The sequence below is a fragment of the Triticum aestivum genome, chromosome 7B (genome assembly GCF_018294505.1).
Source record: "Triticum aestivum cultivar Chinese Spring chromosome 7B, IWGSC CS RefSeq v2.1, whole genome shotgun sequence".
Taxonomy (NCBI): domain Eukaryota; kingdom Viridiplantae; phylum Streptophyta; class Magnoliopsida; order Poales; family Poaceae; genus Triticum; species Triticum aestivum.
In genome coordinates, this window is record NC_057813.1 from 541798025 (window position 1) to 541861717 (window position 63693).

Here is a 63693-nt window from a genome sequence, read left to right on the forward strand (position 1 = left end):
AGCAGGCTACCAGACAACACTGAAAGAGCTGGTTATAATGTATTGTGATGGATTATCTTCTCTGCGACAGCTGTGTGACCTGGTTTCACTTGTGAAGCTGACGATTACCAATTGTTCTGATTTATTGTGGCTTCCTGATATGGATGGCTTTTATTCTCTCCGGGTTCTCTCCATTGATCAGTGCCCCCAGCTGAGGTCACTGCCACGGAGTGGTCTTCCTGTATCACTTGAAACATTTTTCCTGTCTAAATGCCATCAAGCACTGGAGGAGCAGTTTCAACGGAAGGAAGGTCCAGATTGGAATAAGTTTGCGGCCCTTCCAGGATGCAAGTGGGAAGCTAGTAGGTGGTAAATATTAGGAGGTTGCCCTTTTTGCTATCTTGAATCTGCGTTCGGGTATGTTTTCTTTGGGTAATGCCTTACTTTTGCATAAGCAAACTTAAAGATTCTTAGATGGTACCACAGCTGTGCGTGTGTACTTCTGTCTGTCATGGATGTCTGCACAGAAAGTTTTGCTTATTGAACTTGCTAGGATAAAGCTGTGAGCTAAGTGCAATCATGTAAACCATTTTGGTTTGATGGTCCAATCAACTTGACATTACAGTCAAGCTAAATTGCACTTTAGGGAATGCAAATTTTCTGAGTAATAAATGTATATTGTACTCAAGTTACATTTTTTGAACGGATTTACTGAAGTTAAATAGAATGATGCACGGCATGTTTTTTGTTTGTATCTTATTTAATTAGTGAATGCTAATATATTGAATGGTTATGCTTACTATCTAGTGGCACATTTTGCTGTTAGGCGTTAGCAGTAGATTGCTTCTTTTTTGGTATTTCATGGTGAAACAAGAAAATAATCAGATCGGTGTGTGTTAGTTGAATACCTTTACAAACAAGAGTTTGAACTCTGAAACTCATCACTGGTTGCAAAAGAAAACCTAGCCCGATTGTAGAGAAAGAAGAAACCAACTTAATACCTCGATGCCATAAGCCTGTAATGCTCTTTTGGTTCTCGTTTCTTTACCCCTTGGTGTTACTTCTCACACCGGAAGATACAAAACTTTTGTTTCGGCTCTGTTAGCAGAGGATGCAGATATCGTGAGATAGTGGAACCTGACACAAGGGGTCATATTAAAATACTCCCTCTGTAAACAAATGTAAGACGTTTTAGGTCATAACGTCTTACATTTGTTTGCAGAGGGAGTAAAACTTAATATTTGTAGCTTGTTGAACATGTATCTCCTGTAAAATCTAAAAAACTAAGTAGAGAACAATTCATATGAGCTTTTGAAGTTTGATATGCTTTATTCTCGCAAAAAAGCAGATGGAAACTTGATCCTATACTATGTTCATAACTTTATTATGCAACACATGTGTAGCCTTTAGTACCGATCGCTGATGGAATGAGGGGTGCTGTGTATGCAGGCCTATTACACCGGAAACAGCTGGGCTTCTGCTAGGTGAACAATCCTTCTATAGGTGCTACTGAACAAGAACAAGATCAGCATGGAATGGGCAACCCAAAAAGGATGGGCACAATCCATGATGCAAATTCTCTGTTCAGTTGTTGGCAAGACGGAAGTTGCAGGCCACATGTTCTGGTATTTGGAAGAACATCCATATGACGTGCAGACAGAGCTGGAGGTTCACTGCCACAGGTTCAGAAGGGAATTTCAGATTCGACAGCAGGCATAAGGTGATCCGGAGTGTTAGCGTCCGTGGACGCTCACTCTACCCATGTCGTACTGCTTGCTTCACAGCCAAAGCTGTTTTCCTTTTCTTCCGTGAGGCAACAAGTCAGAAAATGAAAGCTTGCTGGCTCCAACACTGGACAGTATTGCACCCCGGTTCTGTCAGATGAGTGCTATCAACTTGTCATTATATGCACGTATATCTATCTCTTTGACGAGATTTTGGAATTTACTAGAGGGCTGGAGCTTGGGTTTTCATGGAAGTTGATAGAGCAACATCTAGTTCAGTCTCCACAAACGGACTCCAGGTCCTCTAAAAAGAAATGGAGTACAATTAATTCTTAGGTCCTTAGATTAAGGAACTTCGACCTCATCATCCTAGTACATACTGTTGTGCTATTTTATTTACAGTTTCCATCTGCAGTTCGCCTGGCTGATTCTGCAGGTGCAGGTGATTTCGTTGATTCGAATGTAACCATAGCCGCCATTGCCCCCCAGCCTTACGCCGCTGCTGAACCTGAATTCATTTAGCCCGTCATGGTGATCACTGAACACTGATCCACCGGCCAGTGGCACTACTGGAATTTACTAGAGTCCTCATGTGATGAATGTTACCAACTTGTCATCATCCATCTAGTTTCCATCAGCAATTCATCTGGCTGATTCTGCAGGCGATCTCACTGAATCCGAATGTAACTACAGTTGGCGAATGATACCTGTGTCATTGGGTTATGGTACCTGTATCTAGGGAAGTTGTTCTTTCTCTTCGTCTGGGTACTGCTGGTGCGACCTTGCGAGTGCTAATCTAAATAACTAAATAAGCTTTGGTTGATTTGGGTTGTTATTATATGAAGTATTTGTTTGTCTTGTAATGACATGGTCTTTACAGATTGGCTGTGTTCGTCCGCTCTGTAGATGATTGGTTGTTCGAACATGTTTTTTAGTTAGTGGTGTGACCCCCATCGCTTATCTTCGATTGAAGTCCAATGCCACTGATTGTTTGTCACTTTCAATCAAAACTAGGGTGTGATGCATCTTTTCTTTTTCAGAAAATGAAGAAGAAAAAGCCTCCGTCACAGTACAATTGCAAGGCTCAGTAAACTAAAGATGTGTTTATAGTGTCCAATTGGAAAACCCTACAGTGCCAAGAAGCTCAAACTTGTTGCTGATGTCAACGCTTGTCTCGCTGCTCTTCCGGTCGGTAGAACCCATCTCTCAAATCGACCAAATTATAATGAACCGTTTATTCCTTTAAAACATGTGACATTGTCACCATTTCCAAACTAATGGACCTAGAAGGCCAAATGGTTACTCTCCAAACCAAACTTCACTTAACATATCAGTTTTCCTCTAATATCTCAAGTTCTCAACTCGTATATATGATAATTGTTTTCGTTTGGTAACACTACATGAACATAATATGTCGTCAAACATGTCATCTGTATCGATCCATGCCTAGATATGTCAATTTATAGACACAAGTACTAGTAGCATGTTATTCACGCTCTCATTATGCAAATGGCAGTGCATGGACATTGCATGAATACAATTAGTTTAACCCATGGCAAGCAATCAACATTTGCACATGGCAACTTACTATATGACATGGTAACTATAAAGTACTCCCTCCGTCCGAAAATACTTGTCATCAAAATAGATAAAAAGGGACGTATCTTAGAACTAAAATACGTCTAGATACATCTTCTTTTATTCATTTTGATGACAAGTATTTCCGGACGGAGGGAGTAGTACTTATTTAAAACTTACTGTTGTACATGCCAACTATTAGGTTGACTCTATATGACATGACAACTCTTTATAGCCGAGTGTTGGTTGTATTATTAACCATGCTCTAATGGGGTGTATCATATAATGCATAGTATCATAAGTTAGTATCTTAGCTTGTTTTATTAATTATCATGCATGACACAAAGTAATACCCCCACATCCTCTCTTTCCTTATTTAATTGTGCGTCACATCATAAAAAAATATTCTAGTTGACATGCATGATACCGCTTATGATACCCCACTACGACCAGCCTAAGGTGGACTCATCAACAACATTTCTAGCTTTGTGGACAGTCTCATGCGGGCCTGGTGTAACATATCACAAATAAAATTAATATATCATTTCCACATGACTACTTGGACCAAATCTTATCTCTGGATTGATGCTGGATACTGGCTCAAATATAGGTCTGACAAATGAGCTTCACGTTTTTATTATGCTCATGAATATTACATGCTTAAAGTGGGTTTAACCGGCACCGCCGAGGATAGAGAAAATGTTAAGAGACAACAGAAGGAACAATTTCATTGAGACAGAGTCTTGCATTAATCAATTAATTAATGGAGAGTTTTACGGGATAATAAACCTGAAGATCTATCAATCTATCATGTGGTTCATAGAGGCCCCAAGATGCAATGTGGCCAATGGATTATTGTATCTACCTGATGATTAAATTGTCGAACATAATAGGTTGATTGGTTTATAATTATAATGCAACACCATGGACGTACTCCTCTTTCAGGTACATTGTTGGCTAGCATTAAGCCGTGATTTTTGTGGTGTTAACGTCTGCCGGGGACGACAGGGAGGAGCGCCGCTAGCCTAGGGACGAAGAGGAGGAGCGTGGTCGTGGCCAGAGATGACAGGAAAGAGACGAAACAGTGAAGAAAAAAGTTCACCAGATCCCATGAAATTTAGCGTTCGGAGGTCAGCGGGGCTATGGGATGTCAGTCGACATGCGGGTGGTCTCCGAAGGCAAGGAATGCGTTCAGGGAGGCGTTGGCGTGCAAGCGGATGAGCAATAGAGATAGGTGGCCATGTGAGAGAGAGTGAATCTTTTGCTGAGACTTCCTTTTGCTCTCTCAAACTTGAGATGCGGCCAACGCTCCCCCCCCCCCCCCCCCCCCCTTCCCTTGATGAGTTGCATGTTTTGAGAGTGCGGCTAAGTGCAAGTTAACTGCTCAAAAAGGAATCAAATAAAATCTTTTTAGGAGATAAACCCTTTTAAGAGTTGGGCTCCATTTGTATCTAGAAACCTAGCTTAATGTTAGCCTCACCGTGGAAGTTTTGATTATCTGCCTGGAAACACCACATGAAGAAACTAGGGATCTGGGCGGTGTTGCAATCCACTATGGATGGTTGAACAAATGTAATCACATCACAACATTTAATATGCTATGTATTTGCTTGACGAGGGTTTTAGCCTCGTTGCCTGATATCAATTTTTTAATAAAGAAAGATGGGTGCACCCTAAAAAAAAAGATGGGTGCATCGCAATGAGGCAAAGGCCGAGAGTTTCAACCTTATTTTTAGTAAACACATTATTACTCCCTGGCAGTCTAATTAACATAAACGAGAAACAACTAGTGTGCCATGCATGACTGAAATCAAATGGGATCCGGTGCTTGCTTCTTTGATCAAAATTCGTACATGATTGTCGGGTGTGACTGCAATTTCGGTTCCACGTTCATGATTGTCGTGTAAAGTCACATGATCACTAGTTTTATAGACAGATTTATTGGTTCCACGACTATGATTATCTTGTAGTGCACAAGGAATATAAATATAAAATTTGGTAAAAGTGGAAGAAAACAGTGTCATATACTCATTAGGCACGTAGAGGGCCAAGCTACTTGGGCGAACATCACTGTATGTGCCTCGTCACTAAGAATCATTTGCGTCAACATCGTCGGATGGTCAATTATCTGGTCTAGATTGATAATAGGACTTGAAAGCGCGTCAAAAATTTAATGCCCCTACATTCATGGCGAACGTAAGTGGCTCCGTGATGCCTTTGCCATGCTCGATGATATGCTCAGTGTTGGTGATCTTCGTCAATTGGAGACTTAGTCGGACGCCTCGGCATCGAAGAAGTCGCCGAAGGTCTCAGAGTCGATGTACACGTTTAGGTCGGAGAAGATGACTATTCCCGTCTTGACCATCGCCCATTCTGATTGGTTTCTCAGGTCGGTGGCAGGAAGTTCTCCTACTGCATTGTGTCATACTGTACTTCACCAACAACGACGACTTCAATACCTATGGCACGAGCCACCTGGTTGTGGACTCGTCGGCCGACCATCGGACTGATGGAGGCGCATCCATGACAATACTAACCAGACAAATGAGTCACATGTTCAAGGTTGTATGAGTGGACTTCTTAACAACATTTCTAGTACCATGGAGGTCATGTGTGGAAGGGGTGTAACATATCAGTTGTCCTCTAATATCTTAATTCATACTTGATGACACAACATAGAACATGTCATTTCTATATAACTACATCGATGAAGCTTATATCTGGACTGAGGCTGGATACCAGCTCAATTTATAGGCCCAACAAGCGAGCTATTCATGCTTTAGCTATGCAAAGGATCATGCAAGCAGGTAGGTTGTATCCGTGAGATTGATTGGTTCGGATGAGCTACTGCCCTGCCGCCTACGGACTTGGCTCTTGGGACGCTTCAGTTGAGCACCCGCGTGACTGCGAGAGAGCAATTACACCGAGGATCCAAACGCGACCTCGCTGCTCTGAGCCTAGCTCGCACGCACTCATGAACTGCACTGTGCATCACCAGGGACGTCATGCACGATTGTACTATTGCTCTGCCAGCCGTAGTGACCGCTGAGGCGCTGACCAGTGATGAGACAGGGACACACTACATGCGGACCGAGATCCAGTGCCTTGTTGTGGTCAAGTCACCGCGCGGCTTGCCCCCTACCATCCAGCGTCCAAACCGATCCTACGGCCAGCAGCAACTCACAGCCAAACGACCCACTAGTAGACAGAACAGCGAGAATGGGCAGGGGAAACACAGGCGCTTCATGCAGAGAACAGAGAGACTGGTACAGTTAACACGCAGTTCAGTTTAGCAAACATCAAGCGGAAAAGAAAACCTGAGCCAATTTTAATACATGGACATTCAGTTAAGAGGTTCAGGAAAACAACAACAGAAAGTTGAACAAAGTACATAGTCTTTTGTGGGCGTGAATAAACTAATTTTTGAAGCACTTAACATAGAAATTTGTTCTTACATAATCATTCATCATTCAAGTACATAGTGTTGGCCCTTTTACTTGTACACTTAGGGCATCTCCAACGGCAACCTGCAAATTTCCTCCCGCATTCGTTCGTAGATAGGGGGACCAGTCCGCGGACATGGATGTGTGAGGCCGCCTCCAACAGTAGCCACATACATTTTAACAATAGTTTGAACTAATTGGAAGAAATTCGATCAAACCAGACGGATTTCATTGAAGTTTGGACATAATTTACATAAAAGGTCGATATTTTGACCGTTTAACATAAAAGGCCTCCTGATGCGCCGTGCGGAGTGCCGGGGGGGGGGGGGGGGGCACTGCCGACGCGGCCTTCGGAGCCCTGGAGGCGGCCTTGCCGTGACCGGCGTTGGCGTCGACCACTCCTCGCCGTCAAGGCGGCGACGATGCCTGGCGGTCGAGTGCCCATGCAGTGGCGAGATCTGGGTCGTTGCGGACCCAGTCCGTCGCATATGCTAGAGTTGATCTTAAGAGACTTCATTAGAACTACAAAGTATCCCAAATATAATAAAAAATGCATCGAGATTCCTATACCACCCAACAACTACTACCATTTATAGTCAAAATTTCTCTTTATAGTAAAAAAAACAACTACTACCGTCACCAGAACGAGTCGCCGATCGACGTGTTGCTATAGTCGCTCCCATACCAGAGCCGGTCTAACCTTGTCGATGAGAGTCAGGAAGTCTTTGCGCACGTGTCCCTAAGTACTAGCGCCCTAGAGCCACAATCGGCGCCGTTGAACCCTTGAATTGGTCTAAAGTGGTTGACACCAAATCTCGTCATTGTGCACGCATGACGAGAAACCCTAACCTCACTGCCCCCAAGGAGACGGCAAGAATCTACGCCGGAGCTCCATCTACTAGGAGGATTGAAACTCAGAAGACCAACTCCAAGATGAAGCGCTGCCATTCGCCCGAGCGCTGCTCTTCAAGTACTAACAAACCCTAAACTAAACTATTAGCTAGTTTCAAGGCACCCGGATTTTCCTACCCACCACCAGCCGGCGAGCCATCGGCGGGACCAACCCAGGTCCTATCCCCCCCTCCCCCACGAGGAAAATTTCAGGGATAAGCTTGAAAGGATCGAGAAGAGGTGTCTAGAGGGGGGTGGGGTGAATAGACTCTTAGCAAGAAAAGTTGCAGTTTTTAAATTCTTTAAGTTGAATAGAGTTTTAGCACAAGTTCACACATTCACAATACATGTCAAGCAAGCATGATAATAGTATATGAGCAGCGGAAAGTAAAGCATGCAAGTTGCAAGAATGTAAAGGATGAGATTGAAGTGTGCAAACGCAATTTGGAGACACGGAGATTTTTTTATCCGTGGTTCCGATAGGTGGTGCTATCGTACATCCACATTGATGGAGACTTCAACCCACGAAGGGTAACGGTTGCGCGAGTCCACGGAGGGCTCCACCCACGAAGGATCCACGAAGAAGCAACCTTGTCTATCCCACCATGGTCGTCGCCCACGATGGACTTGCCTCACTACGGTAGATCTTCACGAAGTAGGCGATCTCCTTGCCCGTACAAACTCCTTGGTTCAACTCCACAATCTTAACAGAGGCTCCCAAGTGACACCTAACCAATTTAGAAGACACCACTCTCCATGAAGTAATAGATGGTGTGTTGATGATGAACTCCTTGCTCTTGTGCTTCAAATGATAGTCTCCCCAACACTCAACTCTCTCTCTCTCATAGGATTGGATTTGGTAGAAAGATGATTTTAGTGGAAAGCAACTTGGGGAAGGCTAGAGATCAATTTTATGTGGTTGGAATGGAATATCTTGACCTCAACACAAGTGTAGGTGGTTCTCTCTCAGAAAATGTATGTTGGAAGTGTAGGCATGTTCTGATGGCTCTCTCCACGAATGAAGAGTGGGTGGAGGGGTATATATAGCCTCCACACAAAATCTAACCGTTACACACAATTTATCAAACTCGGTGGGACCGATTTGGTTCATAATGTGACCGTTAGGATTTTCGATGGGACCGACATGTCAACTCGGTGGGACCGATATCATTATGGTTAGGGCATAACGTAATCTTGGTGAGACCGATTACACAAACTCGGTGGGACCGATTTTGGTAATAAGCTAACCAGAGAGTTGGTTAGGCAAACTCGGTGGGACCGATTCGCTCATCTCGGTAGGACCGAAACATTACGAAAGGGAAACAGAGAGTTTGCATTGCAATCTCGGTGGGACCAATTGCATATCTCGGTGAGACCGAGATTATTGCAATAGGCAACAGAGAGTTTGCAATCCCATCTCGGTGAGACCGAGATCCCTATCGGTGAGACCAAATTGATTAGGGTTTCTGGCAGTGGCTATGTCAAGTGAACTCGGTGGCGCTGGATAGATCAAATCGGTGGGGCCGAGTTTAACTTTTGGTTTGGGACATATTTGGAAGTGAGAAAGTAGTTGAGGGTTTTGGAGCATATCACTAAGCACTTTGAGCAAGCAAGCCATTAAGGAACACCTCACCCCCTCTTAATAGTATTGGCTTTCCTATGGACTCAATGTGATCTTGGATCACTAAAATAGAAAATGTAGAGTCTTGAGCTTTGAGCTTGAGCCAATCCTTTGTCCTTATCATCTTGAAGGGGTTCCACATCTTCTCGTCCACGCCACTCCATTGTTGAACTTATCTGAAATATACTAGGTGAAAACATTAGTCCAACAAGAGATATATTGACATTAATTACCAAAATCACCCAGGGAGCACTTGTGCTTCAATCTCCCCCTTTTTGGTAATTGATGACAACATGCATCAAAGCTTTAGATAAAGATACAAAGAATAATAAGTAAAGCTTTGAAAAGACATGTAACATGCATAGGCTCCCTCTACATGTATGCAATCATGTAAATATGGAATATAGGAGCATGTGAATGCATAAGCATAACGGAGTAAGCAGTGTGTTACATGTATCTTGGCTATGCATTAGAGCAAATGATGTGAATATAGGAAATGTACCTTCATGCTCATGAGTCCTTCTTGCAAACAGTATGTACATCAGCAAGAAATCCTCATGCACATGATTGTGATGCATATACTTACCTTGTGGTCTTGAGTTGGCTTAGGAAGGAATGAACCTGAGTAAACAAGGTTAGATAACACAGATACATCTACTAGCCAGAGCAAACAAAGAAACCACAAGAGTACCAAGACCGGGATGACATGTAGAGAGTGAGTACAGAGTACTCTATTGGATATAGACATGTCCCCAAAGGAAAAAATATGCAGTGAATTTAAGGATTTCCTTCCCTTAGATGTCTTGCTCCCCCTAAATCTTGCATGGGATACTGGGAGAAGATAGGGAACAGAAAATCAGAGCAAACAAAACAAACAGATCGAATGCAAACAATCAAATATGAACATGTCTTTCTCCTCATAAAGACATGTGACTTCTATCCTCTTGAACACCAAGCATCTGGGGTCTTTGATGTGATACTTCTTTTTCATTGAAAAATTCTCTCCCTGAGTATTCTCTCCCCCGCTATAGAAATGATTAAGCTTTGATGTGATCTCTCTCTCCCCCTTTGACATCAGTTTCCAAGAAGGGCTCTTCTGGATGTTTCTTACAAATGGGTTTGGTCCTTGAGTCACACAGCAAAGTAGCAAGTCGAATGTGATGCTGGTAGAGGACAAGAATCATTGAGTGGAGCTGGAGCAAAATGAATGCAGGAACAAGTGGCAAGTTGTCTTTCTTGTAGTGAAATCAGTGGCACCGAGTTGTGTGCTTCGGTTGCACCGAAAGGGTTCGGTTGGACCGAAAACAACAAACCGGTGTGACCGAATTCATCACAAAGAAACCACTTGTCACCTTAGCTCACTAGGCAAATAACATCTCACAAGGATTTGCAAGGAATTAGCTGAAAGATTTGCAAAGAATTGGATGTAGGGAATGCAGAACAGAACAAAGAAAGGAAAATCTAGATGAAGTTTTTTTTAAAAATAAAAGGGAATAGATATGCAAAGGACAAAATGCAAAAACTCAAAGAAACACTAGAGAACTTCATCTAGAATTGGGCGGTGACAAAGTCACCTATGTTAGAGTATATTGACTAAGGAGTCAAGTGAGAGCACTTGATCATAAGTCATACTCATCGTTTAAGCTCAAAACGGGGTTACCATTTTTCGTTTAAGCATTTGATGTATTCACATCTTGTTGAGATGCTTTGACCCATGACTTGGAGTAAAGCTTCTCCAAGATGGAATAGCATACCTTGGGTGGTGGTGTTGATCTTGATCATGTAGTTGAACTTGTGTGGGTTTCTCAAGGTTGATGTAGCTCATCAAGAGTTGGGAGCACCACTTGGAATTTGAGTTCATCTACCTACATGGGTTAGTTTTGCAAGGAAGAGCACTTGTGTATCAAAAATAACAATCATAAAACTTAATATGGAATTTGTCAAAGGATATGTTTGAAGAGTTTCATGCTTCCTTGTTTTCAGCCACCGTTGTGTAGAGACTTGGTGATGTAGAGATTGCTCAAGATGTGAGTGAGTTGCAATCTCATGTATTTAGATTCATCCAAGTACCTACAAGGGTTAGATAGCATGCAAGGGTGCAAGTATATCCAAGACATATAAATAGAATCATGAAAGAAATATCAAGGATTAGTCATATATTCATGCCTCGCATGTATCCAAATGGAGTTCCTACTCCAAGTTTGAAGCATCAATGATGTTCAATTCTCCTCTAAAACGGCAAAAGACTTTCTCATCAAGCGGTTTGGTGAATATATCCGCCAATTGCTTATCGGTACGAACATGCTTAAGATCAATGTCCCCTTTAGCAACATGATCTCGAATGAAATGATGACGAACTTCAATATGCTTGGTTCGAGAATGTTGCATGGGATTGTGAGCAATCTTAATAGCACTCTCATTGTCGCAAAGCAATGGAACATGTTTCACATATATCCCATAATCTTTAAGAGTTTGAGTCATCCAAAGTAATTGAGCACAACATGAACCAGCGGCAATGTATTCCGCTTTAGTGGTGGATAAGGATACCGAGTTTTGTTTCTTGGAGGACCAAGACACAAGAGATCTACCAAGAAATTGACAAGTACCCGAAATGGACTTTCTATCAACCTTGTCTCCGGCATAGTCCGAATCGGAGTAGCCGACAAGATCGAAAGAAGACCTCTTAGGATACCAAGTGCCAAAATTTGGTGTATGTATTAAGTATCTCACTATCCTTTTCACAGCCTTAAGATGACATTCTTTAGGGGCCGCTTGATATCGTGCACACATGCACACACTTAGCATAATATCGGGATGAGAGGCACATAGATATAACAATGAACCAATCATAGAGTGGTAAACCTTTTGATCAACCGGTTCACCATCTTTGGTCAAATCAAGATGTCCACTAGTAGGCATGGGTGTACTCATACCTTTACATTCTTGCATATTGAACTTCTTGAATAAGTCCTTGGTGTACTTTGTTTGTGAAACAAAGGTGCCTTCCTTAGTTTGCTTGATTTGCAAACCGAGAAAGAACTTGAGTTCACTCATTATAGACATCTCAAACTTCTCTGACATTAGTTTTCCAAACTTCTCACTAAAATGAGGGTTAGTCGAACCAAATATAATATCATCAACATAAATTTGGCACACAAATAGTTCTCCATTAACCCTTTTAGTAAAAAGAGTAGAATCTGTTTTTCTAATTTCAAAGCCTTTTTCAATGAGGAACTTGGTTAAGCATTTATACCACGCTCTAGGAGCTTGTTTAAGACCATAAGGAGCTTTGTGAAGTTTGTAAACATGATTAGGTTTCTTAGGATTGACAAAGCCGGGAGGTTGCTTAACATAAACTTCTTCCTCAATTTTACCATTTAGAAAAGCACTTTTAATGTCCATTTGGGACAAGGTGATATCATGGTGATTAGCATAAGCAAGTAAGATGCGAATGGACTCAAATCTAGCAACGGGGGCATATGTCTCACCATAGTCCATACCTTCGACTTGAGTGTAGCCTTGGGCGACTAGACGAGCTTTGTTGCGGACGACTTGACCATCTTCATCTTGCTTGTTGCGAAACACCCATGTTACGCCCAATATGCGAACCTATCCTAAAGGAACTCAAAGGTTCCACCAAGGATAGAAGCGCATATTGGAGACGCTTTTGCAAGGTGGATATCATTACATCAACATTACATAATACATGGGGATACATACAAAAGGCATACAATGCCACATGAATACAACAACATCATACACAAGAGCATCATCCGACTACGGATGAAACACAAACTTAAACTCAATCGACATCGCCCCTGCTAGCCCAGGCTACCGACCTGGAACCTATCCCCTGATCAAAGAAGGAGCAGAAGAAGAACTCCAAAACAAGCAAACATCGCTCTCGCGTCATGATCATCACATAACCTGTACCTGCAACTGTTGGTGTAGTAATCTGTGAGCCAGGAGGACTCAGCAATCCCATTACCATGGGTATCAAGACTAGCAAAGCTTAATGGGTAAGGAAGGGGTAAAGTGGTGAGGTTGCAGCAGCGACTAAGCAAGTATGGTGGCTATCATACGCAAATAAGAGCGAGAAGAGAAGCAAACGGAACGGTCGTGAAGCTATCAATGATCAAGAAGTGATCCTGAACTCCTACTTACGTCAAACATAACCCAAAACCGTGTTCACTTCCCGGACTCTGCCGAAAAGAGACCATCACAGCTACACACACGGTTGATGCGTTTTAATTCGAATATGGTGTCAAGTTATCTACAACCGGACATTAACAAATTCCCATCTGCCACATAACTGTGGGCACGGCTCTCGAAAGTTTATACCCTACAGGGGTGTCCCAACTTAGCCCATCACAAGCTCTCACGGTCAACGAAGGATATTCTTTCTCCCAGGAAGACCCGATCAGTCTCGGAATCCCGGTTTACAAGACATTTTGACAATGGTAAAACAAGACCAGCAAAGTTGCCCGATGTGTCGACAATCCCGATAGGAGTCGCACATATCTCATTCTCAGGACACACCGGATAAGCGAAGCGTACAGGTACCGACGTAACCCAAGTTGCCAAGGGATGGTCTCGCACGGTACTCTAGTTTGGACCAACACTTAGACAAGCATTGGCCTGGGGGGGCTAAAATAAAGATGACCCTCGGGTTAATTACTCCCAAGGGAAAGGTATAGGTGGTAGGCAAATGGTAAAACCAATGTTGGGCCTTGCTGGAGTAGTTTTATTCAAGGCGAACTGTCAAGGGGGTCCCATAAATCACCCAACCGCGTTAGGGACGCAAAATCCGGGAACATAATACCGATATGACGGGAACTAGGGCGGCAAGAGTGGAACAAAACACCAGGCATAAGGCCGAGCCTTCCACCCTTTACCAAGTAAATAGATGTATTAATAATATAAGAGATATTGTGATATCCCAACATAAACATAATCCAACATGGAGCAATCTTCATCTTCACCTGTAACTAGCAACGCTATAAGAGGGGCTGAGCAAAATCGGTAACATAGCCAAAACAACGGTTTGCTAGGAAGGGTGACAAAGGTTAGAGGTTCATGTCAATTTGGGAGGCTTGATGAGCAAGTGGCAGGTAATGCGGCAAAGCGATAGAATGAAGCAATTAGCATAGCAATGATAGTAGTGAGATCCAAGATGACGGTCATCTTGCCTGAAGTCCCACTAGGAAGAAGAACGAGTCCATGAAGAAGACGAACGGATGAAGCCGAACCAAGCGTAGACGAACGAATCCTCACGATCACAACGAAACAGGAACTATCGAGAAGAAGCACACAACATGGTAAACACACCACACATATACATGACATGATGCTCAACCAAGTATGATGCATGACAAAGGCTACATGAAGCTACTCATGGCAAGAGATGATGCAAACAAGAGCAACACATCAAGGCAAGTTTAAATGAGGCCGGAAACAACATACAACAATTCCGGAAAATCCCCATATGCATATTTCGAAATTGGTCCAGATCTGAATAAACCTTATGTTCAAGTTGTCAACCAGCAAGTTAAGATGCACCAAGATGATCTACACAAAATTCTAGTCAAGTTACATATAAAGTTTGTTTAATTCGGAGCTACGGCCTAGAAGATATGAGCAAAACAAGTTAAACATGCCATTGATGCAAAATGCATTCAAACATCAAGCAAACACACTCAAAACATGGATGCAACAAGGTAATATGAAACTACATACAATTCTAAGCAAGTTTCATATAGAGCACACTCAAAACGAAGCAACGGTTCAACACATACACATGAAACAAGTTTAAAGGACAAGCTGTCCAAAAGAGCAACTAGGCATCTAGCAAACATCAAAACAATATGCTACAGCATCTCAAAGTAAGAAAAAAGGCACGGGCATGAAGTACAGGTAAAGCATGACAAAACATGAACACTGAGCTAACTCCAGAAAACAATATAACATGCTCAGGAGGACATGGCAAGATTGCAAATAACAACAGTTTACAGACTTAGCAGAAATAACATCAGGTTGCAATGTTTAGAGCTATCAAACAACATGCTACAGGAACTTATCATGGAAAACAAAGGCATGTCATGCTAATACTAAAGACAAAGAACAAAACTCTCTTACTGAACTTATTTCAAAGATCAACAGAAAATATGGTAGCATCCATACAAACATGGCAAGTGATATAACAGATTCAGACATGGCAGGAACAACAATAAGTAGGCATGTTGGTGAGCTTGTACCACTCACCACAGAGCAATACATGACATGAAAAGGTGACCAACAGTAAGATGACATGATTATAAAGCTAATCATGGCAAGAACAAGTTCATAGGGTGCATGGATCACTAGAAAAGCTCATGGCAAAACTGAACTTAATGTTAATAGGCTGACAGCAACATTATTTAGCAATTTGAGAGCACGATTACATAAAGCTACAATAAGCTATAAATGCAACCAGGGGCATGGATGGATATAGCATGACATGTGTAACAAAACATCCTTAGTGAACATATCCAGATTATGCATAGAATGACTTGTAGCAGCAGGTTTACATATCATCATGATGTAACAGATTCAGCCTAGCAAAATAGTACAGCAAATAACCTACTTAACAAGCTTGATGCACTCACCACAAGACTCACAAAAATACATGGATTGCATCACTGTAAAGATGGAATGATGTAGCTCAAAACTCATGTAGTCATCAAGCTCATAGGATGCACACACAAAATGCAATGAAAAAGACAAATCACTAAGTTCTGTTAACAGACAGCAGATTAACATCATATAGCACTCCTGCAACGATGATTTGGGCATCAATATGAACTCAAACAAGCATGTCACAATGGAACAAAATGAAGATCACATCATGATGACATTTTGATATATTGCACGCACAAAACGGAGCTACGGACATAGAGTTATGATGCAATGAACATGTGCTGAAAAATGTTATAGGGGAAAGGACTTGGACAAAAATTACCCTCAGAAACAGATCTAGGGTTGACTTGCACGTAGTTCGAGGTTCGTCGGAGAGTCGCCGGACTTGGCCGGAGAGGAGGAAGGAGGCCGGAGAGGCGGCCGTAGGCGTCGGATCCGGCGGGGGAAGGAGCTCCGGCGGCCGGAGCGGGTGGATCCGGGCGTGGGATCCCCGGATCCGGCAATGGCGGTCGGCGGCGAGCGGTGGCGAGGGGTGGCGCCGGAGGAGCGGTGCGGCGCCGGCGGAGCGGGCGGCGGACAGCGCAGGCGGCGGGAGGCGCACGAGCGCGCTCAAGCTGCGGCATCGGCGCGCGGGCTGCGCGGGCGAGCTGCGGGCCGGGCGGGCCGGACGGCGGAGGTGGCCGGGAGTGCCATGTGGCGCTCCCTGGTTGGCTGGGTGCGGCGGAGGGATTCACCGGGGCGGCGACTGGACATGTCCGGGCGCGGTGGGGATTTCGTCCGGCGGCGTAGAGGGGAAATTGCTAGGGTTAGGGGTGGATTCATCCGCAAATTTCGGAGAAGAGGGCCTATTTATAGGTAGAGGGAGCTAGGAGAGTCCAAATGGAGTGCGGTTTTCGCCCACGATCGTGATCGAATGACCGAGAGCATGAAGGGGGTTAGGATGGGTTATTGGAACACTTTGGAGGGGTGTTGGGCTGCACGCAAAAGTGGCCTTTGCGGCTACCCGGTTAATCATTGGAGTATCAAACGACCTCCAAATGGCACGAAACTTGACAGGCGGTCTACCGGTGGTGTACCAAGGCCGCTTGGCAAACCTCGGTCCATTCCGAGAATGTTTAACACCCGCTCACGAAAAAAGACAAGAAGGGGACGCCGGATGACATAGGAGTGCCTGATTGCAAAACGGACAACGGGGAAAATGTTCGGATGCATGAGACAAATACGTATGCAAAATGTGATGCACATGATGACATGGCAAAATGCAACACGCAAGAAAATGACATGGCAATGACGGCGAATAACTGGTGGACACCTGGCACATCGAATCCGGGGCGTTACAACCCATTTGGTACCGATGATGTTGTGGTTGTTGTCGGGCTTCTCGACCAATGTCCACACTTGATTTCTCTCAAAGTTGTGTAGCTCTTTATGCATTGCATTTATCCAATCCAGATCTTCCAATGCTTCCTGAACCTTCATAGGTTCAGATGAATGAATAATGTTCACAAAAGTTAGCCAAACGAGATTTAGAGTGAGTGATTCTCCCGGTTTGGATATCATTGTAGATTTGCTTGACGGGATGGTCTTTGGCGACTCTTGTTCGAACTCTGGGAGCTTTTGCTTTGTTCAGGGTGGAACATCTTCTTCATCTTGTCCTTCTTCTTGGCCTTCTTCATTGTTGACGTTGTCGTTCTCTTGTCGTGGTTGAGAAGGAGGTTGATGAGGTTCGTCCTCGTTTTCTTCGTCTTGGTGTGTCCCACTCGTGGATGCTTCCATGTCAACTCTTGGTTCACCTTGTCGTGAGGTAGAAGCTTCCACCTGGACGGACGAGGTACTCTCCTTCACCTCCGTTGGACGAATCTTGCCGATAGACAAGTCTTGGATTGCTTCCGAAGGGTCTTTGTCTCCTACATCAATTGGCAATTGCTCTACTTGCGAGCCATTAGATTCATCAAACTTCACATCTACCGTCTCTTCAACCTTTCGGGTGAAATTGTTGTAGGCACGGTAAGTGTGTGGGAGTTTGAGCCATAACCAAGTAGGAAACCTTCATGAGATTTAGGAGCAAATTTAGAATGATGATGCTTATCAAGAATGTAGCACTTTGAGCCGAATACTCGAAAGTATCCAACTTGGGGTTTGTTACCGGTGAGGAGCTCGTATGCCGTCTTGCCTAGTAGCTTGTGAAGATACAAGCGATTTGTTGCATGACAAGCTGTCTCAACCGCTTCCGCCCAAAAGTGTTTTGGAGTCTTGTACTCATCAAGCATTGTTCTTGCCATCTCAATAAGAGTCCGGTTCTTCCTCTCAACAACTCCATTTTGTTGATGCGTGTACGTTGTTGAGAACTCGTGTGAAATCCCTTCTTCGTCAAGAAAGGTATCGACATTTGCATTCTTGAACTCCGTTCCATTGTCGCTCCGAACCTTCTTGATCTTCACTTCAAATTGATTTTGAGCCTTCCTAGCGAAGTTTTTGAAGATCTTTTGGACCTGCGATTTATCATCAAGAAAGAACACCCACGTAAATCTTGAAAAATCATCAATTATGACTAGACCAAATGAGTTACCACCGAGACTCTTGTAGGCATTAGGACCAAAGAGATCCATGTGAAGTAGCTCGAGCGGTCTTCTCGTGGTCATAATGTTCTTCACGGGGTGGCTTCCTCCAACTTGTTTTCTTGCTTGACAAGCACTACAAAGTCTATCCTTGTCAAATATAACTTCTTTTACTCTAAGGATATGATCACCTTTAATAAGCTTATCAAGATTTCGCATGCCCACATGACCTAGCCTTCTATGCCACAACAAGCCTTTAGAGGATTTAGCAATTAAGCAAGTTCTAGGTTGAGCCTTTTTAGTGAAATCAACAATGTAAAGATCACCTCTATGTATACCAGTAAATACCATTTTATGTTTATCTCTACGAAACACTTGGCAATCTACTTCAGTAAATAGGACATTGAAACCGAAATCAGCAAGTCTAGATAGTGAAAGTAAATTGTACCCAAGAGATTCAACGAGCATGACATTTTGTATCGAGCTGTCATGTGAGATGGCACCTTACCAAGGCCAACAACCTTACCCTTTGAGTTATCACCGAAAGTGACATACTTTCGAGGGCCGTTGTTTTCAGCAAGCTCACGAAACATATCTTTGTCTCCGGTCATATGATCAGTACATCCACTATCAAGGACCCATTCCTTTCCTCCAGCCATGTAGCCGTGAAGATTTGCCATAAGACCAAAGTGTCTCATCGCATCATCAAGATCATAGTCACTATCATCATCCTCATCATAGTATCCATGTTCAACATCGTCTTATATTTGATGAATTCCTAGAGAGGGTAATTCATTAGATGATTGATCATCACAATGGTCATCTTTATGAATTCTAATAGCTTCGGAGATGATATTGCTAATGATTCCCACATCTCCTTTGGCACGCATGAGATTGGTAAGCTCAAATAGACAATCACCAAACATATGATCACTGGAATTCATCTTACTCAAGGCAATAGACTTATGGAGAATTTCATCTAAATTTTTCAAGGAATAATTTGGAAATCGTTCCTTAAGAAATCTCCATATAGTATAGGCACAATCAAGAGTAGGTAAACTAGCAATCAAATTTTTGGGCAATCCTCTAATTATAAGATTGATAGTTCTAAGATTGCGAAGTATGTCAAGATCCTCTTCGGGTGTAGGATGCAAAGGGTCAATATGAGGTGCACAAGGGCTAGTAATGTACTTGTTCAAATGATATTCATTGAAAATCTTAAGCATTTCATTTTTCCACTCATGGAAGAACTCTCCATCAAAAATAGACACTCTATGTCTAAGACTCCCCAATGTAGACCCATCCATCTTCCTCCAAAGGTGTTTAAACCAAAGCAATGGAGACTAAGACTCTGATACCAATAGAAAGGACCGAGAAGAGGTCGCATCATCAAGAAAAGTTGCAGTTTTTAGATTCTTTAAGTTGAAGTGGAGTTTTAGCACAAGTTCACACATTCACAATACATGTCAAGCAAGCATGATAAGAGTATATGAGCAGCGGAAAGTAAAGCATGCAAGTTGCAAAAATGTAAAGGGATGGGATTGGAGTGCGCAAATGCAATTTGGAGACATGGAGATTTTATCCGTGGTTCCGATAGGTGGTGCTATCGTACATCCACGTTGATGGAGACTTCAACCCACGAAGGGTAACGATTGCGCGAGTCCACGGAGGGCTCCACCCACGAAGGGTCCACGAAGAAGCAACCTTGTCTATCCCATCATGGTTGTCGCCCACGAAGGACTTGCCTCACTAGGGTAGATCTTCACAAAGTAGGCGATCTCCTTGCCCGTAAAAACTCCTTGGTTCAACTCCACAATCTTAACGGAGGCTCCCAAGTGACACCTAACCAATCTAGAAGACACCACTCTCCAAGAGGTAATAGATGGTGTGTTGATGATGAACTCCTTCCTCTTGTGCTTCAAATGATAGTCTCCCCAACACTCAACTCTCTCTCTCATAGAATTGGATTTGGTAGAAAGATGATTTTAGTGGAAAGCAACTTGGGGAAGGCTAGAGATCAATTTTATGAGGTTGGAATGGAATATCTTGACCTCAACACAAGTGTAGGTGGTTCTCTCTCAGAAAATGTATGTTAGAAGTGTAGGCATGTTCTGATGGCTCTCTCCACGAATGAAGAGTGGGTGGAGGGGTATATATAGCCTCCACACAAAATCTAACCGTTACACACGATTTATCAAACTCGGTGGGACCGATTTGGTTCATAATGTGACCGTTAGGATTTTCAATGGACCGACATGTCAACTCGGTGGGACCGATATCATTATGGTTAGGGCACAACGTAATCTTGGTGAGACAGATTACACAAATTCGGTGGGACCGATTTTGGTAATAAGCTAACCAGAGAGTTGGTCAGGCAAACTCGGTGGGACCGATTCGCTCATCTCGGTAGGACCGTAACATTACGAAAGGGAAACAGAGAGTTTGCATTGCAATCTCGGTGGGACCGATCACATATCTCGGTGAGACCGAGATTATTGCAATAGGTAACAAAGAGTTTGCAATCCCATCTCGGTGAGACCGAGATCCCTATTGGTGAGACCGAATTGATTAGGGTTTCTGGCAGTGGCTATGTCAAGTGAACTCGGTGGCGCCGGATAGATCAAATCGGTGGGGCTGAGTTTGACTTTTGGTTTGGGACATATTTGGAAGTGAGAAAGTAGTTGATGGTTTTGGAGCATATCACTAAGCACTTTGAGCAAGCAAGTCATTAAGCAATACCTCACCCCATCTTAATAGTATTGGCTTTCCTATGGACTCAATGTGATCTTGGATCACTAAAATAGAAAATGTAGAGTCTTGAGCTTTGAGCTTGAGCCAATCCTTTGTCCTTATCATCTTGAAGGGGTTCCACATCTTCTCGTCCACGCCACTTCATTGTTGAACTTATCTGAAATATACTAGGTGAAAACATTAGTCCAACAAGAGATATGTTGACATTAATTACCAAAATCACCCAGGGAGCACTTGTGTTTTCAAAGCTCTTCTAGTGCTAAGCCCCCTGTTAATCTGCTAGTACTAATCTTCTGGCCTGTATGATCGCCCTAAGTCTTCTCGCCCCTCCTTGGATTTGGTTTACACTCCGCCACTGGCCGGAGCGACAGCCAAGAGGGAGAGGCTAATCCACAGGCTGGCTGGTGGAGCTTGGAGGGGAGAAAAACTTTGCCCTAGCCGTCAGACGCGAGGGAAATGAAAGAAGTACACACCACACTCGTTAGCAGATACAATATATATTTGTAGACAAACCTTGCTAAAAACCATTAAATAGCTACCAAAAACCCATCAATTATCTATTTTAATGCACATGCGAGTATTTATATCATCAAAATTATTATAACCATTGTATTTGCTACTATATTGATCCGCTAACATCCATCAGACCTGGACATGAGACCATTTCTACCATGCAACATATGCTTTAGTGTTTCACAAATGATTTTAAATCTCATCATACTTAATTGTCACATGCATAGTTTAAAAATCAGACCAGTGGTTCAACCAGCAAGGCGTTCGGTTCAGATTCGACTGGTGGTCCAGTCAGGATTCTTAACTACGGTCACATGCTATTGTTAAATTTTTATTTTTTATGATAGTGTTTATGTAAAAAGTTCTCACATACTTTTAAACCTCAAGCATTGAATTTATATTATGTATAGATTTAGAAATATCCAATTCCACACCAACATGCAGGATATCATAGTCTTATGTTGTAAAGATGTGGATTTTTTTAAATACGGTATTTGGTTCTTAGGAATAGAAAGTCCACATGGATTTTGATAAGCATAGTCAATCCAAAGTCAAACCGAATCACTAAGTATAATTGGAATGCCATTATGACTAAAGACATCGGTCTTGTTCTTAAAAGGAGGTCCGAGTGGGTTGTAAATTTTACGTATTTTCAGATCAAAGCAAACTTTACTCTGTTTCCTCCTCACTCACTTCATTTCATGCGCGTGACAGCGTGAGAGAGAGAGAGAGAGAGAGCAGTAAACCCTGGATTTTTGGCACAAGGTGCATAGGCATCAGGATGAATAATAATATGTTATAAAAAACTAGAAAATATATTCAAAATACTGATTTTTTGTGTCAAAACATTGTTAAGTATTTGAGCTGTGCACAAAGTTTCATGACGAACAAACTTCTGTAATGCTCTGTAAAGAAATTAATAAACAAAATCAATGTTCCAAAACGGCTGTTTTTGCAAGCATTTTGAAGCACTGGTTTTGTTCCTTTTTCCCAGACCAATGCAAATGATATTCCATCTTAAAAATTTGCACGTAGGTAGAAAACTAATGGATGTTTGCAGCTAAAAAATGTCATAATATTTTTAATTTGTTTTCCTTTTTTACTGTTTATTTTTTAGACAATCTTTTAGTTTTTTATGGGAAAGAGACAATCTTTTACTTTTTTTGGGAGACAAACAGACAATCTACCAGGAGTTTTTTTTTTTGAGCATAATCTACCAGGAGTATTCGAGCTGGAGATAAGAATGACACACATTCGAAGCCCTCGGCCCATGTTCAACAGGCCCAATCTTATTTCTTCCCAGGACGCAGATGGGCTGAGGTGTAGTACTAGGCGACAGTTTTAGCACCCGCCTCCAGCCAGTTCGCCGGCGGCGATGCGAGACCCTTTGGCGGTGGCAGGAAGGATGGGGCAGGCATTCCCGGTCGTCGGGCTCGCTTGGCACGCCGCGTCGCCGTGCGGGTGCCGCGCCGCGATCCACCAAGGAGCCCGCGTCAGATTTTCTCGTTTCTCGCGCCGCTTTGATTTGCGCGTGGTGCCGCGCCGTGCTCCACCAAGCCGCCATGGCGCACCGCCGAATCGTGTGGCTTTCCGGTGCCCGCGTCAGATTTTCTCGAGTGGTGGCCCGCTGGGCGCTGATTATTCATCTGCTTTGAATTCTCCGTCGTCTCGTTTCCGTGTGGTCAGTCTCGAGCCATTAATGCGTATAAAGTTCGGTAGGTGAGGCCTCATCCTCCTCTCCCTCCTCACCATCCACCAAACTTCGCCCCAATGCCTTGCTCGCCCTCCTCCTAACCGTCGTCTTGTCCGCCACACAGCAGCTTCGTGCTTGATCGGAAAATAATAATAATCAAGAAACCCCTTGCTCAGATCTCTGATCCCACCTGCCGGAGTCTCGGATTACTCAGGTACTCTCTCAAACTTGACTAGCTCGCGTATGCTGTGTTTGGTTTGCAGTTTAAGATGCAAGTAGCAGGGGCTCGTTGGGCTTGTGGTTTGCTCTCTGGTCTCGGAAAGAGCAGTATCTCTACTGTATTTGTATATACTTTAAATAATTTACAAAGGTCTGTATCTACAAGATGAGGAAAAAACTAACTAAAGCCTAGAATTTAGTAAAGCTAGCACCGGATGTTTACATGAGCCTTCCTCTTCACATGATGGATAACCATGGCTAATCCCTCTTTGAACTTCTTCCTGAATCTAAAATGGCTGGGCCTAATATCTTGTAGTTTTGGCCTTCTTCCTTTTTTGGTTTGCTCTCTGGTACTCTTGTATCTGAAACATTCAAGAACATCTTGGTTTCCATGTTCATAGTAGTTTTTCTTCTTCTTATTTTTGCTACGAGCTCTTTTCCCCCTCGTTTTTTCTTTACTAGGAGCAGTAGGATATTTCTCTAACTGAGTGAAAATATGACAACTTTTAGGAAATACTCCTATACAACTTGTATTTTCTAAAGACAAGGGCCAGCATATATATACATGTACATCTGGTAAATATGCAGGAAATCCCTCGTACAACAGGAAAATACAAAGACCATATATGGAACATAATATAACTCTGACACCTTCCCTCCAAAAAATACTCAAGGTGGATCCACAACTGAGTTTGGAGCTAAAATCCATGCCGCGCTTTAGTCTGGCCTTCATAAAGAACTCAACCAACTGTAACTTGAAAGACACATACTGAAGAGCAATAACCTAACCTGGTCCTGCACACCACAGGGTCGCACAAAAAAAGCATCAGCATCAATATGCTTAGTGAGCTCATGCTTCACAGGGTCGCACTCAGTGCTATTTGCACTAATATGTACTGTCAGACAAGAGTGTAGTAGGTGTAGTAACAAACACACCAATTTCCTGAAGTAATCACCTTAAACAAGTCACCTCTGCCTTCAAAAGAGCCAAGCTCACAATTGCAATCTGTTTCTTCATCTTTCAGGCAAATGAGTGAACCACCAAGAAAAATACACTAAGCAGAAAGTAACTGACGATAAAAGAAATCACTAGCCGATGTAGCATCTGAATAGACCAGAAGCTGTAACTAGGAAGAGGAAACATTCAGATCTTATTAGAGACAATAACTCAGATGAAGAGACTTGCATCGAGAACTAACCCATCACGAATGCAGCAGTAACAATTCCTCTTTTCAAGGACCACAAAATTCCATCTTTGGTGCCTCCCGACTGAAAGGCATTTTCTATGTCTTTTATTCAACTGTCGAAAAATTGATCTCCCATACATTGGCCGTAGCCAGCCCCTTTAATAGGCGACACGCAACCTGACCAAAACGATTCAAGCTAACCAAAAACTAATATGGACTCTATCTCTCCTATTCAAACTAATCAAGACTTCAACTATTTAAATACCATCAATGTGGATCACTAGATCCAAAACTCAACTAGTAGTACTTGATTTGACTATGTGACAAGCAAGAGGAATAAACACTAGCTAAACTAGTACCAGTATACTACGTGGCATAAGCTAGGATGCAACCACGTCGACGCAAATGGTTCCTATAATAATCTGCACACATGGAGTAGAAAAATTAGGTTTCGCCTCTTCTAGCACAACTAGTTTGGTAGGCACTTCATGATCAAAATCTACATTAGCAGATTAGTGTACGAAGCAACCTTGAGAATGCCTTTTCCATGTTTCTTCTTCTGCATCGACAACACTTTGTCACTGAGTCGTTTTCAAGTCCGTGTCATGACCAAAGATGCTCTAGTGGCCACATCAAGAGGGCTAAGATCAGACACAAGAAACTACTCATTTAAGACGTGTCTTGACAAAGGCAATGTACTCACTGTAGTCCCAATAATGATCACGTCATCAACATACAGAAGAATAAGAGTCTAACCATGAGGAAAAAGGTGAACGAACAATGCAAGATCATCAGTGCTAACCGCAAAACCAGTGGCAGTCACCAGAGAGGCAAAACACTCAAACCAATCACAACGGGCTTGCTTAAGGCCATAGAGAGATTGACGAAGATGGCAGACTATGCCCTCAGGAACAGAATATCATGGTTGTGACTGCATATAAACCTCCTCGCACAAGTCACCATTAAGAAAGGCATTCTTAACACTAGTAGAAAAACACCTAATAGTCCCAGTTCGTAAGGGCCTTTAGTCCCGGTTCATGAACCGGGACTAATGGGTCGTTACTAATACCTCCACCCATTAGTCCCGGTTCAAACACGAACCGGGATCAATGTGCCTCCACGTGGCCCTGTGCGCCGAGCCCAGTCAGGGGGCCTTTGGTCCCGGTTGGTGGCACCAACCGGGACCAAAAGTCCATGTTTTTTTAGAAAAGTGGCTGCTTTAGGGGTTTTGGGGGTTATTTTTAGGTTGTTATTAGCTAGCTAATAGAGAGAAGTGTCCTCTCTTATATCTTCGTCCTTGGTTTACCAACGCTGCTGCTATATATGTTCATTTCACCCGCTGATATAATAACTCATGCATGCTTGCATCATACATTATCATATATAATAACAAGTCCTACTAATCATGCATCATCATACAACTTCTACTCGTTATTAATAATAAGTCATACGATCATCATCCTCATAGTCATCGAACCCAACCCTACATAATTGTTCTTAGCACATGATCATCAGTATCAAGTAGGACATGACCTAAACACCCTTAAGGTAAAATAGCATAAAACAATATAGACCCTGACTCTCCATTATGAAGAATGGCGATCATCTTGTCTCCAATTTTTGCCCTTCACTGATTGTTGCTTCCAAGAAGCTCCTTACGACTGTCCATACATTTTTTACATTCTTTGATTGTCATGTCTCCACTTCTTTTAGAAACCCGGTATTGACAGTTCAGATTCGTAGGAAGACCTGGTTGTATGTTCAAAACATGAAGGCTACCATGTGTATACATCAGATGAGGCACACAATCATTCGGGATTATCTGTTGAAAAATATAGTAATAACTTCGTAGTTAGCAATGATGTACTAGTTTTAGAAGTGTGCAAAAAGATGCACGGATGTCGTAATAGTAAAAAATGTTACCAGGGTATCTCCATGGTAGTTACCGTAGTTCAACACGTGCACTAGTGGCACGTATTGACCATAATGTTGAGGAGTTTGATTGTAGATATTGTAATTCTCAATATCAGTACAAAATGTGACCAGATGATTTTTCTCCTGATAAGTTAGTTCGGAGCCTTCAGTGTAGTAGGTTCTGTCTACCATCTTCCGCACATTCTTTGAAGAATGAAAATAAGCTTTCAATGGAAATAAGTTGTCAACTATTTTAAAATAAACAATATAAATTACTTAATAACTATGTTAAGCTCACATGGGGGAAGAATTGGAGGTGTATCCACAAGGACAAAAATCGAAGGTCTCTCTTGCGCGATTGTAGGATCACCAAGATCCATGGTGACAAGCATACCCTCATCAAAACCATACATCTTGCAAAGTGCTTCCTAGTTTTTGCAACCAAAATGGGTTACACTCTGAGCATTGTACAACTTTACTTGAAAATCCACACCATGATGGGTACTTAGGATATTTTTTTTGGTTTCCATACTTTCATGGTCTTCAAAACCCATCCTCTCCAAGACATAGCGTCTTGCAAAGCATGGGATAAGCTAGTCGAATTGGAAAAGATGAAAAATACACGTTAAAATAGTTGAAGTCGTGCTTAATTACGAAAAAAACTATTGTCATCGTTGCATACGGTATGAACATCGAAGGTCTCCTCGAGCTTAATGCTGAAGCGCCGATCTTCGTCCAGCTTAATGAACCTGTCGCACATACCTCGGTCGTCGTGGCACCAATCGCACTCCTCTGGGCGGTTTTCATCGTCCGAGTACGACATCTCCGGCCTAAGTCATAATTTAAATATTAAATATATGTACTAAAAAACCTAAATTAGATCATTATTATTAATCACGGGTTGACTATCGGTGATGGTATGTAGCTCCTCCTTTCATTCCCGAGTGCATTATTACAACAAATTGTCTAGCACACGGGACTGAAGGAGAAGCTACCCCCACAACGGCGTGGATGATGGAGGGGGCTCCTAGATTTCTGCATGGAGTGCTCTTCAATTTTAGCATTCAAAGTAGGAGTACTTTTTCAATATGAGCATTTAATAAGCAAAACCAAATTGTAAAATAAAGTAGTATTCAAATTAGCATGCATTCAATTATAACCAAAAGTACATCATCTCTTGTGTCCGTACATCGTCGAATACTCCTCGAATAGTACCATACATATAGCATCGCTAATTAATACAGCTAGAACCGTAGCGCCCGACGGGTATCGTCACGGGCGGTGGACACCCAAAGATAAGGAACGATCACATGATCATAGCTCCAGTGAGATCCCTGAAGAACCTGCCAGGTATTGTCGAACATGCCCTCCAACGCAACCATGTAGCGACGGACGTGCTCGTCCTCCTTGCTGACACGGTGACGTACCACCTCCGCGGTGTCCGGAAGCCTCGGCACCGTCACTGGCCCACACGACCGCCAACAAACAAGGATCGGGTCAACAACGGGCTGCCTCCTCATCAACCTACGTCCCCCAGAAGGTAGCACCTCCCAATACCAGCCTGGCGGAGCCTAGTCCCGAACATGGCCCTGATCAAGCAGGCCTCCACCGTCGAGTCGACGACGACGAGGATGCAGGATAGGCATCACCGACGTCAATGCGGGAACTACGTACTTCTATATATAGTTAAATAAAGTAGTTTTATTAATTAAATCAACTATCTAGTTCAACTACTAAGCACTTACTATAAATAAATAAAGTAGCACTTACTATAAATAAATAAAGTAGCACTTACTACAAACTACTTCTATATACAGTTAAATAAAGTAGTTTTATTAATTAAATCAACTAACTAGTTCAACTACTAAGCACTTACTATAAATAAATAAAGTAGTACTTACTAAAAACAAAGTAGCACTTACTATATAGTACTTACTAAAAATAAACTAGTATTTTTCTACCTAACTAAAATTTTCTAACTAATTATATTACCAAAAAAATCTAAATAAAATAGTAATTATATTTTTCTAACTAGCTAGTTCAATTATATTACTTACTCACACAATCTAAATATCACCAAAAAAATCTATTAACAATAATATCACCAAACATGCTATGAACAAATTAATAGAAAAAAAATCTATTAACAGAAAAAAAATCCAACACAATATGAACAAATTAATTACACCAAAAAAATCTATTAACAGAAAAAAAAATCTAACACAATATGAAAAAAATTAATTATACAATCTAAATTAACATACTATGAACTACATATCTAAATTACTACACATCTAATCTAACAAAAAAAATATATAAACTACAATAAAATCTAAAAAAATCTAACAAAAATCATAAAAAGTTGCTCACGGCGAGGTCGACGGCGACGGCGAGGTGCGGCGCGGGGCGGCAACGGCGTCGGGGCGGTGACGTCGGGGCGGCAGGGCGCGCGGGGCAGGGCGGCGACGACGTCGGGGCGGGGCGGGGCGGCGTCGGGGCAGGGCGACGACGACAAGGTGGCGGCAGGCGACGGCGCGCAGCGTCGGGAGATCGAGGAGGAGGAGAGATCGAAGTGGGGATGCGGTTCTGAAATTTTCCTTATATAGCAAAGTCTTTGGTCCCGGTTGGTAGCACCAACCGGGACCAAATGCCTCTTTTCAGCAGTCCAAAGGGTGGGAAGCAGAGGGCTTTGGTCCCGGTTGGTGCCACCAACCGGGACTAAAGGGTGGGCATTGGTCCCGGTTGGAGCCATGAACCGGGACCAATGGTCGTGTGCTGGCACGGTGCGACACGAAAGTTTAGTCCCACGTCGCTAGCTGAGAGGGGCGCGCAGTGGTTTATAAGCCCCACTGCCGCACCCCTCTCGAGCTCCTCTCCACTGCAGGCTTACGGGCCTACTTACTACTGCTTTGCCTGATGGGCCTACTGGGCCACCCGCGGGCCTGAATCCTGGCCCATGGTGGGTTTCTAGTCATATTCAGGCCGTGGGGGCCCAGTAGGAGGCACTTTTTTTCTTTACTTATTGTTGCTATTTTTATTTTTTCCCCAGATTTTTGTTTTGTTTTCTGCATTATTTATTTTCTTTTGTTTTTTTGCTTTATTTTTTAATTCTTTTTTGCTTTTAGTTTTAGAACAATTTTAAACTTTCTGTTAGTGCCATTAGTTCTCAAATTTGAAAACACTTTTTTTGTTTTGTTTCGTGCTTTATTTATTTTATTTTGTTTCTACTTACAACAAAATACTTATTGTTGCTATTTTTATTTTTTTCCCTGATTTTTTGTTTTGTTTTCTGCATTATTTATTTTCTTTTGTTTTTTTGCTTTATTTTTAATTCTTTTTGCTTTTAGTTTTAGAAAAATTATAAACTTTCTGTTAGTGCCATTAGTTTCCAAATTTGAATACACTTTTTTTTGCTTTATTTATTTTAATTTTTTTTTCAGTTTTTTTGTTTTGTTTTCTGCATTATTTATTTGCTTTTGTTTTCTACATTAAAGCATTTCAAATGAACTCTGAAAAAGTTGAAAGTTGAAAGTTGGCATGGTATCACGAGGGCCGAACCATAAGACATTAAAGCATTATGTGCCGGGACTAAAGAGCGGCATTGGTCCCGTTTGGAGCCACCAACCGGGACCAATGGACCCGTCTAATTACTTATTTATTTTTTGCAGTTGTTTTTTAGTTGATTCTTTCCGCAGCTGTTTTTTTAGTATCACCTTGCCAAGCGAGAGGCACTCACAGCTGTTTATAAGCCCTGAGTGCAGAGATGATGAAGAAGAGGCTCAATGCTTACCTGCACGTTGGTTCGCTTAAAGCCTTGAGGAATAGGGTAGACTGCACAGAGCTATGTGCAGTGCAGTTTACACTATTCCAAAAGGCTTGAAGCGAATTAACTAGCATTGCGCCTCTTTTTTATTTTTAATGACTTATTACCACACAGAAATAAATAGAAAAAATAAATATAGCAGAAAAGAAAAAAAACTATGTAAAAAACCACTCAGAAATAAATAGAAGAAAAAATAGTTGTGATTAACTTTACTAAAATCTTTTTTATTTTTAATGACTTATTACAACTCAGAAATAAATAGAAAAAAATAAATATAGCAGAAAAGAAAAAAAAACTATATAAAAAACTACTCAGAAATGAGCATAGATGCGCTTATAGAGAAAATTCAACCTAAATTCATAATAAATTTCTACTAACTTCAGAGAAATTCAGTATGAATTTAGGTCAAATTTCCTGTATACGGGCATCTATTTTCATTTTGAGAGGAGCTAAACAAGGCAGAGAGGGAGGGGCTTATAAACTAGTGTGAGCCCCCTTCGGTTGGCGAGGTGGGACTAAACTCTGGCCGCAACGAGGACCAACACTTTAGTCCCGGTTTGTGGTATGAACCGGGACTAATGGGCGTCCTTTGGTCTCAGTTCATGCCTCCAACCGGGACCAATGGTGGTGGGCCAGGAGCAAGGCACATTGGTCCCGGTTCGTCCCACCAACCGGGACCAAAAGGTTCAGACGAACCGGGACCAAAAGGTCCAGACGAACCGGGACCAATGGCCCACGTGGCCCGGCCGGCCTCCGGGGCTCACGAACCGGGTCCAATGCCCCCATTGGTCCTAGTTCTGGATTGAACCGGGACTAATGGGCTGACCCGGCCTGGACCAATGCCCCCTTTTCTACTAGTGTAACTTCAAGCTGAGATACAGACCAACGGTTAACAAAGGCCACAACAGGAAGTGTGTGAACAATGGTCATATGGGGCACATGAGAAAAAGTCTCATCGTAATCACGACCATGCTCCTGCTGAAAGCCATGAGACACCAGACGAGCTTTGTAGCACTCAAGAGAACCATCAGAGCGAGTCTTAACCTTGTAGACCCACTTAAAAGTGATAGGACAAACATGAGGAGAAAGACAAACAAGATCCCATTTGCTGGTGCGCTCAAGAGCAACAATCTCATCCATTGAAAAGATAGAGGGCGATGGACGTAGAAGGAACCTTACTCATCAAAAGTCACATCCTGAGAAATACGCATTCGACGACCGACAGGATCCCAACAACGATAGCCCTTACGCTCATCACTGTATCCTAAGAAGACACAACAGACTAAGCCGTCAGTGTGATGCGTTCACAGTGGGCAAGAAGAACATACAAACACAACCAAACAAACAAAGAGCTGAATAATCAGGGAAATGATCGAAAAGACGCTTGAAAGGAATGCCACCCCGCAGAGTATAGGATGACCGAATGTTGCTGAGATAGGTGGAAGTGGAAACAACCTCAGCCCAAAAGTGAGGCGGAAGAGATGCGGCGATCATCGACGCACGAGCCGTTTCAAGAAGGTAACAATGCTTACGCTCAACAATGTCATTCTGAGCATGAGCACCAGGACAAAAGAACTGAGCCAAAGTACCCTACCTAGCAAGGACTCCACGCAACATTTTGGAGATGTACTCTCCAGGAGAGTTACTGAGTTAGCATGGAACACACGAATAGGCGTAGAGAATTGAGTGTGAACTATGACAACAAAATGCTTATATATATTAGACCTCACTACAAGAAGAAATAAAATATATCCAGGTGTGTTGAGAGAAATCATATATAAAGATAATATAGAAGGGATGTCCTCCTTTCGAGGCAAAGGGAGCCGGACCCCATACATCAGAGTGAAGAAGGTCGAAAGGATGCTGAGACACATTCTCCCTATGAGGATAAGGTAACGGGGCCTTTTTACCAAGCCAACAACTCTGACAGTCTAAAGACACGCCGCTAGAGATGTATCCGAGAAGACTAAGGAGACGATGTCACTACTGAAAAGAGCTGGTAGACGAGGCAACACAGGCATAAAGACTGGCGGCGTTGGTAGTGGAGGGAAGGTGAAGCCAGTCAAGCTCCTAGAGGCCATGAGAGTCGTGACGCCGGGGCCAACACCAAGTAGAGCACCAGTGTGATGATCCTAAGCAGAACCGAGTCAAAGTTGATAATAACCATACAACCAGAGTCAACAATCTGACCACCAGAAATGAGTTGCATGGGAAGTCGAGGAACACGAGCAACATCAGGAACATGAAAAGACGAAGTGCTAAGAATGACTCGACTACTGATCGGGAGGGAGGTATCATCAGTGGTAAGAACATGAATAGGAGAATTTAATGGTCGAATAGAGGACCGAGTGAATGAATCATGAGTCATCTAAAAAGATGCTCCAATATCAAAAATCCGTGGAGATGTACTTGCATGTGTAGAAGGTGGTTACAAATACCTATGAAAGACACTAGAGGAGGTGGTGTAGATTGACCAGTATCGTCTGCAGAGGCCGGTGGAGACGAGGTCGCATGCAGACAAGCACCAAGTGCCAAAGGAAGGCATGTGACCAAGATGTAGTTGTTGGAGAGAGATGCACCAAGACTGCCGGTGAAAGTTGCAAAATGAATTGATGTAGAGTGAAAATCGCTATGTACAGAGGTCACGAGAGGAGTCAAAGAAGAGCGACTACCACGACCGTCTGGACAAGTTGATGTAGAGTGACCATCAACACCGGTGGAAGTTATGAGAGAAGTCACTGTAGAGTGATCAGCACAGCCTGCGGTAGGCACCGAAGGGGACGACGTCACATGCGAATGAGCACCAAGCACCAAAGACAGCCCATGTCTGAAACGGGATAAATGTAAGGAACACCATCAAGAGTCAGCGGGCACCAAGGAGACGCGCATCGACGAAAACATCATACTCCTTTTTCCTTTTCTTTATCGGAAATCTAGCAGCGGACTAAGAAACTGTCACACGAAACAATTCAGCATGACCAGACGACGGTATCAGATCCACACCACATAGCGGCAGGAAGCTGCTGGCAGCGCCACGTAGTACTTCCTTCGTCCGGAAATACTTGTTGAAGAAATGGATGCATCTAGAATTCTTCGACAAGTATTTCCGGGCGGAGGGAGTAGTAGCTAGCAATTAGTACTAGCGGACAACACGGCGTGCAGGTGATCACGTGGGAAGAGCAGGCGCATTCATAGACAAGAAGCTGGAGACTTCAATCCGACCAGGAGAGGCAGCATCTAGGTTTGGGAGTCGGCTGATGCTCGTTTTTAGTTGTTTTTTCTTTTCGAATAATGATCAATGGGCTATGTAATAGCTGTTGGGGAACGTTGCAGAAAATTAAAATTTTTCCTACGGTTTCACCAAGATCCATCTATGAGTTCATCTAAGCAACGAGTCAAGGGAGAGAGTTAGCATCTACATACCACTTGTAGATCGCGTGCGGAAGCTTGCAAGGTGATGATGGAGTCGTACTCGACGTGATTCGAATCACCGATGACCAAGTGCTGAACGGACAGCACCTCCGCGTTCAACACACGTACGGGATGGGAGACGTCTCCTCCTTCTTGATCCAGCAAGGGGGAAGGAGAGGTTGAGGAAGACAGCTCCACCGGCAGCACGACGGCGTGGTGATGGTGGAGAGGCAGTACTCCGACAGGGCTTCGCCAAGCACACAACGGAGGAGGAGAGGTGTTGGGGAGGGGAGGGCTGCGCCTTGGAGGGTGGTGCGACTGCCCTCTCCTCACCCCTCTATTTATAGGGGAAGGGAGAAGGGGCCCGGCCCCCTAGAACCCATCTAGGGGGGGTGCGGCGGCCAAGGGGAGAGGGGGAGAGGGTGGCTTGCCCCCCAAGCCAAGGGGGCGCCCCCTCTAGGGTTCCCGCCTCAACCCTAGGTGCATGGGCCCAAGGGAGGGGGTGCGGCCAGCCCACCAGGGGCTGGCTCCCTGCCCCACGCAGCCCATGTGGCCCCCCGGGAGGGGTGGCCCCTCCCGGTGGACCCCCGGAACCCTTCCGGTGGCCCCGGTACAATACCGGTATGACCCCGAAACTTCCCGGTGTCCGTTTGACAACTTCCCATATATAAATCTTTACCTCCGGACCCTTCCGGAGCACCTCGTGACGTCCAGGATCCCATCCGGAACTCCGAACAACATTCGGTAGTCACATACTAGTCTTCCTAATAACCCTAGCGTCACCGAACCTTAAGTGTGTAGACCCTACGGGTTCGGGAGACATGCAGACATGACCTAGACGCTCTCAGGTCAATAACCAATAGCGGGATCTGGATACCCATGATGGCTCCCACATGCTCCTCGATGTTGTCATCGGATGAACCACGATGTCGAGGATTCGATCAAACCCTGTATGCAATTCCCTTTGTCAATCGGTACGTTACTTGCCCGAGACTCGATCGTCGGTATCCCAATACCTTGTTCAGTCTCGTTACCGGCAAGTCACTTTACTCGTACCGTAATGCATGATCCCGTGTCCAACACCTTGGTCACATTGAGCTCATTATGATGATGCATTACCGAGTGGGCCTAGAGATACCTCTCCGTCGTACGGAGTGACAAATCCCAGTCTCGATCCGTGTCAACCCAACAGATACTTTCGGAGATACCTGTAATGCACCTTTATAGTCACCCAGTTACGTTGTGACGTTTGATACACCCAAGGCACTCTTACGGTATCCGGGAGTTACACGATCTCATGGTCGAAGGAAGAGATACTTGACATTGGCAAAGCTCTAGCAAAACGAACTACACGATCTTTTATGCTATGCTTAGGATTGGGTCTTGTCCATCACATCATTCTCCTAATGATGTGATCCCGTTATCAACGACATCCAATGTCCATAGTCCGGAAACCATGACTATCTGTTGATCACAACGAGCTAGTCAACTAGAGGCTCACCAGGGACATATTGTGGTCTAAGTATTCACACGTGTATTACGATTTCCGGATAATACAGTTATAGCATGAATAAAAGACATTTATCATGAATCATTGAAATATAATAATACTTTTATTATTGCCTCTAGGGCATATTTCCAACAGTCTCCCACTTGCACTAGAGTCACCAATCTAGTTACATTGTGATGAATCGAACACCCATAGAGTTCTGGTGTTGATCATGTTTTGCACGCGAGAGAGGTTTAGTCAGCGGATCTGCGACATTCAGATCCGTGTGCACTTTGCAAATCTCTATGTCTCCATCTTGAACATTTTCACGGATGGAGTTGAAACGACGCTTGATGTGCCTGGTCTTCTTGTGAAACCTGGGCTCCTTGGCGAGGGCAATAGCTCCAGTGTTGTCACAGAAGAGTTTGATCGGCCCCGACGCATTGGGTATGACTCCTAGGTCGGTGATGAACTCCTTCACCCAAATCGCTTCATGCGCTGCCTCCGAGGCTGCCATGTACTCCGCTTCACACGTAGATCCCGCCACGACGCTCTGCTTGCAGCTGCACCAGCTTACTGCTCCACCATTCAACATATACACGTATCCGGTTTGTAACTTAGAGTCATCCAGATCTGAGTCGAAGCTAGCGTCGACGTAACCCTTTACGACGAGCTCTTCGTCTCCTCCATAAACGAGAAACATGTCCTTCGTCCTTTTCAGGTACTTCAGGATATTCTTGACCGCTGTCCAGTGTTCCTTGCCGGGATTACTTTGGTATCTTGCTACCAAACTTACGGCAAGGTTTACATCGGGTCTGGTACACAGCATGGCATACATAATAGATCCTATGGCTGAAGCATAGGGGATGACACTCATCTCTTCTTTATCTTTTGCCGTGGTCGGTGACTGAGCCGAGCTCAGTCTCACACCTTGTAACATAGGCAAGAACCCCTTCTTGGACTGATCCATTTTGAACCTCTTCAAAATCTTATCAAGGTATGTGCTTTGTGAAAGACCTATGAGGCGTCTCGATCTATCTCTATAGATCTTGATGCCTAATATGTAAGCAGCTTCTCCAAGGTCCTTCATTGAAAAACACTTATTCAAGTAGGCCTTAATGCTGTCCAGAAATTCTATATTATTTCCCATCAAGAGTATGTCATCTACATATAATATGAGAAATGCTACAGAGCTCCCACTCACTTTCTTGTAAACGCAGGCTTCTCCATAAGTCTGCATAAACCCAAACGCTTTGATCATCTCATCAAAGAGAATGTTCCAACTCCGAGATGCTTGCACCAGTCCATAAATGGATCGCTGGAGCTTGCATACTTTGTTAGCGTTCCAAGGATCGACAAAACCTTCCGGCTGCATCATATACAGTTCTTCCTTAAGATGCTCGTTAAGGAATGCTGTTTTGACGTCCATCTGCCATATCTCATAATCATAGTATGCGGCAATTGCTAACATGATTCGGACGGACTTCAGCTTCGCTACGGGAGAGAAAGTCTCGTCGTAGTCAATCCCTTGAACTTGTCGATAACCCTTAGCGACAAGTCGAGCCTTATAGATAGTAACATTACCATCCGCGTCCGTCTTCTTCTTAAAAATCCATTTGTTTTCTATCGCTCGCCGATCATCGGGCAAGTCTGTCAAAGTCCATACTTTGTTTTCATACATGGATTCTATCTCGGATTTCATGGCTTCAAGCCATTTTTTGGAATCCGGGCCCGCCATCGCTTCTTCATAGTTCGAAGGTTCATTGTTGTCTAACAACATGATTTCCAGGACAGGGTTGCCGTACCACTCTGGTGCGGAACGTGTCCTTGTGGACCTACGAAGTTCAGTAGTAACTTGATCTGAAGTACCTTGATCATCATCATTGTTTTCCTCTTCAGTTGGTGTGGGCATCACAGGAGCGGTTTCCTGCGCTGCGCCACTTTCCCGCTCAAGAGGTAGTACTTCATCGAGTTCTACTTTCCTCCCACTTACTTCTTTCGAGAGAAACTCTTTTTCTAGAAAGCATCCGTTCTTGGCAACAAAGATCTTGCCTTCGGATCTTAAGTAGAAGGTATACCCGACAGTTTCCTTAGGGTATCCTATGAATACGCATTTTTCCGACTTGGGTTCGAGCTTTTCAGGTTGAAGTTTCTTCACATAAGCATCGGATCCCCAAACTTTTAGAAACGACAGCTTAGGTTTCTTTCCAAACCATAATTCATACGGTGTCGTCTCAACGGATTTAGATGGTGCCCTATTTAAAGTGAATGTAGCTGTCTCTAGAGCGTATCCCCAAAATGATAGCGGTAAATCGGTAAGAGACATCATAGACCGCACCATATCCAATAGAGTGCGATTACGACGTTCGGACACACCGTTTCGCTGAGGTGTTCCAGGCGGCGTGAGTTGTGAAACGATTCCACATTTTCTTAAGTGTGTACCAAATTCGCGACTTAAGTATTCTCCTCCATGATCTGATCGTAAGAATTTTATCTTTCGATCACGTTGATTCTCTACCTCATTCTGAAATTCTTTGAACTTTTCAAAGGTCTCAGACTTGTGTTTCATTAAGTAGACATACCCATATCTACTCAAGTCATCAGTGAGAGTGAGAACATAACGATATCCTCCGCGAGCCTCAACGCTCATTGGACCGCACACATCGGTATGTATGATTTCCAACAAGTTGGTTGCTCGCTCCATTGTTTCGGAGAACGGAGTCTTGGTCATTTTGCCCAAGAGGCATGGTTCGCACGTGTCAAACGATTCATAATCAAGAGACTCTAAAAGTCCATCGGCATGGAGCTTCTTCATGCGCTTGACACCAATGTGACCAAGGCGGCAGTGCCACAAGTATGTGGGACTATCGTTATCAACTTTAAATCTTTTGGCATCTACACTATGAACATGTGTAATATTACGCTCGAGATTCATTAAGAATAAACCATTGACCATCGGAGCATGACCATAAAGCATATCTCTCATATAAATCGAACAACCATTATTCTCAGACTTAAATGAGTAGCCATCTCGTATTAAACGAGATCCAGATACAATGTTCATGCTCAAACTTGGCACTAAATAACAATTATTAAGGTTCAAAACTAATCCCGTAGGTAAATGTAGAGGCAGCGTGCCGACGGCGATCACATCGACTCTGGAACCATTCCCGACGCGCATCGTCACCTCGTCCTTCGCCAGTCTCCGTTTATTCCGCAGCTCCTGCTGTGAGTTACAAATATGAGCAACGACACCGGTATCAAATACCCAGGAGTTACTACGAGTACTGGTAAGGTACACATCAATCACATGTATATCAAATATACCTTTGGTGTTGCCGGCCTTCTTATCCGCTAAGTATTTGGGGCAGTTCCGCTTCCAGTGACCCTTCCCCTTGCAATAAAAGCACTCAGTCTCAGGCTTAGGTCCATTCTTTGACTTCTTCCCGGTAACTGGCTTACCAGGCGCGGCAACCTCCTTGCCGTCCTTTTTGAAGTTCTTCTTACCCTTGCCCTTCTTGAACTTAGTGGTCTTATTGACCATCAACACTTGATGTTCTTTCTTGATTTCAGCCTCTGCTGACTTCAGCATCGAGAACACTTCAGGAATGGTCTTTTCCATCCCCTGCATGTTGTAGTTCATCACAAAGCTCTTGTAGCTTGGTGGGAGCGACTGGAGGATTCTGTCAATGACCGCCTCATCTGGGAGGTTAATGTTCAGCTGGGTCATACGGTTGTGCAACCCAGACATCTTCAGGATGTGCTCACTGACAGAACTGTTTTCCTCCATCTTACAACTGTAGAACTTGTCGGAGACATCATATCTCTCGACCCGGGCATGAGCTTGAAAAACTAGTTTTAGCTCTTCGAACATCTCATATGCTCCGTGGTGCTCAAAACACTTTTGGAGCCCCGGTTCTAAGCTGTAAAGCATGCCGCACTGAACGAGGGAGTAATCATTAGCACGAGACTGCCAAGCATTCATAATGTCTTGGTTCTCTGGGACGGGAGCGTCACCTAGCGGTCCTTCTAGGACATATTGTTTCCTGGCAGCTATGAGGATGATCCTCAGGTTCCGGACCCAGTCCGTATAGTTGCTGCCATCATCTTTCAGCTTGGTTTTCTCTAGGAACGCGTTGAAGTTCATGTTGACATTAGCGTTGGCCATTGATCTACAAGACATATTTGCAAAGGTTTTAGACTAAGTTCATGATAATAAAGTTCTAATCAAATTATGAACTCCCACTCAGATTAGACATCCCTTTAGTCATCTAAGTGTTACACGATCCGAGTCGACTAGGCCGTGTCCGATCATCACGTGAGACGGACTAGTCATCGTCGGTGAACATTCTCATGTTGATCGTATCTTCCATACGACTCGTGTTCGACCTTTCGGTCTCCGTGTTCCGAGGCCATGTCTGCACATGCTAGGCTCGTCAAGTTAACCCTAAGTGTTTTCGCTGTGTAAAACTGTCTTACACCCGTTGTATGTGAACGTAAGAATCCATCACACCCGATCATCACGTGGTGCTTAGAAGCGACGAACTGTAGCAACGGTGCACAGTTAGGGAAGAACACTTCTTGAAATTTTATAAGGGATCATCTTATTTACTACCGTCGTCCTAAGTAAACAAGATGCATAAACATAATAAACATCACATGCAATTATATAGTTGTGACATGATATGGCCAATATCATATAGCTCCATTGATCTTCATCTTCGGGGCTCCATGATCATCTTGTCACCGGCTTGACACCATGATCTCCATCATCATGATCTCCATCATCGTGTCTTCATGAAGTTGTCACGCCAACGACTACTTCTACTTCTATGACTAACGTTTAGCAATAAAGTAAAGTAGTTTACATGGCGTTATTCAATGACACGCAGGTCATACAAAAATAAAGACAACTCCTATGGCTCCTGCCGGTTGTCATACTCATCGACATGCAAGTCGTGAATCCTATTACAAAGAATATGATCTCATACATCACAATTCATCATTCATCACAACTTCTGGCCATATCACATCACATGATCAATCGCTGCAAAAACAAGTTAGACGTCCTCTAATTGTTGTTGCATCTTTTACGTGGCTGCAATTGGGTTCTAGCAAGAACGTTTTCTTACCTACGAATCACCACAACATGATTTTGTCAACTTCTATTTACCCTTCATAAGGGCCCTGTTCATCGATTCCGCTCCAACTAAAGTGGGAGAGACAGACACCCGCCAGCCACCTTATGCAACTAGTGCATGTCAGTCGGTGGAACCGGTCTCACGTAAGCGTACGTGTAAGGTTGGTCCGGGCCGCTTCATCCCACAATACCGTTGAGCAAGAAAAGACTAGTAGAGGCAAGTAAGATGAAAAAATCCACGCCCACAACAAAATTGTGTTCTACTCGTGCAAAGAGAACTACGCATAGACCTAGCTCATGATGCCACTGTTGGGGAACGTTGCAGAAAATTAAAATTTTTCCTACGGTTTCACCAAGATCCATCTATGAGTTCATCTAAGCAACGAGTCAAGGGAGAGAGTTAGCATCTACATACCACTTGTAGATCGCGTGCGGAAGCTTGCAAGGTGATGATGGAGTCGTACTCGACGTGATTCGAATCACCGATGACCAAGTGCTGAACGGACAACACCTCCGCGTTCAACACACGTACGGGACGGGAGACGTCTCCTCCTTCTTGATCCAGCAAGGGGGAAGGAGAGGTTGAGGAAGACAGCTCCACCGGCAGCACGACGGCATGGTGATGGTGGAGAGGCAGTACTCCGACAGGGCTTCGCCAAGCACACAACGGAGGAGGAGAGGTGTTGGGGAGGGGAGGGCTGCGCCTTGGAGGGTGGTGCGGCTGCCCTCCCCTCACCCCTCTATTTATAGGGGGAAGGGAGAAGGGGGCCGGCCCCCTAGAACCCATCTAGGGGGGGTGCGGCGGCCAAGGGGAGAGGGGGAGAGGGTGGCTTGCCCCCCAAGCCAAGGGGGCGCCCCCTTTAGGGTTCCCCCCTCAACCCTAGGCGCATGGGCCCAAGGGAGGGGGTGCGGCCAGCCCACCAGGGGCTGTCTCCCTGCCCCACGCAGCCCATGTGGACCCCCGGGAGGGGTGGCCCCTCCCGGTGGACCCCCGGAACCCTTCCGATGGCCCCGGTACAATACCGGTATGACCCCGAAACTTCCCGGTGTCCGTTTGACAACTTCCCATATATAAATCTTTACCTCCGGACCCTTCCGGAGCTCCTCGTGACGTCCAGGATCCCATCCGGGACTCCGAACAACATTCGGTAGTCACATACTAGTCTTCCTAATAACCCTAGCGTCACCGAACCTTAAGTGTGTAGACCCTACGGGTTCGGGAGACATGCAGACATGACCTAGACGGTCTCAGGTCAATAACCAACAGCGGGATCTGGATTCCCATGATGGCTCCCACATGCTCCTCGATGTTGTCATCGGATGAACCACGATGTCGAGGATTCGATCAAACCCTGTATGCAATTCCCTTTGTCAATCGGTACGTTACTTGCCCGAGACTCGATCGTCGGTATCCCAATACCTTGTTCAGTCTCGTTACCGGCAAGTCACTTTACTCGTACCGTAATGCATGATCCCGTGTCCAACACCTTGGTCACATTGAGCTCATTATGATGATGCATTACCGAGTGGGCCCAGAGATACCTCTCCGTCGTACGGAGTGACAAATCCCAGTCTCGATCCGTGTCAACCCAACAGATACTTTCGGAGATACCTGTAATGCACCTTTATAGTCACCCAGTTACGTTGTGACGTTTGATACACCCAAGGCACTCTTACGGTATCCGGGAGTTACACGATCTCATGGTCGAAGGAAGAGATACTTGACATTGGCAAAGCTCTAGCAAAACGAACTACACGATCTTTTATGCTATGCTTAGGATTGGGTCTTGTCCATCACATCATTCTCCTAATGATGTGATCCCGTTATCAACGACATCCAATGTCCATAGTCAGGAAACCATGACTATCTGTTGATCACAACGAGCTAGTCAACTAGAGGCTCACCAGGGACATATTGTGGTCTAAGTATTCACACGTGTATTACGATTTCCGGATAATACAGTTATAGCATGAATAAAAGACATTTATCATGAATCATTGAAATATAATAATACTTTTATTATTGCCTCTAGGGCATATTTCCAACAATAGCGTCACTGATTCTCTTGCATTCTGTTAGACTAGAGCTTGACCCTGTTTAGCCAGTCATGGGATGGCGCGACCTTGTAGGGTGGATCGTGGCCGAGAGAGATGGGCGACTAACGCCACTTCCTTTGTTTTCAGTACAAATAAACGAGAAAGCAGAAAAGGCAGCGAGGTAGTGCGCTGCACAAAATACTCTTGTGTCAAAACTCTCATAATTTTCAACTATACCGAAAAAGGCTTTCGCCCTGCTTTATATATAAAGCAAACCACACATTACAACCGGCCATACAACAAGAAATAGAAAATAAAACGACAGGATACACAACTCTACAGAATAGCTAGCAAGCTCTGAAGGACCAGTAGGACATCGGAGCCCACGACGACGTCAGATCATATCATCAACAACTGCGACAAGGGAGCTATTCACCGTAGGAGGAAAGCCACACTATGTCCCTCCCAAGGCCAGATTGTTGTCCTGTTGCTGCCTCCGAAGAGGGCACCCCTGCCCTCTCATCCTGGATCGAAGGATGCTGTCTCGTCGGCAGGCAGAGCAGCTCACCCCTGAGCACACATGGGCAGGCCAACCAGTTGCCGAGGATAGGACGACAGCCGTGGCGACCTCACCTCTAAAGGATACCCATACATCGCCACCATCTCTGGCCAAGACCCAAACGCACACCGCAGCTGCCGAGCATGGACAGTACTGAAGACCGGCAGACCACCACCGCACTGACCTCCTGACCATGAAGAGCTCCCAAGACGGCGCCTTCAAGAAGAAAGCGACGCCGATGCGCCTCCGCCGCCCAATCCAGAGATTTTAGGCTTTCGGCCGGGACCAAGAGGCGGAGGCCGGGTGTAGGTCTCGATGTTGCCCACACAGAAGGAGAACGGTGCCATGGGTGTTGCCAACATCTTGACCGGCCTCGCTGGTCAATGGTTTCCCCCGACCCCGAGCCCGCACCCAACGCCTCTCCGACCCGCGGAACGGGAGAACCAAAGGGCGCCAAAATCCTGGCCAGATGTGGAGAACAAAGCACCAGTGAGGCCACCTCCTTCAGATCGGAACCATGCTCATTGCCGCCTCGCCGCCTGGCGCAGCCAAGGACGGCACCCCGCAGCGCCAGCGCCACCCCCCGTCGAAGAGGAGGGGCACCCTCTCCAGCAGTGGCCGCCACCACCCACAGCACCCGTAGATCGGCCAGGTCGGACGCGCCCGACCTAGCCCACGCCACCACCAGATCGGCCTCGCAGCCGAGGCCCAGCCGCCACCATTGCAGGGCCGCACCGCCGCCTCCCAACACAGCAGCTACCAAATCCACGCGTCCCCGCCACCGGAAAGCTCGCTAGACCCCCCCTCCCGCGAGCGGCTGACCCGTGCCGCCGGGATCCCGATAGGGAAGGGAGGGGAGAAGCCCCACCGCTGCCAGCGCCGCACGGGCTTTGCTTGGCAGACGCCCTCCGGCAGTAGCGAGGAGGAGGAGGGGGTGGGGGGAGGGGCCTCTTGCCATCGTGAGAGATGGGGCTCCCATGATGCGCGCGGGCACGTCACGGGAGGGGGGGGGGTTGGAGCGGGCCAGTTATTCTTTTGCTCCTTCGGAGTGCCAATGGGAGCCAACGGCGGTGTTGACCTGGGTTGAATCCACGGGACGAGGGCAGTGAGACGGGGGGATCAGCGGCGGCGGCTGAAAGAGGATGGCGGTGGCGCGACGTGAAACACAGCACGAGTTGCACATGCGGAAAAATAACCTAGATTCTATTACCATGTTAGAAAATATGCAACTTGTATTTTTTGTGGCCAAGGGTCGGTATATATATACATGTACATATGGTAAATATGCAGGAAACCCCCCATATAACGAGGAAAGTACATAGGCTATATATGTGACATGATATAACTCTTAACAGCAAGAAAGCCATCTTGTATATATGGTATTCAAGATAAAGGTAGCTGTATAATGATATGTCAAAGCTCATATGGTTGTGTGAACCATCATGTGTTGTTTTAGGTCTTAGTTTTTTTTCTTTCTTTGATGAAAAAGACATTCATGGCCAAGCTCTTATACATTGTTATCATTTTATTTCCTTCTGCTCCTTGTTTGTTGTTGTTTTGGTTTAGCTGTAAGACGTTCGCCGTCTTGGCGGTTTCTTCCAATACAAAATTAGCTCACTCAGGTTTGAGAAAAAAATATGTGCAGAACTTTTGCATGTTCTCTGAAAGTAAAAACATTGATGTCAAAGTTGAAATGATTTAATCGTAGTCAGACGATATGTGTCCTTTTGCAATTACATGTATTCACCACTTTAAAGATTTAAATGTTATGTTGTACAAGGATATTCCTTGATTACATGGCAGCAGTATCAGCAGTCACTGCTGTTGGATGGGTTGTTTCTCCTATTATTAGAAGGATGGTTTCTTTGGTGCAGTCCTATATGTCAAGCCAGTACAACAGGAAATCTGAGATGGTATCTGATCTCGATAATTTGAAGGCAACTTTAATCGATATACTCATTGTAGTTAGTTTTTTGGAAATGGAGGTATACCCCCGGCCTCTACATCATGATGATGCATGCGGCATTTTTATTAAAAATCCAGAAAGAGTCATCACAAAGGTCTTATAGCTCGCAAATGGAGCAAAATAAAGCACAAAAGACAACCGTTATGGTGATAATAAGGACAAGCTCTCTAGACTCCTATCCTGTTATGCGACCGCCATCCGAACCGGTTGAATATAACCCGAGCCACCATCTCCCATTGGTTGCACCCAGTAACCAAAGGCTCCCTGGAGTCCGTAGGAGTGAGTAAGGACCACGTACGGATCCAAGCTGTAGCTCTGAAGATAACCTGCAAAAAAGTTAAGTTGTGTTGTCTGTTAAAAATCATATCATTTCTGCAGTTCCATATAGCCCATAATAGCGCACACATTCCAATCCGAATACGAGCTCCCGTGATCTTTTCAACCCCAGCTAACCACGTCCCAAACAATGATGCAATATCTACTGGAGGATTGATATTAAAAGCTATATGAATCATCCTCCAAAGTAACTTTGCAAGTGGGCATTCGATAAATAAATGTTGTATTGTCTCATCCTGAGTACAAAAACAACACCGCGAGTTACCTACCCATCTCCTCTTAAGTAAGTTGTCCTTTGTGACTATTACTTGCTTGTGGACAAACCACATGAAAATTTTGATCTGTAAAGGAACTTTAACCTTCCATATATGAAGGGACCTCGGGATGGGGCCAGAATTAATCAGATCCGTATAAAAAGATTTCACCGTAAATATCCCATTTTTAGTTAACTTCCATTTTGTGGAGTCAGGCACATCGGAGAGTCGAACTTCAATCAATCTCCGAATCAAGTGCATCCAGGCTGTCCATCTCTCACCCACTAACGTACTTCTGAATTGGATGTTCAAGGGAATAGTTTGAAGGATGATACCTACGTAATCTCCCTTCCGTTGCACAATATTGTAAAGGGTAGGATATTGTAAGGCCAGTGGTGTCTCTCCTAGCCACGCATCCTCCCAAAATCTTGTTGACATCCCGTTGCCAATCAAGAATTTGACCCTACGAAAGAACATATCCTTTGTTCTCATAAGTCCCTTCCAGAACGGTGAATCAGACGATCTAATGGTAACCTGGGCTAGCGTTTTCGAGTGCAAATACTTATTGCGCAGGATTTGAGCCCACATGCCCTCTGGCTCTGTCTCTAACCTGTACAACCATTTGCTCATCAAGCATTTATTCTTAATCTCCAAGTTCTTAATACCGAGGCCCCCTTGGTCTTTAGGTCGACAAAGGATATCCCAACGCGCGAGACGGTATTTCCTCTTGGCCTCATCAGACTGCCAAAAGAAACGAGATCTAAAGAAATCAAGTCGCTTTCGAACTCCTTTTGGGATTTCGAAGAACGAAAGTAAAAACATTGGCATGCTAGTCAATACTGAGTTAATCAAAACTAGTCGACCTCCATAAGACATCAACTTGCCTTTCCAGCAGCTGAGGTTTTTTTCGATTCGTTCTTCAATACACTTCCATTCCTTATTGGATAATATACGGTGATGAATCGGAATACCCACGTAACTGAATGGTAAAGCACCTAATTCACATCCAAACAATTGTCTGTAGGTATGTTCCTCGTCTTTGGCTTTCCCAAAACAGAACACCTCACTCTTATGAAAATTAATTTTTAATCCAGACAATTGTTCGAATAAACATAAGATAAGTTTCATGTTACGTGCTTTAGCCAAGTCATGTTCCATGAAAATGATAGTGTCATCAGCATATTGTAGAATGGACACCCCTCCATCAACCAGATGAGGAACTAGACCCTCTACATGGCCGTGTTGCTTGGCCCTGCCAATAATGACGGCCAGCATATCTGCCATAATATTGAACAAAAGAGGTGACATGGAATCCCCTTGTCTCAACCCCATATGCGTCTGGAAGTAGTGACCGATATCATCGTTCACCTTAATTCCGGCACTACCTTTCTGGACTTGAGTATCGACCTGATGCCTCCAGGTTTCACTAAAACCCTTCATACACATTACCTGCTGAAGAAAAGGCCATTTGACTTTATCATAAGCCTTCTCAAAATCCACTTTTAAGATAACCCCGACTAGTTTCTTAGAGTGAATCTCATGAAGTGTTTCATGTAATACGACCACTCCTTCGAGTATGTGTCGTCCAGGCATGAAAGCTGTCTGACTAGGTTGAACCACTGAGTGAGAAATTTGTGTCAATCTATTGGTTCCTACCTTTGTGAATATTTTAAAACTCACATTCAACAGGCAAATGGGTCGGAATTGTTCTATCCGGACCGCCTCATTCTTCTTCGGTAATAACATTATCGTACCAAAGTTGAGGTGGAACAACTCCAAATGGCCCTCGAAAAAATATTGAAACATAGGCATAAGATCATCTTTAATGATATGCCAATATTTCTTATAGAATTCAGCTGGAAACCCATCTGGTCCCGGCGCTTTATTCGGCTTCATTTGAGTTATGGCTAGATGAACTTCTTTTTCAGTAAACGGTGCAGAGAGAACATCGTTCTCCCCTGCCTGTAATTGAGGTATCTCATCAATTACAGACTCATCAAGAGACACCGTCGAAGGATTGGGAGGTCCAAAAAGTCCTTTATAATAGTTGGAAATATACGCTTTCAGATTTTCATGCCCCACTATTGTTCCCTCATCTTGCTCAAGCTGAATGATCTTCTTCTTCCTATGTTTACCATTTGCAACCATATGGAAGAACTGTGTGTTGTCGTCCCCTTGGACAACCTTAAGCGTTTTCGCACGCAACGCCCACTTGAGTTCCTCCTCTCTCAAGAGAGCACGAAGGCCTTGTTCAGCCTCGGACTTGGTTCGGTGCTCATTAACGGAAAGAAGAGTGGTTTCAGCCTTTACGTCTAGTGCCTCAATGAGCTGAGTTAGACGTTCTTTTTTCTGCTTATAAATCCCACTCTCATTCCTGGCCCATCCTCTCAGAAATTGTCGGAGGTGTCTAATCTTATTCTGCCATCTCTCGACATGGGTCAAACCAGTAACTGGCTTTGCCCATTCGCGTGCAATCATCTCCATAAATCCTTCGCGCTCAAACCAGCTTTGCTCAAAGGAGAAGATGTTTTTGTTTGCAACATGGGTAGCCTCACCCGAATCTAAAAAGAGTGGTGTATGATCTGAGATCCCTCTTTGCATCGCATGAACCGACACCAAAGGATACTTTTGTTCCCATTTCACACTAGCAAGTACCCTATCCAGCTTTTCATAAGTCGGAACAGGTAACGAGTTCGCCCATGTAAACTGTCTACCGGTGAGCTCAATTTCTCTCAAATTGAGGCTCTCGATAATCATATTGAACATCATAGACCAACTCATTGTAGTTAGTGCAGCTGAAAGGCAACGTGTAGTGGACACAAATCAGATTCTGTTATTGCAGCAAATGAAAGATGCAGTCTCTAATGCAGATGATGTCTTGGATGAATTTGATTATATGCTTTTAAAAGAAATGGCTGAGCAAAAAGACCTTCTCAGACGCATAGCCTCCTCTTCCTTCACTACTGTCAAGCGTTTGGTCAATATTGACAAGTTTAGGTCAGAACTGCGGAAGGTCCTCAAAAGCTTGGAGAGAGTTAGAACTTCTGCAGAGATGTTTGTCCGAGTGATGACACTGGAGAGCGATAAACCCATTCAGTCTCTTCAGTGTGTCCCAACAAGAACCACTGGGTCCTTTTTGTATGAAGATGCCATTTTTGGGCGAGAAAAGGAGATACGTGAGCTCGTGGGTCAGCTCGTGTATAAATCTGATGAATGTTCACTAAGCAATGAGCAAAAGTTTAGGACTGGGGTGCACAGTATTGTTGGTGTTGGTGGGATCGGCAAGACTACTCTGGCTCAGCTGGTCTATAAGGATGAGCGCATCGTGGATTCTTTTGATGTCAGAATGTGGGTTAGTGTTTCCGGTAACTTCGACAAAACTAGAGTTATCAAAGAGATCATAGCATACAGAACTGATGGTGAGAGTGCTGAATTGGCCAATTTTAATTTCAGCTGGCTCCAGTCAGAACTTCAATGGAGACTTAGTTCCAAGAGGTTTCTCTTAGTGTTGGATGATGTGTGGTACGATGAGAAACATGGAGAACACATCAACAAACAAATGTGGATGGAAATAATTGCTCCTATTAAGGAAAGTTCTGTAATATCTGGAAGTAAGGTTCTAGTGACAACCCGGACAGAATTGGTTGCAAAAATGCTGGACTCTAGAAGCTTGTTCACTTTACAAGGTTTGAAAGGAGATGATAGTTGGTTACTGTTCAGACAGTGTGCATTTGGCAGCAGTAAGCCAGAAGGTTATCCAGAGTTGAAGCAGTTAGGATACCAAATTGTTCAGAAACTTAAAGGCTCACCTCTAGCACTAAAGGTTATCAGAGGACATTAAATGGAAAATACAGTGATGCGGAGTGGGAGGATGTTCTTCACAAAGATGTCCTCAATCCAAATGATATTTTGACAACCTTATACTTCAGTTATGAAAATTTGCCGGAACACCTCCAGCAGTGCTTTGTATATTGTAGTTTATTCCCACAAGGTTACCGTATTGATTCAAATAGATTGATCTGGATGTGGATAGCTCAGGGCCTTGTTCATCTAGAAGTATATAACAATAGAAGCTTGGAAGATATTGGAAGGAGCTATTTCAGTGATCTGTTAGTTCGGTCATTTTTCCAAAAACTCTGCTGCGGAGATCAAACATATTACACTATGCATGATTCAATGAATGACCTCGCACTACATGTTTCCCATGGCGAATGCTTTAGGATTGACCATGGCAGCATTGGGGTGTTACCTCAGCATATTAGGCATTTGTCAGTGTCTGCCGAACAATTTGGAGATCTTGTGAACTATGATGGTCTTGGAAGATTGAGGACGTTTATAGTTCTGGATGATTCTTGGTTCTGCTCCAAAGACTATTTGAGTCATGATATACTCGAGAAACTCAAGAGTGTCCGGGTGTTGGATTTAACCGGATGCTGCTTCGGAAACTTGCCAAAAGCTGTCAGTGATCTGAGGCACCTGCGTTATCTAGCCATCCGACGCACTTATTACCCACTGCCCACAACAATCTCCAGACTCAATCATCTACAGGCCTTGTTTGTGCAGTATCATTCATGTTATCCTCTGAAGATATCTTGCTCAAACAATAGAAAACATCTGAAATATTCAAGCAGGAATGCTACTGGACGTCATTTCAGTCTTCCTGAAAGCATTAGCAGGCTTATTAACTTGGAGCATGTCGATGTAGAGAAGGCTTACACTCTCACATTATCAGGTATACATCATTTTCCGTGCATTGAGGGTTCAGTAGAATTCCTCGTTGACAAGGAAGAGCAAAGTTTGGTCCAACTGAAGGATCTCAACAAGTTCAGGGGAGAGCTTTCTGTTAGGTTTCTGGAGAATGTAAAAAACAGGGAGGAAGCTGCAAAGTCTGATCTAGACTTGAAGGAGCACATCTCTAAGTTGGAGCTATAATGGGAATCATGCGATGGTGCTCATGATATTGACAAGGGCTTTGAGGTGCTTGATGTATTAAAGCCGCACCGCAATCTTCACGAGCTAACTATCAGTGGGTACCCAGGTGTCAAGTCTCCTTCTTGGTTAGAGTCTGATTGGCTGAGAAGATTGAAATTGATCTGTCTACGAGATTGTAAGAGATGGGAGGGAGTCCCCTCCCCTCCCCCGACCCCGCGCCCGCGCCGCCTCCCCGGGGGGCGGCCGGGGCGGCTCCCCCCGCTCGCCTCTCCTTCCTCCTCCCCCATGCCCGTCCCCCCCGCCGCCGCCGGCGGCACCCCCGGATCTGGCCGGGCGGGCTGGCGGCAGCGGGCTCTTCCTTACCCCGCACGCGCACCTCCTGACCCGGGGGCAGGGGTGGCGGCGGGTGCCCCTCGGCTGGGGCCAGCGGCCTGGAGGTGGCTGGCGGCGGCCCGTCGCGGTGGTGGCGCCGTCCTTTGGCGGCGGGGCGGCCTGGTTGCGCAGGGTGGCCGGCGGCGCGTCCTCGGCCCAGATCTGGGCCCTTAGGGCCCCATCTGGGTCCTAGCGGGCCGGTCCCTGGGCGTAGCCTCATTGTCTGCGGCGCGGTGAGGAGGAAGAGCGGCTCGGATTGGGGCGGCGGCACCGCCGGCGTGCCGGCAGCAGCGCGAAGGCGGGAGCTTTGCGAGCCCACGAGGGCTCGGCCGGGCCGGTGGGCCCACGGGCCTGGTGTGCTCCCGCTATTGCGTCCGGACGGCTACCGTCACGGACGGTGGAGGTGGGGCCCTCCCACATGCCGATGGTGCTGATGCCCTAGTCCCGGCTCTGATTCTTCGTCGTGCTATCCTCACTTCGCCGTGCCGTGGTGAGACGGCGTGGGGGCCTCAAGAGCGCGTTGGCGCACGATGGTGGTTGGTTTGGTGGCAGGCTCCGGGGCGCCCGAGGTGCGGGTTGGGATCGGGGGAAACCCCTGTCGGCATGGCCAACGCCGGCGCGGTGGCGCCTGTGGGTGCCACCTGACCTTCCGGGAGGGCGTCGGAGCTACCCTTCCCCTCGCCTCGTCGTGTACCGGGGGAAACCCTCAGCAGCGTCGTCATCGTCGCGATCCTTCTTGAAGGTGTTGATAGGTGCCGGCGCTTCGGAGTCTTGGAGTCTAGTGGAAGATCCTGGTGGGCGCTGCGATCGCGAGGCTTCTTTGTTTTGTTGATCCGCCGTTTTCGGCATTTGTTTCTTTTGCTTTTTTCTATCGTTTCTTTTGGGCGTGACTGTGCTGCTTCCGCCCCAGCACCTATCCATGTATGGTTCGGTTGGTTGCTTTGTATACAAAGCGGGGGGAAACCCTTTTTCGGTAAGAGATGGGAGGTCCTTCCACCTTTAGGGGATCTCCCCTTACTCAGAACTCTTGAAGTGCGGCGAATGAAAGAGCTAAAAGCACTCGGTTAGGAGTTTTTTGGCCATGCTAGATTCCCTTTTTTGGAAACATTGCTACTGGAACGCCTACCCAAATTGGAGTGGTGCCTTGTGGACAATGACAAAGTCTTGCAGAATCTCAGACATCTCTCTGTAGCTGGTTGTCCACGGCTAAGAGCATATCCCACCCATGCTCGTACACTCAGACATATAGCTATACTTGACAAGGAAACAATCAGAGTTAAGTTACGGTGGGATAGTCTTGATCTGTCAAAATCGTTTTGTCGTCTCGTATCAAGTTCCTTCCATGTCTTGCATGTGTGCGATGGCGGAAATGTCTTACCCTATCTCGGGCGACGTGCTACGTGTTATATAGCAGGGGCGCAATAACCCTGAGGCGCATACATGAGTTGGTTACATGAGAAGATAAGAGAGAATCGGCATACAACTTGAGGAGAAAGAAAAGCAAGAGATAGACTTGGTTACAACCGAATAGATATCATATCCTAGCTAAACTACTTCCTGAACTATCTCTCTGAAGATCCTCTTCTGTCACTTATGTGCAACAATGCCGTATGTTTAACACCCCCCCTTAATCACAACTTCATCAAGTTGAGATTATGTTTAAAATTTTCAAAGCTTCTCACAGGCAAAGCCTTTGTAAATCCATCTGCAAGCTGATCTTTGGAGTGGATAAAGCGAATATCAAGTTGCTTTTGAGCAACCCTCTCACGAACAAAGTGAAAATCTATTTCAATATGTTTTGTCCTTGCATGAAAAACTGGATTGGCAGATAGATAGGTTGCACCAAGGTTATCACACCACAGACATGGAGCTGGTGTGTTCTTTATGCCTAGTTCTTTCAGCATGGACTGAACCCATATAATCTCGGTTGTAGCATTTGCCAGTGCTTTATACTCTCCCTCTGTACTGGATCTAGAAACAGTGGCCTGTTTTCGAGCACACCATGATATTAAATTTGGTCCAAAAAAGACTGCAAAACCTCCAGTGGAGCGTCTGTCATCCAGGCATCCTGCCCAATCTGAGTCAGAGAAGGCACTAACAAGATTTGAAGATGAGCTGCTGAAATCTAGACCAATGTTCATAGTTCCTTTGACATATCTCACTATGCGTTTTGCAGCAGTAAAGTGGACATTAGTAGGTGCATGAAGAAATTGGCACACTTTGTTAACAACAAAGGATATATCAGGTCTGGTCAAAGTGAGATACTGAAGTGCTCCTACCAAGCTCCTGTATTTTGTGCTATCTTCTGAACTCAAGAGATTACCTTCTGTGAGAGACAGCTTTTCTGAGCTAGATAATGGAGTAGGTGTCGGCTTACAACCTTGCAAACCAGCCTTTTTTACCAAATCAGCTGCATACTTTTCCTGAGAGAGATGAAGCCCACTTGCATGTTTCTTCAACTCAATTCCAAGGAAATAGTGCAAGTCACCAAGGTCCTTTAGAGCAAAATCTGCACTCAAATCTTTCAACAGCCCTGTGATTGCTTCATTTGATGAGCTTGTCACAATGAAATCATCAACATATATCAAAACAAATATGCATGTGTTGGACTTGTTGTAAATGAATAAAGAAGTGTCAGATTTGGATGGAATAAAACCAAGTGCTTGCATTTTATGACAGAGATGAGAGTACCATGCTCTCGGTGCTTGCTTCAATCCATAAAGTGCCTTGTCCAGTTTACACACATAAGAGGGTGAATTTTTGCTTTCAAACCCAGGAGGTTGCTTCATGTACACTTCCTCTTCCAGAACACCGTAAAGAAACGCGTTCTGAATGTCTAACTGTCTGAGACTCCAGCCCCTAGAAACAGCAATAGACAAAACAAGACGGATGGTTGCGGCTTTAACAAATGGACTAAAAGTATCCTCATAGTCAATACCATACTGTTGTTTAAATCCTTTTGCAACGAGTCTAGCTTTGTAACGATCAATAGTTCCATCAGACTTTCTCTTGATCCTGAATACCCACTTGCAATCAATTAAATTTTTACCTTGCTGTGGAGGAACTAAGTGCCATGTCTTATTTTTCTTTAAGGCTATGTACTCTTCATTCATCGCTTTCTTCCATTTCTCATCACCAAGTGCCTCTTCTAGAGTATGAGGTTCACCTGGTTCACCTGTAGAACAAACCATGCCATATTTTGTTACACGTTTGTAATTAACAGGTTGTATTACTCCCTTTTGTAGTCGTGTGTGCCGAGGAGAGGTGCCCAGATTTTCAGCCACAGATGATCCTGCAGCTTGAACAGGAGTTTCTGTGGGAGCCGATCCCGAGGAGGATCCGCGCACAGCAGCAGCAGTTTCTGTCCCGCTTGGATTTTCTGTGGCAAGTGGTCGCGACTACCCATGTGCAGAAGCCGCAGAAGATCCCGCCGCAGCAACCGGCTCATCATTGCTGCGTGATGGCGAATCGGCCTCGTGTCCGACGCCGGTCGGATGCACGCGCGGATCACTGCTGGATCCCGCGCCAGCTTCGGGCCCCGCACAGGTCGGGCGAACCGGGTGGCGCCGCTTGTAACACACCGGTTGGCCGGTGAAGCGTGCGCCGCCCGCACCAATCACAGGCTGACAAGTGGCGGACGACGGTTGGTGCGGAGGTGACGACGCGCCGCATCCCGTGGGGCGCGCCTGGTTCGAGGCGGGCGTGCGCGCTGCTGGCACCCCTGACGCGTCTGCCCCCGCTGATCCCGAGGCGGATCTGATATGCTGCAGGCGCAGGTGAACGGATCCCGAGGGGGATTTGTCCCCAGATTCCGGGCACATAGAATATGGCGCTGATGAAGGGTTTTTTTCACCATTTTCTTCCCTGATTTTGCCATTTGCCTCGCTGCTTTCACCTGTAACACCACAAAGCTCATGCATATCATCGGTAAGAGGGTTAGTCAATAGTTTATCATTACTGTTGTTTCCCCCTTGATCAACACCGGAGAGATGATGAGGCAAAAGAAGGATCTCTTGGCGAAGAGGAGCACCGACGTTGGGATGAAGATCAGCAAAAGGAAATTTGGTTTCATCAAAGATAACATCGCGTGAGATATACACACGGCCAGTGGCAACGTCGAGGCACTTGACACCTTTATGTTGGGTGCTATAGCCTAGGAAAACACACTGTTTTGAGCGGAACATGAGCTTTCGAGTGTTATATGGACGAAGATTGGGCCAACAGGCACACCCAAACACACGGAGAGACTTGTAGTCGGGTTTGACATGGAAGAGTCGTTCTAGTGGTGTTTCATTGTTAATGACACGACTAGGAAGCATGTTGATAATGTGAACTGCTGTGAGGAAAGCCTCATCCCAGAACTTTAGGAGCATAGATGCGCCAGCTAGGAGGGCTAAACCAACCTCAACTATGTGTCGGTGCTTGCGTTCAGTAGAGCCATTCTGTTGATGAGCGTGAGGGCATGACACATGATGTGATATGCCAAGGTTTTGGAAGAAGGAATTTAATTTTTCATATTCCCCTCCCCAGTCTGACTGGACAGCATTGATTTTACTATCAAATTTTCGTTCAACGAGAGCTTGAAAGTTTTGGAAGACTTGAAAAACATCGGATCTTTTCTTGAGAAGATAAATCCAAGAAAATTTGCTGTAGTCATCTATGAAGCTCACATAATAAGTGTGTCTACCAACAGAACTAGGAGCAAGGCCCCAAACATCAGAGAAGATTAATTGCAAGGGTTTGGTAGAAACACTAGTAGATATGGGATAAGGCAATTGATGACTTTTTGCACGTTGACAAGGATCACAAATAGTTTCAAGATCACACTCACCAACAAACGGGAGCTTGTTTTTCCTAAGCAGTTTTTCCACTAAAGAGAAAGCAGCATGTCCTAATCTATCGTGCCACCTTGCTGATGAGAGTTTGGCGGCACCATAGGCTTGTTTATTTGATCTCCTACGCTCCGGAAGCAATGGGTAGAGCCCTCGAACGCATCTACCTCGATATAGCACTTTCTTCGTTGCCTGATCCTTGATCAAGAAAAAATAAGGATGAAACTTAAGGAAGACATGGTTGTCAATGGCAATTCTATGAACAGAAAGGAGATTCTTGTCGGCACTAGGAACTAGCAAAATTTTCTTTAAATGAAGTTTACGACGAGGGGTACTAAACAACGAGTGACCAACGTGACTAATCCTCATACCTTCGCCGTTGGCAGTGTAGATGTGATCCTTGCCCCGGTATTTTTCCTTCATGGTGACCTTCTCGAGCTCGTTGGTGATGTGGTTGGTGGCCCCACTATCAACGTACCAGTTTGTGTCGATGCCGTAGGAGCCATCCGCAGCCGCAACAACTTTGTCCTCGTCTTGGGAGGAGTCCTCGTCTTCATCATAGCGGTACCAGCAGTCCTTGGCTGTGTGCCCAAGCTTGCCACAGATCTGGCAGCGGGGCGCATCAGGACGGGACCGGCTGGTGGCGCCGCCGCGGCGAGGCTTGGAGTTGATGGAGCGGCCGTTGCGGGAGTTGGAGGAGCCGCCAGTGTTGTTGTTTCCTCCTGACCGCCCCTTGTTGCGGGGAGATCCACGCGGGCGAGAGCCGCCACCACGACCGCGAGACGCGACGTTGGCCGAAGACTTAAAGCCGCCGGAGGAGCCGTTAAACTGCGCCATGCGCTGATCAAAGTTACTCAGCATGGCATAGAGCTCGTCGAGGGTGACGGGTGTGACGCGGGCGTCGAGTGCAGAGACAACCGGCTGGTAGTCGACGTCGACGCCATGGAGGATGTACGAGATCAACTCGTCGTCCTGGATTGGTTTTCCGGCGGCGGCGAGTTCATCGGCGAGGCCGCGTAGGGAGGCGAAGTAGGAGGCGACCGATTGGTTGCCCTTCTGCGCGTTGATGAGCGCAGTCCTGATGTTGTTGACGCGGCTGAGGGACTGAGACGAGAACATGCCCGCCACGGCCACCCAGAGTTCACGCGCCGTGGTGATCGCGGTGACCGCGACCAGCACCTCCTTGGACAGAGTACCCAGCAGATAGCCAAGCACTTGTTGATCCTCCCGTACCCAAATTGGGTGGAGAGGGTTGGGCACAGAGGACTCCTTGCCGTCCTTGTCCTTGGTGACGTGGAGTCGGGCCGGCTCCGGCGTGGTGCCGTCGACGTAGCCGAAGACACCGGCGCCCCGCAGGTGGGGTGTGACCTGCGTGCGCCACAACACGTAGTTCGTGCGGTTGAGCTTCTCGGTGACCTGGCCATTGAGGCTAGGCTGAGCGGCGCCGGAGGATGAAGACATGGCTATGCACTAGATGCAATCGGGGGGCTAGATTGGAAGAGGAAAGCTCTGATACCATGTGCGATGGGGGAAACGTCTTACCCTATCTCGGGCGACGTGCTACGTGTTATATAGCAGGGGCGCAATAACCCTGAGGCGCATACATGAGTTGGTTACATGAGAAGATAAGAGAGAATCGGCATACAATTTGAGGAGAAAGAAAAGCAAGAGATAGACTTGGTTACAACCGAATAGATATCATATCCTAGCTAAACTACTTCCTGAACTATCTCTCTGAAGATCCTCTTCTGTCACGTATGTGCAACAATGCCGTATGTTTAACAGCATGCTCATCACCTAGAGTTTGTACAAGATATGGGGATCTATGTGGAAAGTTTGGTAGACACGTCCACCACCGTGTTTAACAATCTGAAATCGCTCAAACATTTGCGAATATTTGGCAACTACTACAGGGCAGAAACCTGCTCCGTAATTACTACATTGTGGGATGAGAATGGGAGCACTGTACTTCCTTCATCTCTTCGATTCCTTGTGTTAAAAGGGTGCTACCTGCAACCATCCTGTTTCAACAAGTTACTGAAGAATCTCTCATCGCTTGGTGCACTACACTTAAGCGAATGTGACACTGTTGAGATACCAGGTGTACCGGTAAGCCTGCACCACTTGACGATGCTGAAACAGTTGGACATTGATAAATGTGATTGGATATCATCCATTGAGGGAGCAGAAGCACTGTTGTCCCTTGAAGAGATGACAATTAAACAATGTTATGCTCTGGAATCTGTACCGTACTTAGATGACATGCCATCTCTTCAAAAGCTACATTTATCCGAGTGCCCTCAAGTTATGCGACTGTCTAAAGCAGGCCATCAGACAGCCCTGAAGGAGCTGATTGTAAGATTTTGTGATAGGCTATCATCTCTCCGGCAGTTGTGTGACCTTGTTTCGCTTGTGAGGCTGACGATTAGTGGTTGTTCTAATTTATTGTGGCTTCCAGATATGGATGGTTTTTATTCTCTTCGGGTTCTCTCAATTGATCGGTGCCCCTGGCTGATGTCACTGCCACGGAGTGGTCTTCCTGTATGACTTGAAACATTTTTCATTTCTAAATGCAATCAAGCACTGGAGGAGCAGTTTCAGCAAAAGGAAGGTCCAGACTGGAACAAGTTTGCTGCCCTTCCAGGATGCAAGTGGGAACCTTGTTGGTAAATAATATTCGGAGGTAATCCCTTTAGTTATCCTGAATCTGATTTTACAGATACTTTTCTTTGGGTGATGCCTTATTTCTGCATAAGCAAACGTAAAGAAAACAAAATTCAAACTGTGTAGATCTTAGATGGAAATTATGTTTTGTTTCACTTATTATGTCATACCTCAGCTGTGCTTGCATACTTCTGGTTGTCATGTATCATTGGATATAAATTTTTGTTTATTTGAACCAGCTATGGTAAAACCTAGATCAAGCTGTGAGTTAAGTGCAATCATGCAGACCATTTTGGTTTGAGCTGTGAAAAATATAAAACCCTAATATTTGTTGTTGCATTGATATGACCCTCATGGGGATATATATGAAGTACAAAACTTGGAGTGCAAGAAGCCTATGACTTGGAATACAAGATCGACTATAGAATCCTAGTCTATCTAAGTCGTACATATATGTATTCTAACATGAGCGTCTAATCTCAACATGACATTACAACCATGCTATACTGCACTTTAGGAGATGCAAACTTTTCTGAGTAGCAATGTATCTTTTACTGAAACTATATAGAATGGTGCACAGTATTTTTTTCCCTTTTATATCTTACTGTATTTAATTAGTGAATGCTAATATATTGCATGGTTATGCTTACTGCCTAGTGGCACATTTTGCTGTTAGGTGCTAGCAGTTGATATCTTCTTTTTCAGAATCGTAAGATGAAACAAGAAAATAACCAAATGATTATGTTTAGTTGAATATACCTTTATAAACAAAGAATTTGAACTCTGAAACTAATCTCTTCTTGCAAAAGAAAATCTAACCTGATTGCAGAGAAAGAAGAAACCAACTTAATAATTCTGTAAGCATGTAATGCTCTTTGGTTGTCGTTTCTGTACCTCTTGGTGTTACTTCGCTCACTGGAAGCTACACAAATTTCATTTGGCCTCTGTTAGCAGTAGGCGGCCGATATAGTGAGATAGTGGAACCCGACTCGAGGGGTCATATGGAAAACAAAACTTGATATTTGTAGCTTGTTAAACATGTGTCTCCTGTAAAGTCTAAAAATAAAATACAGAAAGACCATTGTAAGGTTTTGAAATTTAACATGCTGTATTTTCACAGTAGATAGGAACTTGATCTTCTTAGTCCAAAAAGCCTATACTATGTGGAATGTTCATAACTTTGTTATGCTACAACTTGTGTAGCTTTTTGGACCGATCGCTGATGGAGGGGTGCTGGGATGCGGGCACATTACACTGGAAACAGCCGGGCTTCTTCTAGGCGAACGGTCCCTCTGCAGGTTCTACTAGCCAAGAACAAGACCAGCATGAAGGTCAACCCAAAGAGGATGGGCACGATCTACGCTGCAAATTCTCTGTTTTCAGTTGTTGGCAAGGCACACATTTGGAGGAATTCTCAGCTCGACGCGCTGACAGGGCTGCAGGTTTACTACACACAGGTTCAGAAGCGCAGATAGTGTTCAGAGAAGGGAATTGTAGAGCCGACAGTGTCCATTCTCTCCGTGGTGACGTCAACTTCACCGTGGACGCTCACTTTCCTCATCCGTTTTCTTTTCTTCAGTGGCGTAACACAAGTCAGAAACGATAGCTTTCCAACACAGGACAACAGTACCGCACCCTGGTTTTGTCAGATGTGTACTGTCAAGCTGTCATCCTTTTATGCGTGTATATCTATCTTTTCGAGGAGACTAGGAATTTGCTAGAAGACTGGAACTTCTGTATTTGGTTTCTGTGGAAGTTGATAGAGCAACACATTTACAACGGTCTTCGAAAATGTTCTCTAGGTTCTTCAAAATCAAATGAAGTACATTTCTTAAGTTCTTATTATATTAAGCGACTTCGTACATACTGTTTGGCAATTTCATTTACAATTTCCATCAGCAATTCATCTGGCTGATTCTGCTGGTGATCTCATTGATCCGAATGTAACTAAAGTTGGCGAATGACGCCTGTGCCATTGGGTTATGGTACCTGGATCTAGGAAAGTTGTTCTCTCTTGCATCTGTGTACAGGTGTGATTCTTTGGTGGATTTGGGCCGCTGATATGGAGTATTTGGTTGTGTTCTTCCTCTCTCCAAATGATTGGATGTTTTATCTTTCTTTAGTTAGGGGGTCTTTGGTTGGGCTTCCGGCTTTGGCTTTTGACTTAGAAGTTTTTTTCTTCTAAGTCAAAGTGCAAAAGCCAAATAAAAGTCCAATCAAACACCTTTTTAGTAGTGTGACCCCATCGCCTACATCTGATCGAAGTCCAATGCCAGGGACTGTATCACTTTCAATCAAAACTAGGATGCTATTCACCTTCTCTTTGAAAACCCTTGGCGCGGCTCACTAGACCAAAAGCATCTCTAACCGATACCCAGAGCATTAGAGAAGTAAAATTCTGGTTTTGCTCCTCTAAACGGCACCCAATCGGTCTCTTATATGCATTAGAAGAGTAAATTTTTTACTCCGCGTCCGCCCCAACTCTTAAATATACTCGGCTGCCCACCTCTGAGTTAAAAATGTTTCCTCTCCCACCGCTCGGTCCATTCTAGTGCTGCTCAATCCCTACTTGAGCACCCTGCATCCCGTCAACGCGCCACACATCTAATTTGGCGTGGTCCCGTCGCTCATATGGCCAGATCCAGCCGGCGTAAGTCCCCCCCGCCGATTAGAAGCGTCGATCCACACCACCACATGCAACCGTCTAGAGCCCGAGGCCGTGGCGGGAGGCGTAAGTTCCCGCCGCCGAATAGAAGCGTCGATCCACACCACCACATGCAACTGCTAGAGCCCGAGGCCATGGCAGATCCTCTCGCAGTGACGCGTCCTCCTCCCAGTTCCCGGCCTGCCATCGCCGCCGACGTCACAGAGGAGGTACCTCGGCGTGCGGTAGCAGTCGTGAGGGACGTCGGTGGCTGGCATCACAGACCTCGAAACCCACACATGCATCTGGATCGGCTTCTACCGGTCTGCAGCGTAGGGAGTGCGGGCGTACGACATCCAGCCGGTGCGCCTCCATGGCGCGTCGGCGCGGCTCAACTTCCTCTTTGGTGCCGCCGTGTCTGATTTGTCCCCCATCGACCACCGAGTGGCCTCCCCACGTGAGTTGTGGAAGGGCCGAGAGGCCCGTGAGCGCCTCAAGGCAGAGCATGCCGACAAGGAGTACATGGCGGAGCTCCGCTGCCTGTATCCGAAGCACGCCGAGGAGGAGCACCGGCAGTTCGAGCCGTACAAGTTGGGGAAGATCGACAGAGCTGGGTCGTCCAGTGTGCCAGTCATCGACCTTTGCTCCAGCGACGACTTCGGATTTGACGGCAAGGCAAAGGCGAGGACGTCAACGGCGAGCTGCATTGGAAGAAGATCATGGCCGAGAAGGACTAGTTTTTTTAAAAAATTATGCAATTAGTTTAGATTTCATTTAAAATTTTGTACTAATATAGTTTACTCTACTAGTTTGAATCAAATTTGCATGAATTTGTGTTACATTTTTTGAAGGAGTTAAGTTTAAGGGATCGGCTAGAAACCGCTAAAATTTACAGGAGTAATTTGAGGAGTTAAAAGATAAGTGACCATATAGAGGCCTAGAGATGCCATAAGATGTGTGCATAGAGACGGACTAGTGTGGAGACCAATTGAAAACTTAATCATGGGGAGACAATAGCCTAGGTTAATGAAACGAAATCTTCATAAAAGAGAACAGGTGGTGGCTCTATACAATTTGATTTTCACTAGAAGTTACCAATGTAAAGGCAATCACATGTTAATAAACTTGTTTTTTTTAGGGATGTTAATAAACGTGTTGATGTTGATTCTTGTCTCATTGCTCTTCCGCTTGCCAGAACCCATTTATCACATCGAACACATGAGAGAGCATCAACAATGCAAGACGCTTATATGGACACTTAGAAAGAAAAAATAATTATTATAAAAATGAAGTCATCTAAGCGCCTTCTCTTCCAACGCCAAAGGCTAATTAGAGGCGCTAATTATCGATCGGCAACGAAGGCCAGCCACTCCCTGTCTTGGCCTTGTGCTTGAATAAACAAGCGGCCAATGGAATTTCTTCTATTGCGTCCCTGTGGCACCTGACGCCCGGGATTTCTAGCGCAACTGCCGATTGACAGGGAAGTATTTACTGGCGCCTTCTATTGTGCCTAGCGTTCTAGGTGCCCTTAGAGAGTGAAGATTGGTACTTTTGTTAGCAGAGGTGATATCGTCCAAACTTAACTTGGAAGGCCAAAGGTTAACCTCTCAGTCGAGTTTCACTTAACATATCAGTTTTCCTCTAATGTCTCAACTCACATATAAGACACTTATTTCTTTTCCTTTGGCAATACTACATGAACGTCACATAGGTGTCGTCAAACATGTCCTCTGTACTCGATGCATGCCTTGATGTCTCAATTTATAGACCCTAGTAACATGTTGTTCACGCTTTGATTATGCAAATAGCCGTGCATGGACATTGCATGAATACAGTTGGTTTAACCCATGGCATGCAAGCAGCATACGGGGTGGAACTGCACCCAAGAGCTCAGGCTATAGGAATGATCGATTCCATCATCTCAGTTATTTTTTTTCCTGTTGAGCATTCAAAATTTGATCTGCATGTTCTCGTAGCAAGGAGGAGGCACATACATCCAAATGATATCTGGGAGAAAAACTTGGAAAGCTTCCAAATTGTTTTGGATTGTTCGTTCATTTACAGAAACATGCTTTCGTCCAACTTTGTATATAAAGCCCAAACAAACGAACCGATACAAAGTGTTGAGAAAAATCCTCATACAAGCAGATAAAAAGAGGGCATACGAGCGAGTGGCACGAGTGCTACCAATCCAACACCCAGCGTAAAAACAGGAGATACCAGACCTAACAAGTGGCAACCATGACTACTGAACAGGACTGGAACCACACGCAGCCTTGAGAAACCATCGAACATCATTGTACCGAACACACGCAACCGATACCCTGGCGGCCGCCTACAAACCCTAGCCTCCCGCGACTCCGCTGGTGGCCGCCGCCGCCGCCACCGCGCAGCCCCCTCCGCCGCCCTCGCCCATGGCCCCCGTAGCCCCCGCCGCTTCCCCCGCCGCCGCCCCTCCCCCTCCCCCTCCCATCCCGGCCGGGGATGA

At 45.0% G+C, this 63693-nt stretch overlaps 3 pseudogenes; 2 read left to right on the plus strand and 1 right to left on the minus strand.

The window, feature by feature from the left end:
• The window catches only part of LOC123158145 (putative disease resistance protein RGA1), a 2210-nt pseudogene extending 1858 nt beyond the window's left edge, over positions 1–352 (plus strand).
• A 16061-nt stretch (positions 353–16413) lies between these two features.
• On the plus strand, positions 16414–58567 carry LOC123158146 (putative disease resistance protein RGA1; annotated as a pseudogene).
• LOC123163391 (uncharacterized) lies at positions 56740–56878 on the minus strand (annotated as a pseudogene).
• Positions 58568–63693: the final 5126 nt, after the last annotated feature.